We start from the raw sequence: 72,089 nt of genomic DNA, 5'->3' as shown, positions 1-72,089 counted from the left end.
ATTAAAATTATTCTCCCCTCCACAACTGTATATCTGTGCAAGGTCAGATTTTCTTCGTGTTTTTCAACCAAAAGAACATCAGTCAGAATTTGAAAGCAGAACAGCTAAAGGAATTTAACTGTCTTCTATTAAGTCACACATTAGAACAATTTACAAAAATGTAAAACAATGTAACTATGCTTAGTCTTTTTTTGTTTTAGAAAATATAATTATTTTTATTAAAAATAAGTTATGTTAGAGGTCGGACCCGTGGCCTAGTGGTTGAGTTCACGCCTCCACTTTGGTGGTCCAGAGTTCGCAGTTTCGGATCCCAGGCGCAGACATAGCACTGCTCATCAAGCCATGCTGTGGCAGCATCCCACATAAAATAGGGGAAGATTGGCACAAGTGCAGGGACAATCTTCCTAAAGCAAAAAGAGGAAGATTGGCAATAGATGTTAGCTCAGGGCCAATCTTCCTCACCCAAAGTAAATAAATAAATAAGTTACGTTAACATGTAGTGGGTTTTCTTCTGCTATTTTCAAATAAAATAGTAAATATTTTAAAGATTTCCAGTGTTAATTTTAATTATATATATAACATATGCATATATATCACTCATACAAAAGCACTTTGTAGGTCTCAATAATTTTTAAGTGTAAATGTGTCCTGAGAGCAAAATGTTTGAAAACCATTGCTCTAAGACAAGAATACATGAAAAGTACCTTCCAAGTTTTAGAGTGCACACACATACACCCACACACACATCCGTAGATATAATTTTAGAAGCCTTACACATGATGCAAATGGTTCAAATGAACACTCTGGGTAAGAATTATTTCTCTAGAAACATCTAGTGTTAAAATTACATGAACATGAATTTAAATCAGAGTTCCAAAGTCTAAAGTACACTCACCTTTACCACTTGGCAATAATTGCCTTCTCATCTATCTATTAACTATGTCATGTCTGTAGCTTAGACAAGTTCTTTACTATTTTTAAACCTCAGCTTTCTCATGGTTAAAATCTCCTGAATAAGCAGATAAAAACAGAACCACCCCATATCGCTGGTGTAAGGATTAAATAGGGAAAGTGATTATCATTTAAAACACATTATTTGAACTATTTTTATTATTTTACCTTTTTCATTATCTTATTATTTTTACTGTTGTTACAACTATTCCTTTGGTAAGCGGTCCTGTAGCTTCATTTATTCATTACCCACGATGGAGAACACAACCCCTTCCAAGGCAGCATATTCCATTACTGTATCGATTTATCATTTTATCAATGTCTCTTAGCTTTCAATTTACCTTAAAGCTAAAATTCTTCCTTGAAAAAAGCATTTTTAGAGTCATGTAGGTTTATTGTAAAGAGTCTGGAATCATACAGACTTATTCTTGAATATTGGATTTGTCATCTATGGTTTGTGCCATCATTGGCAAACTGCTACATGTCAGTTACTTCATCTATAAAATGGGGGTAGTAATGCTTTTTATTCCCAAGGTCATTATGAAATCTAGAAGACACAATGTATGTTAACCACATTATGGTACATGGCCATTCATTTAATTGCAATATCTAGTGTTGGCTTTATGTTAAGAATTTGTTAGAAGCTAAATGTGCAATTGTGAAAGATATACAGGTCCGATGCTCACAGAACTTTGAAACCAGTGGAGTCACATAGTATATTATAGTAGTGACAAGAATCCTATGTGTTTTTGCTTACAGCTTTGCAACTCAGTGCCAATACTGGGAAAAATCATTCATTCATTTTACATTGCTTTCCTTGCTGCTTCTCATATTATGCTAATGCAAAGTGATAATTCATGTTTCCTTGCTTTTCTTGGTGATTGCTTTTACCAACCACTATTCTCCCCATGATATTCCTGCTATCTATCACCTATACCATGCAAAAAGTATGACCAACAGAAGACTTTTTCATTGTATGAAAGAATTTTGCTTCCTGAAGAAGGAGATTTTTTTTTCACTGTATTGTGCATGTCGACGATATTGCAACTAGAGGTGCCAATTGTCTTTCATTAGACATGCAAGCAATCAATCCAAAGACAGTTTTTAAATCCTAATCCTATCCCCAAGAGTTTGCTGCCGCTAGCATAAACTGATACACAGCGGCTTTAAAGAGGTAATTAACAGATAATTAAATATTTATACTACGTATAAGAAGGGGCCTAAGTGCTCTGTGGTAGGGTAGATTCAGGACTTACTAACTTCCTTTGGATAGAGATGCAATTGACACGGTGAGAGAGGAGGGAGTAACTAGAAGGATCCTGTCTCCAGATTTTGACCACGTGATCCTGGAGAACTGGTACTATGCTTATTTTCTCCTCTGTGTTCAAGAAACAAAATGTTTTCTGCACCTGTTTTATGCCAATTTGAGGACTGTAAAGATGAGTTAATAAATGATCTCAATTTCAAGAGTTTGAACTCCAGTGGGGTAGCAGAAACTATTTCTTGACACAAAAATTATATGAAATGCAAATGGAAGTATCTGCTAATAAAGTTTTATTGAAACACAGTCATATTCGTTTGTTTATACATTCCCTATGGCTGCTTTCATGCTACAACTAGCGAGATGAATAGATGTTATAGAAACCATACGAACTGAAGATTCTAAAATATTTAGTACCTAGCCCTTTAGAGGAAAAATTTGCTGACCTCTGCTTTAAAACGATTATGCAAACATTAAATATTTCTTAAAACATAGAGATAATAAGAATTGCGATGAGGAGGAGGGGGAGGAAGAAGAAGAAGAGCATCATGATCATGACCATATTAGTTTGATTTTTTGACCTGTTCCCAGGCTTGGACCATTTCTTGGATGGACTACCACAATGAAGGGTACATGCCATCAATTATATAGTGATTCCTATTCCTTCCATTCCTAGAAACAAAATATATTTTCATATTTTGTGCAACTTTTCATCATTTATGATCGTTTCTGATCTTTTAAGATACATGCAGCAGCAGTTAGGTGAGACTGAAGGCAGTGTTGCTCACCCAGCACACATCCGACCCTCCCACCCCTCCTTTCTTTCTTACTATGAGAAAACGGATTTTGTTCAAGTTTGAGCATTGTACAACCTCAGGTACAGAATAGGCTGAATCTCTCCCTAGTCTAAGCCAATCAGGCTGTATCTCTTCCCCTGTTCAAGTGATAGGTTTAGCTATGCCCATGTGAAAATTCTGGCCAATTATATGTCAAATAATATCTTCTAGGGAGAGAGATGTCTCCACATTCTTGCCTCATGTTCTCAAAATAAAAAACAACTGAACCTAAACTCTATAACAGTTTGTGAAATGTGCCACTGCCCACGGTAGCGATGGCCCTACTCCAGGATGCAGGGTGGAACTGAGTGAGAGGGGAAAAGTTTAGGTAAGGAAAAAGATAAACTGATTAAAGTGACAAATCTTTCTCAAATAGTGTGAATGTTATAGATTCTTGAAAAGTAATTTTAATGCTATTCTTACATTTATTTTAATTCACATTTTATGATATATGTTCAAATTTATATATTTTTATATATGTTGAGTAGAGTTTTGTTTAATTTTACTCTTTTTTAGTTTACTATGGAGATACAAAGTACTCTGACTCCCGTTTACTCATCACCCACCTTTACAGTCCTTCCATCTCAACACCATCACCCATACTATTTTGAAGCAAATTTAAATTACATCTTTCTATTCATTAATATTTCAGTTTATAACATTAAAAGATAAGAACTGTTTTTAACATTATTACATCTAAAGTATATTAATGGTAGTTACTTGATATCATGAAATATCCAGCTGGTTTTCAAAATTCTAGTAACTTCATTCATATTAAAACATTTTCTTTTATAATTCTTTTGAATTGGGATCCCAATGAATTTCACATATCGTAATTGATCTGTATGTCCTACATTCTCTATGAATTTGTTTCTCTCTCTCTTTCTTGGTCTTGTGCTCCCTCACTCTCTCTCTTTCTTCACTCTCTCCTTGCTGCAGATTCTAATTGTCGGTTCTATAGCGTTTTGTTCAGTTTAGATCAACACTGTTCAACAGAATTTTCTGCAGTGATAGAGATGGTCTAGGTTGTTCAATATGGTAGCCACTAGCCACGTATGACTCTTGCATTCTTCAAACAAATGTGGACAGTGTGACTCAGGAACTGAAATAAGTTTTGGGTTGTTTTAATTTTTAATGTAAAGTTTAAATTTAAATAGCTACATGTGGCTAGTACCTTGTGGCTACCACACTGGACAGCACAGTTCTAGATTTTGTTGATCGCATCATGCTGCTGTAGTTTAACACGTCTCTTTGTTCTTTTTGTTTCCGGTAAATTGGTAGTTGGATTCAAACTAGAAGTTTAATCAGATCCAATTGCTTTTTGCTTTATTTCTTTGTTTTCAAGACTCCTTCATAGATGGTTTTATGTTCTTGCTTCCAGAGGCACATAAATCTTGGCAGTCTATTTATGATATTAGTGCCTAGATGTTCAAAATCTAAGTGTATTATTAGTTCATTAGAAGTTGCAAAATGGTAATATTCTAATTCTGCAAGTTTCTCTTCATTTAATACATCTATGCAAAGATTAATGGATAGATGAATGGTGATTCTTTCCCTTTATTTACCATTTTTCAAATAGTGATTTGGATCTTTAGCATCTTCCATACACATTATTTTGATATAACTTAAACACATGTACTCATTAACACAATAATTTTTCATCTATTAGAGTTATTATTCTTAGAGATGTTTATAATCACTGATATTTTGTCAGTAGGAGTCTTTTCTAGTTGGCTCCTGAGTTCTTTTGAGATGACCTTAGCAATCTTTGACAGCTTATATTTTATTTTTAAATCCTTTAAATCATTGCTCTGAATAAAACACAAATTAAGCAAAAAATTTTATTATAACAACATTATTGTGTCTATTTTATTATGAATCCAAAATTATTACATCCAAAAGAATGTCTAGACATGTTCAATAATAATTACATTCAGTTGTCCCTCATATTGAGTTAGCTTTTGGTTATATAAGGGCCATAACTTTATATGCATTTTATTTTATTATTTTGAAGTTATGTTTGTCAAGATAGCAAATATTTTATACAGCATCTAGGAGCTTGGTTATAACCTTAAATATTTAGAAATATGAACCTATAGTTATACTCTTGCCCCAAAAGTCAAAAAATATTAAGCATGAGGTTCTTAATGGCATAATTTAAAACAAATTGCAGGTAAATCCACATTTGCTACATTGAGGGAAAGATTATTGTACTTAACCCTCATAACAACTCTTGATATAAGTAAGATTTATGATCCTCCTTTTGGGAGTAAACTGAGTCTCAGAGATGTTAGAAGGCTTTTCCAAGACAAGTATCTAATAAATGGTCAAATCAAGACAAGAATTCAGGTTTTTGGTTCAATAATCTTTCCCTTGCACCAAGAGTAGGGATTCGATATTTTAAGCAATCTTTACTGCAAATTGCTTAATTGAAAGTTCAAATTTCATTAAAAATATAGACATAAGTATATAACTTTTTATTTTTAAGTACGCTTTTTGGTGAGGGAGATTGGCCCTGAGCTAACATTGATTGCCAATCTTCCTCTATTTTTTTTTCTCCCCAAAGACCCGGTACATAGCTGTATATTCTAGCTGTAAGTCCTTCTAGTTCTTCTACGTGGGATGGCACCACAGACTGGCTTGATGAGCAGTGTGTAGGTCCACGCCCAGGATCTGAACCAGTGAGCCCTGGGCGCCTGAAGCAGAGTGTGTGAACTTCACCACTACACCACCGTGCCGGCCCTGAGTTTGTAACTTTTAAGTAAAATCCTTTTTCCCCAAACTATCAATCAATTAATCAGTCTCTTCGTCTTCTCTCTGAACTGTTTTACTATCTCCGGAATTTTAAAGTTTTTCTTTTATTTCTTTTTTCTTTTCTTGAAAAATGGGTAGTGATATGTTATCTTTTCAGAATAAAGGAGGAAAGCTTCTTTGAGGGATTGACAGAAGCAATAAATACCGAATTTCAGACATTTATGGATTCTATGACATCAGTTTTTTGGCATATAGTACACCATATATCCTCACCTCTTTTTTAAGTCAGAGAACTATATCTTCCTAGGAAGAAGTAAAACTCAAGAAGCTGAAACTGCTACATAAAGTGTGTTTGTTTGCCCAGATGTGGTATTTGCACCACTCAGAGTCCCTTACGTCAGGTGACATCAAAAGTTTAATTTGGGGAGGCTGGCCTGGGGGCACAGAGGTTGGGTTCGCACGTTCTACTTCGGCGGCCCGGAGTTCGTCAGTTCAGGTCCCAGCTGTGGACCTGAGCACCACTTGTCAGGCCATGCTGTGGCAGGCATCCCACATATAGAGTAGAGGAGGATGGGCACAGATATCAGCTCAGGGCCAATCTTCCTCAGCAAAAGGAGGAGTATTGGCAGCAGATGTTAGCTCAGGGCTAATCTTCCAAAAAAAAAAGTTTAATTTGGAGACTTATGCCCTAGGAATTCTCCCAGAAGTCTAGCACTTGTACATAACAAGGCATTATTCTGGCCTGGGTCATGCCCATAGTCATAACAATGAAGTGATATGAAGCATTTTCAATATCGTCTTTGTGTCAGGCTCTTTTCATATATGGCAGGACAATTTAATTAGGAGATTCCTGTATGTACGTCTTTGTTGCTGTCTATGAATAAGAAAGAATGAATGAAAGAAATGTTTTTCTGTCTTCTCTTGTTAGTCCACCATCTGTCTCTCATTCAGAAAGATTTGGGTTCTGCAATATCAGGTTTGCCTTTTCCCCAGTGCAGAATAAATACCTGTATATTGAAATTCATAACATCAGAAGACCAAAATTATTTTTGGGAGGGATGGCTAATGACAGTGAAGGGATGAAAGAAAGTATCTCAGGTATTAGTGAGTAAAGAGGCAAAAATGGCTGAGCCACAGAGAGTTATCTTATAGGGAAAAAACACACATATTTGAGGGAAATCTCAGTGAGTAACGTTGACCTGTATGCCATTTTCACTCTACATTGTCAACAGCGCATAGACCCTCTGCTTGGGGGCATGTACAGGTGAAGAGTTCTGCTACCTCAGTTAGGGCCTTTGGAGCCATAGCAGCTCATTCTCCATTATCTACTTTGTTACTTGCTGGGTAATAACTCTATTTTTCACTTCCGTGAAGAGGGATTTACCCTAAGCACACGCCCATTAAAGGGGCTTAGCTCTCTCATTCTTCCCTTTTTTGGGGAGCAAGCTGCCCTGATGGAAGGTTTACTGATTCCCCAGAAGTTCTTTGCTGATATGCAGAAAACTTCTTCATCCAGGAGTGCCATGACCGAAAGCCAGGTCTTCCACTTTGGTGTCTTTTTGTTAATAAAGGTAATATTATGTTTTTATCTTTCACTTTTTAATGTTACTGCTAAAATTGTACAGGAATCCTGGCAGAGAAAACGGGTGCAATTCATTAGCCTCCCTAAGACCACCAACAGTATTCATTTGCTAATATTATGATTTTTACTTACTAAGTTACTACTATAACCAAAGAATTGCCCTAAGTGCAAATACTAATGAATGTTTCAGACATGCACCTTTAGAAGGACTGCGTGGGTTTCTTACCATGATGACTGAGCTGGGTTTAAAAGGAGAAGGATTGATATATGTGCCTTAATGATTTTTTCCTCACTTATTACCTTAGTAATTGTATGTTTTTTTTTAACTATTAATTGAAGAAGGTATTATAATAAATGTGTGTTTAATGAATGAAAAATGAATGGATGTTTGGTTTGGAGAACAAATCTCAGAAAGCTGTACTTCTGAGGAGGAGGGGATTGAGACCTCTGTGGAGGCAGACAGACAAAATTCAAAGCCTCCACTCTGTCACTTATCAGTAGTTGGACCTTCTTTGCACAAGTGTTTAACCTCCTTAAGCCTCAGTTGCAGTATCTGTAAAATGGGGGAGACAGTGTGGAGCTAATGGCATTATTGTAACTTTTATAAATAACATTAAGCTCTTGGCACATAGCAGGCACTTGGGCACCAAAACAGAGCTATTGAATAGAAAGATTGTTTTTGAGTCTAGCTGAAAACAAGCGTATTCATCTGGTTCAATACAACATGCCTCTTATTTGAAACCTCGTGCTGTGAAGACACAAGGGAAGGAGACAGTGAATGTAATATTTATCACTCACATCACTGGTCTTGGACCGATCAAAGGAAATACATTTACCAGTTGACTAAGAAGCAGAGTTTCATCTTGGTTGCTTGAGGATGCAACCTGAAAGGAGAACAACATCTAAGCACCAGTCCAATCCGACCTCATTAATTTTATGAAAACGGAACGGTTTACTTTGAAGCCAGTGAAAATGAAAATGTTAGCACAGGGAGACAAATATATGTTTGTGAAAAAATTAATTTATTTTGTAAAAGAATAAGGGTGATTCAGCAATTAGGCCTTTGTAAAAATTCAGCAGTCTTTATGCAATGACGCCACTATGATGAACTGGACTTTTATCATACTTCTATAGTAAAGAAGTTACGTAAAACCAACATCAATACTGGGGCCAGCCCAGTGGCGCAGCAGTTAAGTTTGCATGCTCCATTTTGGAGGCCCAGGGTTTGCTGGTTTGGATCCCAGGTGCAGACATGGCACCTCTTATCAAGCCGTGCTGTGGCAGGCCTGCCACATAAACTAAAGGCAGATCAGCACAGAACAGTCAGAGCAGTCTCAGAGCAGTCTTCCTCAGCAAAAAGAGGAGGATTGGCGGCAGATTTTAGCTGTGGGCTAATCTTCCTCAAAAAAAACTAAAAAACCGACATCAATAGGCAACCAAAAAAAGGAAGGGGTTTTTAGAAAGACCCCCTTAATTGATGATCCAATGCATCAGAAAGGTTTAACTTCAGTGTCCTGGCCCCATTTCCTTGGTTGTCTAATCTGGTTTGCTGGGATGGATTCAATAGAGGGTGGGATTGAGATGCATCAATCAACTGTATTTAGAGAGATCCCGGAAGACCTACTATCTATAAAGGAATGGGAAGTAAGATTGCCTAGAAGTGGGAGAAAAGTCATACTCAGTAAAGAGAGCAGAAGAATAGAGAGCCCAGAGAGATGTGTCATTCACCAAACTGAGGGATGGAACAATCAGGAAACCAGGTAAACAAGGCAAAACTTGGATATAGGGAATCAGAAGGGAGAAGGAAGTGTGGCTAAACAATATTTTAGTGCTAATTTCCCTAACTCATCTTATATTTCTCTGTTCTTTTCCTCTAATCTGGAGTTTGCCAGGGTTGACTGAACCAGGGGCACATCTCTAAAGCAGCAGAATCACTCCCAGAACATGGAATCTAAGAAGGAGCTGCTGTGATTTCTAAAGGGCCTGTGGGCAGAGTGGGTGGCTGGCCTAAATCACCATCTGCCGTTTGTTTTGTCCCCGCTCCTCCTCTTTTTTGGCTCCTTGCATGTGCTTCAGAGACTGACTCATTCCTAGTCAACAACAAGTGTTGTTTAAAATTAAAAAAAAAATTAATATACGTTTCTACACAATATATTGGGTTTAACAGTTTATCATCCTACTTCTTTTTAATTAAATGTATGTTTTTTCCACCAGGGGTTCTTGAAAATATCCAATAATTCTAATTCAGTTCAATCAATGTTTCCTTGATTTATTCACTACATCAGTTTAATATCATTCCTGTGCTCTATGCTGTGAATAACATAAGACTCCACTGCTTTAATAGTTCAGCGGGAAAGACACTGTGCATCTGTGTAACCATCGACTTATCTGTTGGGGATGTGTAAGAGGGGATTAAAGTATCAGATACATTGGTCTAGATTGGTGGCCTTAAACTGGACACATTCATCTTGGTGGTACATTGAGTTATTGTAAGGATCCTGACTTCCAGGTCCTCAGCTGATCTTCCTGAGAACTTACCTGTGGCTCTCCTTTCTATCTTCTTTTTTACATTTGCCTTTCTCTCACACTGCTAAAGAAAATATATAGCACTGACATATCTAGAATTACCATAGCACACTGCCCAGAAATGACTGAAAAATGAAACAAAACAAAACTAAACTAAAATTCTAGGATGTCAAGTTAAAAATATTGGTGCCAGAGAAGTCTTATTTAGTCAAAACTCTATAATTCACTCACCATATCAATATAAGATAGATTTCAATAAATTTTATAGTCTTACATTAATACTTACCAGCGCTTAAGTTGTTTGGCTCAATTGTTTATTGATAATAATTGTAACTATAATATACTCTAAAATATTTTTACATGATAAAAATTTGCAGAAAATTAAACAATATATTTGATTACACACTACTGTCATAGAAGTATGATAGGGTGACCCATAAAAGGTAAAAATATTCAAGTATAAAAATGTATTACATTGGGATAAAATTCTGAGAGAGAAGTGGAATGATGACATGATATCAAGGAGAAAAAGAAGTAAAGATCTTGTACATATATTTTTAAAATGGATTTTGATGGTTATCAATTTACTGTCATATTTGAATTTTACTAGAAACATTTGAAACACCCCATAATTATGCTTATTCAATGATCCTACGTATCTCTCATAGTGCTTTTTTCTTAAAGTCTGCTTTATCCAATAATGACAGGGCTGCACTGTTGCTCTTTTGGTTGGCATTTGTTTGGTGTATATTACTCCATCCTTTTACTTTCAAACCCTGTATATACTTACTTTCTTTATGAGTTTTTTTTTGAAACAACATATAATTTGTTTTTAAAATAAATTTAACAATTATCATATTTTAATTGGAACATGTAGGTAAGGCACATATTTAATATGATTATTGATATACATAGGTTTAAAATTATATTTTAGCATAGTTTTCTATGTATCCTGCCTAGCATTTATTTTTTTCTCTTTTTCCTTGCATTCTTTTAGATTATTATTTTTTATTTTTCCATTTTTCCTCTTTGTTTAGAAGCTAAACACTTATTTACTAACCTTTATTGGTTATCCTGACAATTTCAATAGGCTTCTACTCTTAACAAGACAGCTACTTTTACCTTCTTTCTAGGCAATTTCAAAGAACTTCTGGCAGACAATCTTCATTCACCCGAGATTCAGCACACCAGCTCATGTTCATCACTGTAGACTTGAGTGTTAACTCTACTTCTTCAGTACAGCCTGTCCTAATTCACCCTCCCCACAAACTAAACCTGTAATTCTAAAAATAAATCAACTCTGTACTCATTTCTCATTGCACTATATGCTTTTCTTCAAACATCTTATCATAAACTAGTAACATATTTTGTTTGGAAGACTTATTTGAGGCCTAGTTCCTCCACTGGAAGGTAAATTTCATGGGATTAAGGACATTTTAATCTTGTACACTGTTGTATCTCTGTACCTGGATCTTTGTAGGCAAAAAAATGCTTACTTACAACACAATATAAATGTTCCTACCATAGCTGACTTCGAAACACCAACTAGGCATCACTAAATGCAAATGTGGGAAGAGACATACACAATTGGCTTCAGTACGCGACTGAAAGTAGGATTTTTGTGACTTGCATTACAAATTGTTAGAAACTTACTAAACTAGACGCAAAATTCTCGTTTTTTATGGTCTAAATACATATTTGAAAAAAAAATCCTTGACACATGGAATATTTTAAGAGAAATTATCTTGGAGAATATTTAGTTTTGGTTATTATCGTATATTTATTTTCCTCCAAACCATTTGCGTTTTCTATTACATTAACATCTGTGTTTTGGCTAAACACAGGTATACCAAATAATCAGATTATTAGTTTAACCATCCATTTAAATGAAAGTGGATTTAATTTAATTAAAAACTTCAGCATATTTGGGTTCATAAAATGAATAAAATATATACTCTATATAGAAATTAACCTTTGGTGAGAAGTGTGGTCTGGCTACATTTGGTTAACCATATAGCCCATTCCTCCCAATGCTCTAGTCAGACGCAAGATTAGCTAATGCATTTCTGTAAGTGCAACCCATTGCAAGCCTCTCATTTAAAATAAGACAAGGAGAAATGGAAAATAAACACAGATCATTAATATATTACTAAGCGAAAGGATTTCCTGCTAAGAAAGCCAAGGATTGATCTACATTAAAAATGCGATTCACTCCAGAAAGAGAATAATTAAGCATTAGTCAATAGCTAAGGCATTTTAACAGTATCTTTCTAACAGCCGAAAATGCATTAAAAGACTAAAATCTGGACCTGAGAAATAGCTTCATTAATTAAACAAAAATCCTTTTTCTTCACACTGGGAAACTGTCAAAATGTTTTCTAAAGTGGATATCAGATGAAACAGATACACAGTTACACACAGAAATACTTTGAGTTCATATGGGTCCTGGAATCTGGAAGCGTTAGCCATTTGATGAATTCAAACATTCAGATTATATCAATGTCTTACATATCATCAAAAATGAACTAATTAAGCATAGTATGTGGGCAGGGCTCTCTCTACAACCAGCTAAGCTCTGTGGGGAATATTATGGAGGCTTGAAAAACGCTCCCTGACTTCAAGGTACTTCAACCTGGACTTGGGGAACAGAACAAAGACAGATGAAATAATAAAAATGTAAGTACATCTCACTTAGATAATATTACAGAACTAGCATTTAGAGGAGGAATAAATGAGTGTGGGCTACAGCAGTCATAGAATGCTGCCAGGGAAAAACTACGTGTGTGCGTGTGTGTGTGTGTGTGTGTGTGTGTGTTGAGTAAATGCAGTCAATATTTTTCAAGTTTTTAAGCATGGTAGAATTGGGAAGGGTAGGAGAGGCATAGTTCTTTTGGAGGGAAATAGCCTAAACAAGGATTATCGGGTGCATTCTGGGACTACTGAGATATTTAGAACACTGGCCTGACTTCCTTGACTCATGTGGGCCCATGAGGCTGAAAAGATACATCAGTGCCTAATGACCTTCTAATACTAATAGAAAAATAATAATAATAAAATAATAATAGGTAATTTAATATGTGAGCTATGTAGACAACTTAATTTCTACAAAAACTGTATGAATGTATTATTTCACTTTACATACGGAAAACTGATTCTTAGAAGGGATAAATAGACAGCCCAAATCACACACCAACACATGACAGAGTTGGACTTCAACTGACTCCAAAGCTGATGTCTGTCTCTGCCAATGCAGGCAAAGTTAAAGAAAGGTTGCAAAAATGCCTTAATCCTTGCTCTCTAGGGAGGAGAAAGGAACCAATATTTATTACAAATTTAAAAGCACTTAAGCACTTAAGAGTAGAAAAAAGATCCTGACCCAACCAATTTCTCACGTGCCCTCTGAAACTTTCACATGAATTTGTCTTAAGTCAGTAAATTCACGGGTAAGGAGTATGGCACGGTGCAACCAGCATGGATCTTGAAATCAGTCGGCTCTCATTCCAGGCCTGCTCTACACCTTATAACTTTGACCATCTAACTCTCCCAGTCTCAGCAACCTGAGACTATTTTTTTGCTGTAGAATGGGCATATAAAACCAACCTTGCCTGATTGTTGAGAGGGTGAAATGTGATAATGTGTGTTATAAATCTATCACAGGGTAGATAGCTCTAATTATTATGATTCCTCTGTTTCCCACTCAGAGAAAAGCCCAGCTTGTATTCTGTAATAGACCTCTAGTAAATAGAGCCACAATGGGGATTTGTTGCCTTCTGTTTTGTTTTATAGTCATACATGTGCATGTTGCTTTCATCAAGGGACCTGTGACTCAGAGGACAAAAACTATCGTTCATTTGCTTGCAATTCCCTCTCCCACCTGGTGACACAGGAAGTGGAAATAAACTGAGGTACAAAAAGGTTACCAGCCAAATGTCACAACTCACAGCAGGTGGAGTTGGGGTTTAAAACAAATAATGTAGTTCCAAGGTTTGCACTCTTAATTGTTTGACTGAAACAAATGTGTTGGATTCAAATTTCAGCGCATCTTTCCCACTACACACTCCCTCCACATTCACATACCTGCATGCACACACGCACACATACGTACACACACTCTTCTCATTTATACATTAAAAAATCTCAGTCACTTAATCTTGGCCAGATCAATGCTTGAAAAAGGTGAAACAAAGACATATTAAATAGGGCCATAATCATCAATAAATGAAAATAAACGTATCATAAATTGTTATAGGATCTGTAGTCGAATAATACATTGAGGATAGCAAAAGCCCAGAGGAGGGGACACCCAGCTCTCCCGTGAGTGTCAGCAAAGCTCCACAGAGAAGGGGAGGCTCTCAGTTTTGAAAGATGACCAACCAGGCTTTGAAAACAGATATCGGCAGGTACCTGGTAAGTAATCATTTAATGTGAAATTGGACTTTTAATGTAAAGTTTTGCAAAGTGAGCCTGTCCAAACATTAGTTTCACAGGATATTTCTTAAAAAGACTCATCTAAATAGGCCAGGCAAACACTTAATCTAAATAGGTTAAACAAAGAAACACAATTTGGGATTTTTCCTGATTGTTTTATTTCCTAGTTCAACTATAGAGCATCTCAGGGTTTTTCCTTTGCTGAGGGGACTGGTGAGTTTCCAAGCTGGTGGCAGACTATAGAGTTTGTCCTGAAAATTATTGTAACACTCTCATCTAGGTAGCATTTGTTAGGGCAAAGCTTTGCAAGGAATTCCTTTTGGGTGATGATGATTTAGGGCCCTTCCTTCTGACATACGAGGAGAGGTGAGGTGCAGCATGTGACCCGCTCTGCACAACAGTGGCTTCAGTGTGTTTTTACATTTCATTACAATATACTTCCTCTATTGCTAGCTTTCTAACTCAAATGACCCATTGTTCTGCACATTTCAACTCTTTAGAGACCCTTGTAAGGCTGCCTAATTTCAGGTAATTATGCACCTGGGTAACCAGTCACTCTCCATTCTCCAAACAAAACCATTTCTGGGAATTTGTGCTTTTGCAAGTCAAGTAGGCATTCCTTCATTAATGGAGATGTGATAGTAGTTTTAAGTGGCCTTTCTTCTATCTTTGGTTGGAAAATAAATATAGGAAAGTAAGAAAGGAGCTGGCATCTCTCTTGGTCCTCAAAATTTTTTGGCTGAATCAACAGCTGTAGCTGTGGGAGAAGAAACTGGGAAAAAGAATAAAAGTAACAAAATGAAAGATACAAAAGGAATAATATTAACAACAACAACAAAAATCCCACTGACTCTTTTCCACCTAACCAGGCAAGCTCTTAGCCTTTTCATAACCTCAGCTTTCCTAGGATACCTCAGTGACTTTCTCATATGAGCTCATGAACAATCTTCTCTTTAAAATGGTATCATTGCTCCGTTGCTAGGCATCACTGGGTACCACTTTATTGAGGACCCTTTTGTAGTTGAAGCAGTAAACCCACTCAGCCTCCACAGCTGTACAGTGTATAGTTGTGCCATCTGGGAGAATACCCCATCCCGTTAGTACCACATCCCATGAGAGGGATTCCAGATCGCAATTACGATTGTCCCTGTTTCTTACAATTCTTATTGAAAAAAAAAAAGAGAACTATAAACCTCTGTTAGTTTATAATGCTCTCACACATATGTTATCACTCCTGAGCTCAACAAGGAGGTAAAACGAGTACGATTATTCTCATTTTACATTTGAGGAATCTGAGTCAAAGTGAGTGTCAGAGCCAACAGCCCTTTTCTTCTGTTCTGAGCATTCTTTGAGGCATCATTTTGTCACAATGGAAAACAGCCCCAAGTGGACTTGGGGTAGATGTTGGCAAAATTAAAAATACTTATCTCTATGTTCAGGAAAAACAGCTACTTATCAAGCTGATGGCAAACCAGCAAAATAGTTTATTATTCTCTAATGTTAACGTAAGGATTCTGCTGATCAATTGCTGGTGTCTCTCAGCATTTCTGCTGTGGTCCGGTCCTCAATTCTCTCCTTCTGAGGCAAATCGGTCTCTGTAATCTTAGAACAATTTTTTATAGTCTGTATGTGCTCTACATAAAATAGATCTTACATGTATGTGGATCTTAAACTAGATTTTAAATACAACTTAACAATTATTTGTTATGCCCGTCTTGAATCAGCCATACCATAAAAAGATAGACACAGTTTTGATAATAGATATATCCACACAAATCATGGAAATTGACATGTGCCAATACATTGTAATTTTTTCCTGAATGCAGTTAAGGAGTTTTAGGGGAATGGCACCATCTGATTTATATTTTAATAGATTGACTACTGTGTGGAAATAAATTGGAGGGAGCAGAAGTAAAGTAGGTATATGAGCCAGGAATCTATTATGTCATTCAGACAACAAAAGATAGCTGTTTGAACTAAGATAATAGCATTGGCTATACATTCTTTATAATTCCAGAAGTTTCTATACTCTTTTTTCCTAGAACATTCACATACAGAGAAGTAGGCCAGTTTGTGGCTCTGACAAAGTCATTCCATCAATATCTGTTGCCAACTTTGGATTCATTTACTAAGCATAAAGAGACACATGAGTGTCCCTGGGCAGCCCCTGTGGGGTCCATTCCTTCCTGACAACCTCCTTCAACCTCACCTACATATAGGGAAGGTGGGTTTCTTTCTGTGTCCCCCAAGGAAGCTCTTTTGCTTTTTTATATCTTTGCCTGCCCTAATTTCTGAAGTATTTACTCTGACAGATTCAGAGAGGGAAACAAAGATAAGAGCCACATCTTGTAATGGCAAAAATGGAAGGAAGTTGAAAATTTGTAACACGGTCGTGGATCAGAGAAGAGTCTGTCAGAGTGGTGAAGACTACTCAAGCATTTCTACTGCCTTTATTTGCGTCGATTCAAACATAATTTTCTGGTGTTCATTTACAGCTGACCAGGACACAGGGGGATGCATGATACACAGGCATTAACGTTTGACCATGGGATCAACAACTGAGAACAGAACTCCAAAACCTCAAATAACAGACGAAAATAAAGCATGGCCGCAGGACTGGAGGAGCTGAAGTGCCTACAGGTTGTTAGAACAAATACTTAACTTGACGTGTAGATTGACCCCATTGGTGTGCCTGCATGCCCATCAATAGACGATTCCAAAATCTGTTGTTTGTGGATATCGTCCTGGACCCGCCTAGCTTGTTTCAGATCTGCTTCTGCATTAAATTTCTCTATCCATTTTATATTACTTTGTGTTAATCTTTCAACTCAAGTCTTCTTCAAGGCCTCTGGATTTAACTTATCATTGGCTTTCCCCAGCTTGAAGAATCTCGGTTAATATACTCGCGCTAACAGAGTCTCTCTGGATCCAATTCTTCCTATGTATAACTGGTCAGCACCCTTGTTTATCTATCTAATATCCTACTCCAGGAGAAAGTTGGGATTCAGATATTGGGACATAGGCACACACACAAAGAGAAACATACCTTGTTTTTTGCATTGGCTTCAGGGAGGGTACTTCTCAGAGTAAATCATGAATCTAATCACTAAAGTTGAGGCATAAGATCAGAAAATGACTATTCCGCAGGCTAATCTACTTATGAATTATCTTTTTCTTGGACAGGGTGAAGAACTGGTCATAAAATTTGAACTGGGGCTAAACTTGTCTCGGGAATCACATAGCAGCAGCTGTGGAAAGTTGGATGTTTAGAAGACTGGACACAAACAGGTTTATCCATACCTGTGTCCAGCTGCCTCGCATTCCTCCACAGGAGGGCGCGTAGTCTTGGGGAGACAACACACGCTCTCATCAAAGGTACTGGTTTAGGAAAAACTTTTTACATTTTTATTATCTATATTTTGTAGTAATATTTAAATTTATAATGAAGGGAAAATGCAATGATAATGAATAATTAATAACAGCAAATAATCATTTAAAATACCCCTAATTCTAGAACTTGAACACATTTTTTCTTTTCATATTTGTTTTTCTGTATTTTATCTAGTTATAGAATGATCTTTGTATAACTTTGCATATTCTTTTGTTTTGCTTTTTTGCATGTATATGCACACGCATGTGAGAGAGAGAGTATGTGTGTACGTATGTGCATGTGTGTTAGTATCCTTCCCTTTCATTAGGCATATTGACATGTATACTTTATATTTTTCTACACAATCTTTATATTTATGTTCGTTTTCTGTTATTTCCATAACAAATGGCCATCGATTTAAGGCTTTACACCACATAAATTCACCACCTCACAGTTCTATAGGTCAGAAGTCCAAGGCTGGGTTGATTCCTCAGCTACAGATCTCAAAGGGTCAAAATCAAGGTGATTACAGGGCTGTATTCCTTACTGGAGACTCTGTGGAAGAACTTGCTTCCAAACTCATTCATATTGTTGGCTGAATTCAGCACCTTGTGGTTGTAGGACTGAGTTCTGCATGTCCTGGCTGATGGCCAGTAGGGGGCCATCTTCTTTCCTGGAGACTTCTCTCTGGTCCTTGCATGGAGCCCCCTATCTCTTAGAATCAGCAATGTCATGTCAAATCCTTTTCACACTTGGACTCTCTCTGATTTCTTCTTCTGTGGTATGTCTTTTGCTTCTTCTGCTACCATCTCTCTCACTTGAGCTGGAGCATGTTATCTGATTTTAAAGGCTTATATGATTAGACAGGGCCCATTTAGATTATGCAAGATGGTCTCCCTATCTTAAGGTCTGTGACATTTATATATGCAAAATTCATTCTACCACATAAGGTAACATATTCACAGGTCTCACTGATTAGGATGTGGACATCTTTGGGGGGGAGCCATTACGTATCCAATCACAGTATGCATCATCTTTAACAACTTCATCATTTTGATATTCCATAATATTAAGAAACATTTTCTGAGGATGTATATTTATTTTATTTTTGTGTTTTGAAATCGTAGATTATATCTTCTTATCTTGAGCCCTTGAACTATTTGTTTTGATCAAATATCAAGGAATGGCATCACTGTGTCATGGGTAGAAACATGGGCTTTTTCAGCTTATTGTAATATTGAGTTACAACAGGTTTCTAACAGTTTATGAAGCTCAGTCCTAAAAGATTGTGCAGTTCCATAACTACCTCACCAGTGTGGACTGTAAACAAACATTTTTTAGAAGTATACTTCAAGTTTAAAATTGTTAGAGAATATTAACATTTAGTCATACATATATTACGATTTCTATGACGTTGGTGAAGCGTCTTCAATATTATCTTCCTATTTATCTTTTGGCATCTTGATGCTTTATATAAGCTTTTTAATGTTATAGAAATTATCTGTTCCTCTGTCATACATACAGAAAACATTTTTCCATTTAGGTTGCTACTCTATTTTAGCTTTGTATTCTTTGACATAGTTTTATCTTTTTAAATTCTTTAAATTTGCCATATTTTCCTTTGATATTGTTCTTTTTGATTCCAACTGAGAAAGTTATCATTTCTTCACAGATCCTATCAATTGTTTAGCTCTTCAAATCATCTCATACTGACATAGTTGGTTTATTTTGATCTCCCTTTCAAGGACTGATTTGCGTACTGGGCATTTTTCAACAGAGGGCAGCACTCTGCATTTGTTCTGCTCTGTGGGTGCATGTGTCAACACCAAATGTTCTGAAATCCTGCACATCACATACAGCAAACCAGGAAAACAACATGTACAAGCGCATTTCTATGGAAACAAAGGATGTATTTTCTCATCACAGAGTTTCCGGGAGATTCTTAAATCTTCTTTGAAATGCAATAAATGCTCTTTAATTTGATAATTGTGGTGAAAACAATAACGAAACAGTACATGTTAGGGAAAAAAAAGAGTCTGCTTTAGAAGAAGGCAGCAATGACAGAAGGCTTTATCCCAAACTTTAGTACAATTGAACGACTAAACCACTAAGCCAATAAGGCTTGAATTTCTGCAGATAATGTAGCCAATTTGGGGCAAGAGTTGCAACTAAAGCTTTATTCTCTAGGTGATTTAATAAAAACAAAAGTCTGCATTATGTTTCTGATTGTCTTCATGATAAATGTTGAATCCTTTTCATGGCTCACAGGGCCTTTTAGACTCTGGCTCTAGGCCTCAAAATACAAGCAAGTGTTGTCTCGTCTAGTTTCCAGGTGGAGGCAGTGTTTCCTATCCTTGTGTCCTTATCCTGTTACGCTGTTTTTCTGTCTCTCTGGTTAGACCCTAGTCTCTCTCAGGACCTATCTTTGTCTTATTATCTCTACAAACTGAAATTTCAGCACACCAGAGAGCACGTAACAGGCACTCATTTATTTATTTATAAGGAATGAAATGAGACTGATATTAAAAATATTCCATTTACTAGCTTGGGAATACTTTTTTCCCTAACATTTCTAATATTTGCCTAATATATATCTATGTATGATCCTTGACTTCGTCTCATTTCAATAAAAATGATTTTGCTAAGTAATATGCCTTTCCCTTTTGGGGATTTTGTGGAACTTAATCGGATGTTTTGCAAGGTATTTTGAAATTGTTGATTAAAATATGTCAATAGAACTAGGAACTATAATTCCATTAAAGACCTAGAGTTTCAGGTACGTCCACTTCTGATTTCCAAATGCATCACAGTTTTAGGGCCGCTGAGGTTGGAGGCCGTGAAAGAGGTTAGGGACTTGATATTTTAATAGGTCTGAATTATCTGGATTAAGATGAAAGGCAAGATAATGTTGTGTGCCACACACTTTTGCAAAATAGTGTGAAGTGAGCAGAAATTCATAATCTTTTGAAATAGCTTGGAGTGACTTAGAAGGTCTGACGTTTGTCCAGTCTCCGTAACGGATGGATAAGAAAATTATAGAATCACTCTTGAAGCTCCTATACAGGGTAAATATTCCAACTGTGGTTGCTTGGTGCTGAGACACTTCAAGAGTGAGCACAAAGTGCTTGCCCCCAGCTAACTGAATATTTATTGAATCGTTCCCATGAGCCAAGCACTCTGCTGGGCATATGGGATCCAATAAGAGATGAGATAATATATCTGCATAGTGGGGCAGAGTCCAGGAATAAAACTGTGCATCAGAAAGTGGTTTCCTTTTAGATGATTAGAGATCTAAGCAGTTGTGGCTGTAAATGCTCTTCTTTCATCTTCACTTGTCAAAATTCTTCAAACTTCGTCTCCAAGATCATCTTCCTTACCTAAATTACCTCTCGCAAATCACATACTTCCATATTTCTCCTGGACTCGAGTGTGACCTTGCAATATTATGGTGCTGTGAGTCACCTAGAAGAGTCTGCCTAGATGGGAGGAACGGCCTCTCACTCATCCTTTGTTCCTGGTACCAGGCCCGGCACGAAATGTAGAATTGCAGAATGAAGAAATGAGTAGATATATGGATGAATGAAGAGTAATTTGTGAACATACATTTGCTTTTTATTATAAATATTCTAAACATTTGGAGAATAAAAATATATTGCCACTCCCAAGACTAAAAAATGTAAATATTTGCCACATCAGCTCTTGACATTTTTTTTAAATAGAAATAAATTATTACATATGGAGCCTTTTTAGTATTTCTCCCTGACCTCCATCCTCCAAGGCAAGAATACTCTTGAATTTGGTGTTTAATCTTCTCTTCCATGTTTTTATATTTCAACTCTGAATGCATAGTTCCACAAACAACGTATAACCTTGTTTTTATTGTACTGAACATAATGGTAATACAGTCAATGAATTTTTTTGCAACTTGATTCTTTCACTCTACACTATGCTTTCAAAATTTCTAACGTCTAGATAAACTCTATTATAAGTGTTATGTAATATTTATGAATAAAACACAAGTTATTCATTCTATTACTAATGGATATTTCAGAAGAACCCAATCTGTTGCTATTATTAAAACAGCTGATTGCTCTTTTTGTGTGACTCCTTGTGCACAAGTTCCAGTATGTATTTAGGACTTACACCCAGAACTTTAATTTCTTGTTCATTCAATATGCACATCCTCATCTTTTATAGATTCCTACCTTATTCAACAAAGTGTTTGTAAAAATTCGCATTCTCATAAACAGTGTGTGAGTTTTCCTGTTTACTTAAATTCTCTTCAAGGCTCAATTCTATTGCATTCATCCATTTTAATTCTACAGCCAGTTCTACACTTTTTTAATTACTCTAGATTTATACCACATTAATATCATGTTAGTACAACTCTCGCTTCTTAAAAGGCCTCTCAAAATTAACTTTGCTATTCTTGCCCCTATTCTCTTCAGTATTAATTTCAGTATCAACTTACCAAATTCTGCAAGAAATTCTATGTGGAATTGTGTCTAGAATTGTATTGAATTTGTAGATTAATTTAGGAACAGTGGGTATCTTTGTAATATTGACTCATAATCCATTGACATGATTTACAATATTTTGTAATTATATCTACAAAGGTCTTGCAGATATTTCATAAATTTATTCCTAGACACCTTCATTTTTTCTTACAATGGTAAATGTTATTCCTGGTGTTGTTTTTGTCTGGTTTAGCTATCAAGTTTTAGTAGCCTTCTAAATTAGCAGAGTAGCAATTCTGTTTTCTATTTTCTAGACTAATTTTTTAGTATTACAGAAATTTTTCCTTTGAGAGCAGCAGACTCATTACTTATTCAATTCATTAAAGGATCGTTGGGTCAGCTTTTACATTCATTACATAGCAGTTATGGTGTTTTTATATTTTTAGGGAAATTATAAAATTCAACTAAGTTTAAAATGTATTGTTTTATGATTTAAAAATCTGTTTTAAATATGCTTATATTTTCCTTTTAATTTTGATATTATTATTGACTTTTCTTACTGTTTTCCTAGACCAGTCAGTATACCTTTTTCTAGGAATAATAACTTTTGTTGACTTTATTTCTTCATTTTACATTACATTCTTTTGTATCTCTGTATTTAATTTATTTTGTTTATGAAGATTTGTTATTTTACTAACTTCTTTGTTTTCTTTCTCTCTTTATTGTCCACAGGCATCTGTGGCTCAACATTTTGCATTTGAAAAACTTGCTTATAGCAGAGGTTGCAAATTCAATAGAGAACAAGAAAAGGGAGGGATGGGAGAAGCAGTTCTTACGTCAAAGTTTATTATGACTTGTCTTAAAAAGAACAGGTCCTGAGAGGCAGGACCAAGATGGCGGAGTGAGAGGGCTCCTTTGTCTCTCCCCTGTCGAATCTACAACTAACTGGACATTCACCGATTAATAAAGGATACCCAGATAGCATCTCAAGACTTCTAAAAGTCTCGTGCTACTACACATCGGAACGCGGACAGACTTACCCCCCCACCCCCCCGGAGGAGGTGGAAATAGATGAAAGTTCTCTGACCCCTGACCCCCAACCCCCGGACAGCCTAGTTCCTGCAGGAGGCTCTCTTCCAACGGACTCCACCATAGCATCGCCAGACACCAAAGACAGGAGTGTGCACTCACCAGCGGAGCGATGATGGAAACAGGTGACAACACCGCTACCCAAGCCCCCCGCGATCGCACCTAGGCCCAGGGGGAAGTCCTCAGGGCCCCACACCCACTGGCAGGGAAGGCTTCCACTCACCATTAGCAGGGAGGCCCCGCCCAGAAACCAGAACAAAGAGAGGCTCCTGGCGGGCCTGGCACGGCACCAGACCGCAAGCTGCCACTGAGCTCATGGTCTCTGGCACACGGCTCGGTACAGGGGGCACCCTGACTTCCCATAGAAGTGCTTGGGGACACGTTTGGAGCTCCAGAGCCTGGCTCTGCAGCGTGGGGGAAGGCTTCAGGGTCCTGCACCTCCCCGGCAGGGAAAGCCTCTGCTCGCCATTAGCAGGGAGGCCACGCCCAGAAGCCAGGAAAAAGGGAGGCTCCAGGTGGGCAGATCCCTTGGGGTGGCTCCAGACTGCAAGCTGCGGCTGGGCTCACAGTCCCTGGCGCGGAGCTCGGTGCAGGGGGTGCCCGGACTTCCCGTAGACATGCTTGGGGACACGGTTGGAGCTCCAGTGTCTGGCTCTGAGGCGTGGGGAAGGCTCCGGGGTCCTGCATCTCCCCAGCAGGGAAAGCCTCTGCTCGCCATTAACAGGGAGGCCACACCCAGAATCCAGGAAAAAGGAAAGCTCCCGGTGGGCGGATCCCCCAGGGTGGCTCCAGGTCACAAGCTGCTGCTGGGCTCATGGTCTCCTGCACACGGGTTGGTACAGGGGTTGCCCGGACTTCCCGTGGACGCGCCTGGGGACTGGGTGGAGCTCCAACACTGGGAGGACCTCTGCTCGCCATTGGCAGGGAGGCCCCGCACAGCATTCGGAACACCATGAAGCTCCCTAGAGCAGAATTCCCCACAAGGCAGCAGCTTACAAGCCACCGCCAGGCCTACGGACTCTGGCTGTGTCCCAGACGAGGCAAGGGGCTCCCAGAGATCCCATGAGAGTAAAGTGGGGCAGAATAGAGCTCCAGTGAAACGACTACATAGCCCACGGGGGGCCTCCAGGTGCTTACAGCAGCCTCAGTGAAAGCCTCTGCACAGCACTAGTGGAGAGGTCCCAACTGGCAATCACAAGGCGGGAAGGCCCTAGGGCGAAAGCAGCACAGCTAAGTGAGCTAATGACAGACTGCAGAAGATACCCATAGCTCTGCTGGGACTTATAGTGGACAAGTGTGATCTGATGGACTCTGTTAGGGACAAATCGGAGATTATAGGTGATCCTGCTCCTCGCTGATGGGAAAGCCCACAACACTGCTGCAGACCACAAGGAGGGAGCGTGTCTAGGTGGGCTGCAGCAGTAGGCACCAGCAGCCTGAGGCCCCGTTGCGATAGCCCCCACAACCGACGAGGAACCCCACAGGACCACTGTGATTACGAGGAGGGGTCCAGACCCATTCAGTAACAGCTGACAGGGTTCCTGCTTGGGGCAGTCTAAACAGCTGCCCCCCCACACACACCAGTCGCAACAAGTGGAAGCAGAGACTAAACTCTATCTCTATGCAGAGGCACAAACCCACACCATCAAGCAGTATGAAAAAATATATTAAATCTCCAGAACAGAAGGAAAATGATAAGCATCCAGAAAACAATCCCAAAGACAATGAAATCTACAACCTAAATGACGATGATTTCAAAACTGCCGTTATAAAAACACTCAACGACCTAAAAGAGAATTCAGATAGACAACTCAATGAGTTCAGGAGCTATGTCACAAAAGAGCTTGACACCATAAAGAAGAACCAATTAGAAATACTGGAGATGAAGAACACAATGGAGGAGATTAAGAAAAATCTGGACTCTCTGAACAGTAGGGTCGATAATATGGAGGACAGAATTAGCAATTTGGAGGATAGGAATATAGAAATGCTGCAGGCAGAGGAGGAGAGAGAATTAAGACTAAAAAGAAATGAAGAAACTCTCCGAGAATTATCTGACTCAATTAGGAGATGCAACATAAGGATTATAGGTATACCAGAGGGAGAAGAGAAGGAGAAGGGGGCAGAAGGCCTGTTCAAAGAAATAATAGCTGAGAACTTTCCAAACTTGGGAAGAGAGATGGAACTTCATGTCACAGAAGCCAATAGATCTCCAAGCTTTATTAACGCAAGAAGACCAACCCCAAAACATATAATAGTGAAACTAGCAAAAGTCAACGACAAAGAGAAAATACTAAGGGCAGCCAGGCAGAAGAAAATAACTTACAGAGGAAACCCCATAAGGCTATCAGCAGATTTCTCAGGAGAGATCTTACAGGCTAGAAGAGATTGGAATGAAATATTCAAAACTCTGAAGGATAAAAACTTGCAGCCAAGAATACTCTACCCAGCAAAAATATCCTTCAAATATGATGGAGAAATAAAAACTTTCCCAGATAAACAAAAGTTAAGAGAATTCATCACCACAAAACCTCCTCTTCAAGAACTGCTCAGGAAGAAACTCATTCCTGAAAAATCAAAAAAAGGAAAGGGGTTACAAAATCCAGAACAAAGGAGATAAGCAGAAGGAATAATACAAAGTAACAGCTCTCCATCAGGACAAAATGCAAAAGAACCGGAAAGCAAGTGATAAAATTGCAACAGTAGGCCCCCACGTTTCAATAATCACACTGAACGTGAATGGATTGAACTCTCCAATCAAAAGGCACAGAGTGGCAGGATGGATCAAACAACAAGATCCAACAATATGCTGCTTCCAGGAAACACACCTCAGCCCCAAAGACAAACACAGACTTAGAGTGAAGGGGTGGAAGAAAATACTCCAAGCCAATAATGAACAAAAGAAAGCAGGTGTTGCCATACTTATATCAGACAAAGTAGACTTCAATGCAAAACAGATAAAGAAAGACAAAGAGGGGCAGTATATAATGATAAAAGGGACGCTCCACCAAGATGACATAACAGTCATAAATATATACACACCTAACACAGGAGCACCAAAATTCATGAAGAAACTCTTAATAAAACTAAAAGGAGACATCAACAGTAATACAATAATAGTAGGGGACCTTAACACCCCATTAACACCAATGGACAGATCATCCAGACAGAAAATCAACAAGGAAATTATAGAATTAAGTGAAAAATTAGATCAGATGGACCTAATAGATATATATAGGACACTTCATCCAAAAACAGCAGGTTTCACATTCTTCTCAAGTGCGCATGGAACATTCTCAAGGATAGACCATATCTTGGGAAACAAAGCAAGCATCAATAAGTTCAAGAGGGTCGAAATAATATCAAGCATCTTTTCTGATCAAATGCTATGAAACTAGAAATTAACTACAAGAATAAAGCTGGGAAAGGGCCAAAAATGTGGAGACTAAACAACATGCTACTGAACAAACAATGGATTATTGAAGAAATTAAAGAAGAAATCAAATATTATCGGGAGACAAATGAAAATGAAAACACACCGTACCAAATTATTTGGGACGCAGCAAAGGCAGTCATAAGAGGAAAATTCATTGCAATACAGGCTCACCTCAATAAGCAAGAAAAATCTTACGTAAACAACCTCAAACGACACCTAATGGAATTAGAAAAAGAAGAACAAAGCCCAAAGTCAGTAGAAGGAGGGAAATAATAAGAATTAGAGCAGAAATAAATGATATTGAAACAAAAAAGACAGTAGAAAGGATAAATGAAACAAAGAGTGGGTTCTTCGAAAAAATTAACAAAATCAACAAACCCTTAGCCAGACTCACTAAAAAAAAAAAGAGAGAGAGAAGTCTCAAATAAATAAAATTAGAAACGAGAGAGGAAAAATCACAACAGATACCGAAGAAATACAAAGGATCATAAGAGAATACTATGAAAAACTATATGCCAACAAATTGAACAACCTAGAAGAAGCAGATAAATTCCTAGACTCATACAACCTACCCAAACTGAATCAGGAAGAAATAAAGAATCTGAATAGACCAATCACAAGTAAAGAAATAGAAACAGTAATCAAAAACCTCCCCAAAAATAAGAGTCCAGGACCAGACGACTTCTCTGGAGAATTCTACCAAACATTCAAAGAAGATTTAATACCTATACTTCTCAAAGTCTTCCAGAAAATAGAGAAAGATGGAGCACTCCCTAATACATTCTATGAAGCCAACATCACCCTGATCCCCAAACCTGACAAGGACAACACAAAGAAGGAAAACTACAGGCCAATATCACTGATGAATATAGATGCAAAAATCCTCAACAAAATTTTGGCAAACCGAATACAGCAATATATCAAAAAGATTATACACCATGATCAAGTGGGATTTATATCAGGGACACAGGGATGGTTCAACATCCGCAAGTCAATCAACGTGATTCACTACATTAACAATATGAGAAACAAAAACCACATGATCATCTCAATAGATGCAGAGAGAGCATTCAACAAGATCCAACATCCATTTATGATAAAAACCCTCAATAAAATAGATATAGAAGGAAAGTACCTCAACATAATAAAGATCATATATGACAAACCCACAGCCAACATCATACTCAATGGACAAAAACTGAAACCCATCCTTCTCAGAACAGGAAAAAGACAAGGGTGCCCACTTTCACCACTTCTATTCAACATAGTCCTGGAGGTGTTGGCCAGAGCTATTCGGCAGGAAAAAGAAATAAAAGGAATCCAAATAGGCAACAAAGAAGTAAAACTCTCGCTGTTTACATACGACATGATCTTATATATAGAAAACCCCAAAGAATCCATACAAAAACTATTAGAAACAATCAACAACTATAGCAAAGTTTCAGGGTATAAAATCAACATACATAAATCAGTAGCATTTCTATATGCTAACAACGAACTAACAGAAAAAGATCTCAAGAACTCAATCCCATTCACGATTGCAACAAAAAGAATAAAATACCTTGGGATAAATCTAACCAAGGAAGTGAAAGATCTATACAACGAAAACTACAAGACCTTCTTGAAAGAAATCGACGACGACATAAAGAGATGGAAAGACATTCCATGCACATGGATTGGAAGAATAAACATAGTTAAAATGTCCATACTACCTAAAGCAATCTACAGATTCAACGCTATCCCAATCAGAATTCCAATGTCATTCTTTACAGAAATCGAACAAAGAATCCAAAAATTCATATGGGGCAACAAAAGACCCCGAATTGCTAAAGCAATCCTGAGAAAGAAGAACAAAGCTGGAGTCATCACAATCCCTGACTTCAAAACATACTACAAAGCCACAGTAATCAAAACAGCATGGTACTGGTACAAAAACAGATGCACAGATCAATGGAACAGAATTGAAAGCCCAGAAATAAAACCACACATCTATGGACAGCTAATCTTTGACAAAGGAGCTGAGGGCCTACAATGGAGGAAAGAAAGTCTCTTCAACAAATGGTGCTGGGAAAACTGGACAGCCACATATAAAAGAATGAAAATCAACCATTCTTTTTCACCATTTACTAAAATAAACTCAAAATGGATCAGAGACCTAAAGATTAGGCCTGAAACAATGTCTGCTAGAAGAGAATATTGGCAGCACACTCTTTGACATCAGCTTCAAAAGAATTTTTTCGGATACCATAACCCCTCACATGAGGGAAACAATGGAAAGAATAAACAAACGGGGACTTCATCAGGCTAAAGAGCTTCTTCAAGGCAAGGGAAAACAGGATTGAACCAAAAAAACAGCCCACTAATTGGGAAAAAATATTCACAAGTTATTTATCTGACAAAGGGTTAATCTCCATAATATACAAAGAACTCACACAAATCAACAATAAAAAATCAAATAACCCAATTACAAAATGGGCAGGGGACATGAACAGACATTTCTCCAAAGAGGATATACGGATGGCCAATAGACACATGAAAAGGTGCACATCATCACTAATCATCAGGGAAATGCGAATCAAAACTACACTAAGATATCACCTTACACCTGTTAGAATGGCAAAAATATCCAAAACCAAGAGTGACAAATGTTGGAGAGGCTGTGGAGAAAAGGGAACCCTCACACACTGTTGGTGGGAATGCAAACTGATGCAGCCACTATGGAAAACAGTATGGAGATTCCTCAAAAAGTTAAGAATAGAAATACCTTATGACCCAGCCATCCCACTACTGGGTATATATCCTAAGAACCTGAAATCAGCAATTTCAGAAGCTCTATGCACCCCTATCTTCATTGCAGCATTATTCACAATAGCCAAGTCATGGAACGAACCTAAGTGCCCAGCAACTGATGATTGGATAAAGAAGTTGTGGTATATATATACAATGGAATACTACTCAGCCATAAAAAAGGACAAAGTTGTCCCATTCACAACAACATGGATAGACCTTGAGAGTATTATGTTCAGTGAAATAAGCCAGACAGAGAAAGAGGAACTCGGTATGACTCCACTTATAGGTGGTAGTTAACGTATGGACAAAGAGAACTGATCGGTGGTTGCCAGGGGAAAGGGGGTGGGGGGAGGGCACTAGGGGTGAAGTGGTGTAACTACAACATGACTAATAATAATGTACAACTGTAATTTCACAAGGATAACTTTTATAACCTTAATAATAATAAAAAAAAAAGAGAGAAGAAATTCTTTAACCATTTCTTCAGCTCTGGCTCCAACATATCCAGTATCTGAAGTCCTGGGATTTATTCAGTCTTTCTCTCTCTCTGTCTCCCTGGTTCTCTCTATCACTCTCTTACTTCTTTCTCTCCTCTTTATTCTTTCCCTATTCTCTGATCCCTGTGCCATAAGAAAAAAGAGACAATTTTCACACATTCTTTTGCAATGGAATTAAGTTATCTCCAGACACTACCACCAAATAATTAAAGACCTTCCTGTGGTTAACCAAGGATGTGGCCAAAGCTTTGCAGTTACAGATCATGAGGTACCACCATATAGTCTCCAACTGAGGCTCCTCCTCCAGCTTCTCTTTACTTGCTAGAGCAGAGAGCAATATTTCTAGTTGCACTCAAGGAGTTATGAATTTGTCTACCAGAATTATATTTTCCTTTATAACGTGATTAATAAAAATGTAATTGAGTCTCTTTATATCTGTTTATAGATTTAAAAAAAACAAACACTAGTCAGGGAAACTAAAGTGCCATGGAATCAATATATTCTACAGTCAAAGTACTGATTGATAAAGATGTATGAGAAATAGAATCATATCTGGAACACACCTTATACTATAGAATCCATTTGCACAAATATTGAATTATAATGAATTCATGGAGAGATAACAATGAGACCCACCTATATCATATTCATTAGCATAAAATAATTACATAGAATAAAAATGCACTCTACCTTACACCACTGACCTTAGAGAAATTTAACGTCTTGATTCATCTGTAATGAGGACATAGAGATACCAATTGTCTTACAAGTTTGCTTTGGGCCACTTGTAAGGAACGAAGACATTCGGATTCTATTACTTAATGATTGTATCTTTATAAATGATCAAACGTCTTCTAAATCTCATATTCTTTTTTAAGATGAGAAGACTAATATCTAATTTCTAAGGCTAATAGGGAAATGCAGGAAAATGGTATTTGTGAGTATGTTTCTACAAATATAGAAAAAGTATTTAATCAATTCTAGTCCTTAAATTCTATCCTGTTTTTGAAAAGAGTAGCTTATAAAATATAACTTACAAATATGAAAACAAAAAGTTCAAACAAAACTAGAAATTGCGTATTGAAAGAAAATAATTACAACAATCAGGATTTATTTTCCCCTAAGTCTTTGTTTTGTTTTGGTTTTTCTTCCCTAAAATTTTTACTGTTTTCATACAACCTTTTTTGGCTCTAAACTGAACCTTTCAAATGATGTAAAGCAATGTGATGTGGAAATTACCAGAGAGTGAAAGGAATCAAGCACACAGGAACAATCTTTATTCTTTTGAGAGAAGCAATTGCATAACTACAGATGGAAATGCAAGAAGTCTTATTTACCAAGGCATTTTTCCTGCTCTTTCAATATTGGAAATGAAATTACTGTAAAGAGAGCTGTCATGCCCTATATAGTTCAAATGACCCAATCACTCTCATTCTTTGTCTTCTTGCCCAAACATTATGCATTTTCCACTGCTTTTAATTCCATTAATGAGGGGAAAGGCATGCAGGCAAATTCTTGTTATACAAAATAATAAACTTATTCAGGCCAAGAACGGGCTGGAGATAAAATATGACTCAAAACAAAGGATTTTCAGAAGATTTAAAAGACCTCATCTCTAAAGTGGGTTAACTGTAACAATAACTGCTTTATCCTCTGGCGAGAATAACTGAAATTAAATACACACAAATATCATAAGAAACTAAATCAAGTTATTCGGTATCTAGTGCTTCTCATTTTAAGTTACGTAACTTTGTAGTCTGTGTTTAGACGACTCCAGGCAGGCATGAAGCTTAGTTCTTCCTCAGATAATCAGGTACTGGCCCCCTAGATTAGTTCCTCAGACATGTTTGGGGAATGGCTCACATTATCTCCCAAGTTGGTGAGAGTGACAGAGATAGTAATACCTGGTGATTAGGAGCTCAGACTCTAGAGCCAAATTGTCTATGCTCAATCTACGTGACCCTGGGCAAGCCATTTACATTTCTGTGTCTCAGTTTCCTCATCTGTATAATGGGGAATAACAATGGCCCTTATCTCACGGGGTTTTGTAAGAATTAAATGAATTATACACATAAACAACTTGGAACAATGTCTGGCATAAATAAACGCTTAAAAACATTAGCAATGGTTATTCCTAGGCCATGATGCATTTGTACATTAAGATCTCCAGTTTATAGTTCTCACCTGGCTATGCCAGACCAGCAGGTTATCTCATAGAAATACTGGCTATATGTGTCCCAGAACAGTTGACAGTGGCCATGGGGGCATAAGATCACCCACCCTAACCCCTAAAAAGGACCCAGTCTAATCTTCTGGGCCCTTGAGTAGGAACTCCGCTCAACAGCTGGTTGCCATTTATGTTCCTCTCTTCACATAATTAAGTTGTTCTAACCTTTACAGATGAAAGGGACCTGTATCATTTGTATCTTTTTAAGTCAGTCCTATCTTTCATTAGTCATAGTCAATATGGTGACTACCACATGGGGAATATAAGCCCTCTGTTGGGGAATGGATGCATTAGAACATGGATACAGGATTAGAGATGTAAAAATATCCAAAGTATTCCTGAGTTCCTAAGGCTTTCTGTGGCAGAAATGTCTATTCTGATCCTTTATTTTGTTAATAAAAACAGTTAATTTGATCATGTTACACGTCTTCATAAAACCCATCTGTGACCCTCCATTGCCCTTAGGATAAAGACCAACATTTTTAACATTTGCATCCGCCTAACTCCTGCTTTATTATGTGCCTCTGCCTCTTATCTGTATCCATAATGCTATTTTTTAGATCCTTGAATGTGTCATGAATTTATGTAACCTCATTTATTTAAGTATTCAACACAATTAACAACACACATTACTTATACTTATTTCTTTCAGTTAAGCAAAAACCCAACTCAAACTAAAAACAAATGTAATCTCATTGACTCTTGTAAAAAACATAGCTTGGTCAGAGTTCAAATGACGTCACCTGTACTCTTGAACTTTCTCTCTCGTCTCTGCTTTGCTCTGTGTTGGCTTCACTCTCAAGTAGGTTCAGGCAAAGGTAGCAATGCACAACCCCAGGCTGACATCTTCATAGCAACATCAAAGAGGCCCTTTTTCTCCTGCTCTCCAGGAGAGCCTGAGACCCGAGCAATTCTGCATGGGATACGTACTATCCCAGGAACCATCTAAAGGAAGTGTTTGGGGAAATGGGGTCTCGGATTTGCTAAACAAATGTCACAGTGCCACCCCTCTGGAAAATGATGGGGTGGCTCATCTCTGCCCAACCATATGGAAACAGAGGCTGTGTTGCAGCAGTAATGGAAAAAGATATTGAACAGGGAGAAGTAGCACATCTGTCACCTTCCACCTTTCTCTTCCTAACTTCCTTCAATTGTACTGGCCCATCAAATATGGCTTCTCCAAAGTTTGGTATGACATAATTTTTTAACTTATTTTTTATAAGCAATTTTTGTCTGCATTGAGCAAAGTTGAACAGATAATATTGTTAAGTAGACGGTCAAACTTCTGAATTCATTAGTCTTAACTTTCCATAAAAGGTTTAAGACAATGTTTCCTAGTAGTTATAGTATCCTGTTTTTATTCTTCTTCTTTAAGTATTATAATTATTTTGTACTTATTTTCAAATTTCTTAAGTTTCCTGTCTTTAAATGATTTTATTGGCTCATTATTAATTGTTTATTCATTTATTTGATAAATATTTGTTGAACATTTACTCGATGCACTGTGATCATAGTGGCTCCTTTACGTATGTATAAAATATATATCTATATATCTACATGTATTCCTTAGTCTTCACAATAATCTAACAAGAAGAACAAGGAGCAACATTTTTACAAATTTACAGCTAAGGAGACTGTGAGACTGTTTTGGAAAAGGATTGGAGAAAAATTCGGGGAAAATAAGTGACATAGCCATAATGGCAGAGATGGGCGTCAAACCTGTTTTCTGATACAAAAGCACCCTTACTTATGTTAAAAATATTTTCTTGCAATAAAAGCTTTATTATTTCCACCTTTCAATACCAGATGTCATGAATCTTCACCCAGCGTCAATCTCTATGCTGAGCAATGAACATACAAACATGGACCAAGTACAATGCCTGTCCTCAGGAGGCTTCTGACCTAATGGAACTGTTGGCAATGGCATAAATGTGCCTGACTTCAATTCTGAAAAATATGTACTATGGTAATACTGAATAAAACATCTTATAGAATTATAGAATTTTATAGGATATGCCATCATTGCTATCATTATTCACATTTTTTCATTGGTTATCATAGATTTTCTTGACATTGCCAGAATGTCAGGAGTTACTGTGGTTTTTCTAAAATACGTATTTTTACTTACTAGGACATTTTTACCACTGCATTTAACTTAACATCCAGATATCTATAAAAGGCCAATATCAGAACTATTTTGATAAATTTGTTTAGTTTTTTTTTAATAGATTACTGTTATCAAAACAACCAAAAAGTTGAATATTATTGTAATTATTATTTATTTTAAAGAATGAGAGTCAAAATAGAGTGAAAGATGATCAAAATCTACTTGTAAGATTTTCTACGTGAAGTTTAATTAAAAGTTCAAAGTTTAAACTCTTTGGAGGGAATGTAAATCCCGTCATTATCTGATTTCTGCCGACACACTTAACTTCAATACTACAACCCCGTCTGCATTATATGCTTTATAAACTTTCTACTGTTCTACAAACATAAAAGGCTTTCACATTTGCCTACCTTCACAAAAAAAGTCATGATTTCATATTATTCCATGTTAATACCCTCTGCTAATTTCTATCATGATATTTCTTACCCAGGTTTTGAATTATCTATTTACTTGAATGTCTTCCCCTACAATACTATGTGTACCTGTGAGAAGGATACTCTGTCTGATAGAGCTCTGAGTGCCAAAACGTGGCACTATTAAATGAAACAAAGGATTAGAAAAAGAATTAAGAGGAACAAAGCTTGGCCGAGGAATGAAGCTTAATCATGGTTTTCTAACTTCCCCCTCCTGTCATTCTCCTTTTTCTGCCTCACATTCCTCTTTCAGACACTGAAATCTCAAATACCCAAGGTTAAAAATCTTTATTATGCTTTAGAATAGAATTAATTATAATCACCTCATCTTGTAGCAATTACTTTATATATTTTATGTACTTATGAGGAAATATATTTCTCAAGAATTGGTATGCTGTCTTCTTTAGGTAAAATTTTATTTTTAAATAATTTTAAATTTACTGCAAAGTTGCAAAGATGCTCATATTGTTTTCTTCATCTTTATATCGACCATGTTACCTAACATAATACCTTAGGTGCTTAATAAATATTTTATATACAAACATCAATTTTATATCAAGACCTATTGATTCTGTTAGTGGGTTTCATGAAGTAAAGAATTTAGAACTGTGTTTGGACAGCTGCCTTGTTTAATTATATCCTTTTAATTATTATTGTGCTTATTATTATTAACTGTAATACTAGGAAATTTTCTTATCCATTCTGCCTTTAGGTGAAGGATAGAGAAAAATAAGAAATAAACAGATTCATCACGATATTATTGGCTTTGGTCTGTTATGGATTTCTGCATAAGAAACTGACAGTAGGAGAGAGAATATTATTAGCTTTAGCTAAAGGAAAGATGTTTATCACAAACAAAAAGACCATCTGGGAATTTAGAATGAAACAATGATGAATTTGGAATGGACCCTAGATATCATTCAGTCCACATCCCATATTTTACGTATGAAGAAACAGTTCAGTCGTGTTCAGTAACTTATAAAAAGGGCAATGCAGTGAATAAGTAGCGGTGTTGGGAATAAACCATGACCTCCAATGCTAAGTCCAGAACGTTTTTGCCTATACCAAAATGAACAGTGTATGGCTAACCACTTCGGCAGGTCTCCTACCCTGATTATTCTTTTGATGAGAATATGGGTTTCATCTCTTTATATGCACAACTGAATGTTGTGAGAATTTACCATAGAAAGTGGCTACATCATGCCCTGGAATGCGTCCAGGTTTTAATGTTGACCTTCCTAGTTTTGAATTCTACCTCAGTCACTCTTTTTTTAGTGCTGTGGTAAGCAAATTATTCTGACAGTCTTAGTTTTCCAGGGTATGTCTAATAACAACTTAAGGATACTCTGAGGACCAAGCCGAGTCTTGGTTTAAAGCAGCTTCTTTAGAGACTGGCGTATAATAGGTGATCGATAAGTATTGCTTCCTCTCTCCACCACTCCTGAGGAGAGGGACACTTCTTCTAGGAGTCCAGATGGTTTAGAAAAAGGCCTGGATGTTGGAGTACAACTGGGTACTAATCTCAGCTCTGCCATTTGCTGTATGTGTAACTAACATCTCTGACTTTCAGGGACCTCATCTGTTAAGCAGGGACAACATCTGTTTCACGTGATGTTATGAAGACTAAATGCCTGGCATACAGTAAGCACTCAACAATTGCTCTATAATTTCTTCCATTCCTTGTATCAGCTACCATTTGAATCAAAATGAGTTTTTACTGATTTTTTGCAATTTTTAAGATGTTAAAATTTTTTATAAAAATTATTTTTTAAATTATCAACCTTGTTGATTTCAAGAGACTAAAGACAATGGAATGGAAAAATGTCTGTTTATAGCTTTCTTTATATACCTGTTTCAAAGAAAAGCTACCATTAAAAAGTCCTAATAAGAACACTTGCCAGAAAAAAAGACTTTATGAACAATCTAGGAAATATCTTTCAGAATGTGACAGCAATGACTATTCCCATTTGTACAGGTAATAATAATGGGGAGGATGGGGCAAGCCCGGTGGCATCAGAGTTGTTTGCACATTCCGCTTCGGTGGCCCAGGCTTCGACAGTTCGGATCCGGGTCAGACCTACACACCGCTTATCAAGCCATGCTGTGGCAGGCGTCCCACATATAAAATAGAGGAAGGTGGGCACGGATGTTAGCTCAGGGCTAGTCTTACTCAGCAAAAAGAGGAGGATTGGTGGCAGATGTTAGCTCAGGGCTAATATTCCTAAAAAATAGTAATAATAACAATAATAAGGAGGAGGAGGATAATAGCTAATACTGTACTAGGGGCATTATATATTGTCTTAAATTCTTAGAATAACACTCTGTATTATTATCCTCACTTCAGATGAGGAAACAAGATTTCCAGGAAGTTAATATCATAATACGCCGAGGTTGACACATTTAGTAAATTATTAGCTCTGGATTTGAATCCAGATATGATTGCCATCAAAGACCTTTCTCTTTCCAGAAATCATGCTACTCTTTACTTCTAATATCTGAAACACTCCATTTTCCTGTGATGAAGATGATATTAATTTTAAAAATTAAAAAGAGAAGTCTAGGGAAATTAAACGAGAAGGCAAAAAGAGTGATAGTGCACCCAGCTATTCTTTCCTCAGTTCCTGATTTGCTGTTCAATAGACAACATGTATAAATACATACATATCTATAGTCATGATTTTGATCGATTTCAGTAGAAATTAAAATAGACCATGTGCAACCTCCTCTTTTCTGGACACTAGTCTCATAATTAATGACCCCACTTTTTCTACCAGAACTAATTAAATTTCATTAATTAGAAATTGAAACCAAAAGTGTTAGCTTGAGAATAACATGCTTATACTATGGTAGAATTTATAAACATCGGATTAATGCCTGCATTCTGCATAAACTAAAAATTGTGGATGGAAGTTTTGCATAGAATATCAATTTCCCTTCACAGTCTATGACAAAATCAAGCCTACTTTTATGTCCTCTATGTCTGGGAAACTGTTTTCTCCCAGCTTCTATGCACTTTCTTCTATACATCTTGGAAGCGTGGAGCCTTGGACAGCAATGTGAACATTGATCCTCAAGGCTCAGTTTGGGTCTAGGATCCACTACTCACTAACTGTGCAAACTTCAGAAAAACACTCACCATCTTGATTCTCAGATTTTTTCTCATCTGTAAAATGAGGATAGTCTTTCAACTCCACGTTCAGATTTCTTGGAAGATCCAAATGAGAAAACGTATTTGAGAATATTTGTTTTTAAATTGTAAAAGGCAAATGAAGAGACTTTGATATTCTAGGTATGCAAGCGTGTGCATGTGTGTGTGAGAGTGTATGTACCAAACTGTCTTTGCTGCAAGTCCTTATGATGAGCTCTTTCCCTTCATGTCTTCCTTTCTGGAAAGGCTTTGATTTGCTTTTCTTCCAGTGGTGAGTGTTCTCCTCTCTGGAGCCCCTGCCTCCCTCCCAGCCTCATTCTCTCCCCACCCTTCCTTCCTCTTGTGTTTTGCTTTCTACCTACACAACCTTCCACATAAGTTTGTCTTTTCTAATCATAATTGTAATAACAACAGCGACACTAATGATAAAGGAAAAACCTAGTGTTTACTGAAAAATTATTGTGTCAGGCATTGTTCATAGCACTTCACATGCTTTATCTCGATCAGTATTCACAATATCCTCATAAAAAAAATACTGCTACATACTCATCATGGAGACTTTCCACTCCATTCATCTCATCCACTGCATGTATATTTTTCTTAGAATAACTCTCTCTCTTGCTCTCTCTCCTTTCTCTCTCCCTCACCCTTTCTATCCTTTCCTCCAGCCCATCTCCCGCTGCTCCATCAAGTCTGCTCCTGCTAAGCATTACTTCTCACGTTACTATAAAAGTTCCACAGATCGCAGTAGAGCTGTTGTTCCACAAATCACTTCATTCCTGATTCCTGTTGATTCTAAGCTAGAAACAACTATTTTTCTTTAGCAAGATCATCATTAAGGCAGGAATGGAGTCACTTTCTGCAAGATTCTTCTAGAAGATCTGCTCTACCAGGAAAAAGTCCCAGTTATGACACTGCCGAGCTTGCTTGATGTAAATTCCTTGTGTCATTTTAATGTTTGTTCTAATAGTAAGAACATGAGATCTAAATCAGAGAGGCTGGAATTCCAGAACATGTTGTGCACCCTGCTAAATATCTGATATTAGTTTTATCACTGTTAAATCTCTATTTCCCCATTTCTAAGAAAAGGGAAACAATAGGATCTATCTTTTCAGCTTAAGTGAGATAATGCATACAAAATAGCAAAATCTGGAATATAAGAAACTCGTGTGTGTGTGTGTGTGTGTATGTTATTAATGATCTCAATGTAAAAGAACTACAAAAAGTTTAGCAATTACTCTATCTATACAATCATCACTTTGTCCTTACTACCACCATCATGAAAGCAGAACCATCACATACAACCATTCCATAGTTAAAATAGTGTTTCCTCATGTAAGCTCATTTTGTTCTGACTTAGCCAATTTGGATATCCAGATAAACAGCTTTTTATCCACATCATGATGCACTTACATGTTTTTATTCTGTGTGGAATGGGAGTGCCAAGGGGAAAAGTGATCCTACTTGTGATGTGGAGCTATCACAGTATTTAGTGAGAGGTAAAAAAAAAAAGAGGAAACTAACATTGGCTATTTGTCTGCTTTGCTCCAGGCAAAGTCCTTCCTACCTACAGACAGCTAAATATCAGAAAGCCTGTTTTTCAGGTTAGAGAGGCTTAGTAACTTGCCCATGGGTCAAGGGCATCACCAGAATTAGAGTATAGGTCTGTTGACTTCCAAGGCCAGCACCCTTTCTGTTATACTTAGCTGCTTCATCTCCTTCCAGGAAGGCAATTTACATTGTGTGCATTTAAAGTCATGTTCTTATCATTCGCAAGCTATTCCTTGCTTTTCTTGGGCAATTTTGGACTCAGTTCTGACTCTTGGGACATTATTTCCCGGCCATTTAGGATATCAAAAAGATAACTTACTAAATAATATCTTAGCTGTCCCAAAGTTAATATAACTTTAAACATTTTTCTAAGTTTTATTTGGAGAATGATTTTAGCCCCTGAGAAAATCCAATTCAATAATAAAAGTCAAAATGGCAATAAAATATGTAATTTCACTATCTTAGATATGAAAGACATTAATGGGACTTTTGGATCGATCCAGGCCTTTTCTCAAAATTTGGGTGCTGTGAAAACATCCCCTAAATCAATTGAGCCATTTATTTCCTGGTGTTCTCATCTTTCTCTTACACTTGATGATTCTGCCTCTCTTGAATAACTGCAGATTGCAAATCATTTTAGTGTTTATTTCTCCAATTGACTTTCCTCTCAGATGTGAATAATTCATCTACACTTCTTTCTGTTAGTCTCTAGTGCCAAATCCTATTCTATGAAATGTTAATGTAATCTTGATGATTTTTGTGAGGAAAAGAAGAGAGAGTAAAGTCAATTCATCTTTTCAAAAATATATGGTCTTCATTGAATTTAAATGGAAAAGAGAAAAAGAAATTAGTTGAAAAAGACAATAGATTTTTGTTTATTAAATACTACCTATTAAACTTTTGTGGTGCAATGTTTAGTATTTACATTGTTTTATGGGCCATAAATCTAAACAAAAACTGCTTTTACATTACAGACAAAAATAGTACACCTCTAATGATTATATTATGAAATAAAATAGTTTGAGTTAGAAGACATTTGAAGACATAAGGATAATAATGAAAGGTGGCATGGCTTAATAAAAATTGACAGACCATGGATATGTTATTAGTTTTTCTCTTCAAATAGGTCCCAAAATTCTAGTGTTTCTGAATATTTTGAAAGGAATCTAATTTGTAGGCACCAACATTTTGGGACTGTCAGCAGGAAAGAATACCAGAGTTAGAAGACAAGACGTTAAGGAAAATGATGTATTTCTAAATGGCTGCGTGCCATGATTTACAAAGATGGCTGGATCCTCTCCCCAAGGCCTAATATATTCTTTCTTTACAACTGGTAAAGTAGAGGCATTTAGGGGGGCCATAGAGTAACTGGACATCAGCAAGATCATTGAAAGAGCCTCTTTTGATAATCTTATAGACAAGATAAAGAAATATATGAGCAGCATCTAGAATGTTGTCTGATTAGAAACTGATAGGATAATTAAAACAAGTTTGATTAGCTAATCTATGTGCTCTAGAATGAGCTTTCTAGTGATTTAGCCCAGGACTTTGTCCATGGGCAGCTTTTCCCCCATTTAAAAGTTATATCTGTGGCTTAGTAATGATACCAAAGAAAGACATACCAAATTGATTAGTTGTTATGAAGCTGGGACAAAGCAAGAATGTATAGGATAGGTATAGTAGAAAGAGCTAACCCATATTGAGCTTTATATCATCTCTCCCAACCTTCACAATGACCCTAGAAAAGAGGTAACATTACTAATTTTATTTTACAGCTAAGGTCACTGAATCGAGATAACGACACACTTTTCTAATTAACGTCTAATCCAAAAAGGGCTCTAGGGTGCAAGTCGTGGGCCTCCTTTCCTCACAGCTTATTTCATAGTATGCCTCATCTCAGTGTTCCCCGTACTTTTAACATCAGGGTACAGTACAAAAATAAATGAGACTATAGGTCAAAGTGAGCAAATTTCAATTATCAAAAAATACATGTTCCAGACATATCTAAAATTATTCTCTCCACTAGAATGACTTTCCTTTCTATGACCTATCTCTGAAATTCCTACTCATCTTCCTAGATCCAGCTTGAAAGCCATTTCTTCTGTGGATGTCAGAGACGATCACTTTTTTTTCTCTCTTGTTTTCCATGACTTGGGCATTCATAACACTTTTTCCTTCCTTTCTCTGTTTAATTATTATAATAACTTTCAAATATTTATTTGTAAACTTTTTGTTTTATTCTAACAAACCTAGAACCCCTTGAAGAAAAGTATCAAGTCTGATTTATCTTTTAATTTCCAGATTATAAAACATAATAGACATTCAACAACTAGTTGAATGAAAATATAAAAACACATAAATAAAGAAATAAAGTGATCAATTTACATGAATGTGCAAAATTTACCTATGTAGCTTGCATAGCCAATGTGTCTAAAGCTAGGAGGAGGAAGGATCTCCAGAGAAGCAGATTTTAAAGATTAATGTTCTATAAATATTAATATTAATGTGTGTAAATTTAAATTCTTTTTCAATGCCTCAATGATATCTCATATCTATAACCTACTTTCAAATTACATCAACTTGTCACAATTCTTATTTCCTCCATGACTGATGAAAATGCCATCTCTACCTCAAATGAGCCACCCCATCTTTTTTTCTACTCATGCTTACAAGACCCAGTTCAGATTTTTCCTTCTCCAAGAAACCTTTCTCAACACTCCCTCAGTCCTCTTTTTTGCCTCTCTGAATTTAGGCATCAGTTTATAGGAGTATTCTGAGAATGACAGCTGCCAGTCATCTGGAGATCTGATAGCTGTTGGAAGCTGAGTTCAGTGGAGCTCCTCCTCCTGGGAGAAGTGAGAGAGTCCCAGGTTCTAGCGACTGCTTGTCCAAGACACCCAGAGTTTGAGGTACGTGGGGCCAATTTTTAACAATCTTACTGTTCCACCACAGTATCTAAGTGGTTTTGGAATATACAAATCAATGATATATTAGATTCTGAAGGGGCGAGTATTGACTGCATTCTTCCCAGGAAATAATACACATTGGTAAGATATTGTCAATAAAATGCATTATACACCCGCAACTCAAGAATCTTCTTAAGTCACAAATTGCATTTTATTCCCTTCTTAACTTTAATTGTTCCCTTTTTCCTGGATGTTCAATGTCAAACTCCTTAGCATGGTCCTGCCTTAATTTCAAGTTCAACTCTTATTGTTTCCTTTGTGTTTTCTGGGCTCCAATTCATATTCCAAAGGAAATGCTACCAATTCCATGAATAAGTCATAGTTCTTCCTGGCTCATGCTGTTCTCTCTCTGACCTTCCTTATCCTTTCTTCTTCAGCTCAAAGACTTCATCTTCAAGACTCAGCTCAAAGTTCAACATCTTGATGAAGTCTTTGCTCACTCCCTTGAGCCCCACACTACTTGGTACTAGAAACTTCTGCTACAGTGTCACTGTAGTGATTGTACTTTTGTTTCCTTTCCTAAATGTTAACTCTAAATGACGAGACACTTCTCTTAGATTTCAAGGTATCTCCAGCTCCCACCACAGTGTTCATACTTCAGGAATTTTTTGTTGAGTGATTGTTAACAGAAAAAAATATAACTGAATGTAAAAGCAGGAATAGTATTGCTTCATTATGGCCAGGTATAAAGCAAGTAATTTTGATTTTTAAAAATATCTTCAGATATTGAAATATGTTATAGTGTAGACTTTACATTATAAAATGTAATAAATTCATACCAAGCAGTTTTATTAAAGGTGTATTCTGGATATTAAGCAGAGAATGTCCAACTCAGTATATCTTGGCATAAATCTCATAAAAGGCTTACTTCAAAAACTTAATGCACATTCTAGGGTGCATTTTCTCAGTCATATGTATTACAACCCAGTGATAATTAACTAGAAATGCTTACATGTGCCCAATCATAGAGATAGAAGCAACTGTTATGGGAAGTCAAGACAGATTAGGATGAGATTCAATCTTAGGGAAATAGATTTGTATCTTCAGTGCTATCCACTGCGCTAAGAGCAGCTAGCTTCAGTCTAGTGGAATGGCTCCTGAGACGTAATAAATAAGCTCTGCTCTTTTCACATATCTGAGCCTTAAGAAAGGATTCAAGATGCAAAGTAGTTTTAGATAAATATCTAAACTTAGAGTTTTCTAAACCAGAACAAAAAGCCCAAACAATAGCTGTAAATGAAGATTCATGTTTCCTTGTGTAGAATTGCCACGTTAATCACTTAAAAGCTAGACATTATAACCAAGACCCAATTACAAGGGATGAAAAACCTGGGTGAGTTTGAGGAAAGAGAAAATGAAGAAAGAGATAGAACAATCTTACTAAGAGAGCAAGAGAGAAAAACAGATAAAATTAATATAATTCATTCAACAGCTATTTACTGCCTAACACTGTGATTGGTTTCAGAAAACTGGACAGTTTTGGGTAGTGGGAAGAGCAGCAGCTTAAATAGTGACTGAGCCTTAGTAGATCTGTGACCTTAAGTGAATTGCTTAGTTATCCTAACCTCCAATTACTCAGACATAAAATTAGATTGATTATATCACTTTTTGGATGATTTTGAGGATTAAATGAGATAATACATGTAAAGTCCTTAGCAAATAGACACTTCAATAAATATCCAACTTTTTTAAATTACTATTTCAATGAAAATGTGTTCCCACTATTCCCTTAATAAAAAGCTTTCTCTGGTTTCCTGTTGTACTCAAAAACAAAACCAGACAAACTTGGCCTCAGGTTTCCTTGAGCTCCACCTCCCCTGTGCTCTCTCCAGCTCACTCTATGCCTCTTTGCTCATAACCCACCGTGGTTCACACTGATCCACTTTCAGTCCTTGAACAGGTAATTTCAGAACATTGAATTTTTTTCCGTCAGGGACATTCTTCTTCCAGTAAATTCCACGCGTAACTAATCTCTCTTAGTCCTCAGGTCCTTTACTAAATGTGACCTCCCCAGAGAGCTTTCACTGGTCGCTCTATTTAAGTGAGATCTTTCTTCTTAAATACATACGCACTCATGATTCTCTATAATTGCATTGTGATTCTTTCCATCATTGTACTTTCAAAACGCTAAGTACATTTACTTGTGTATTATCTGCCTCCCCAGGGACATTTTAATCACCTTGATAATAGAGACCAGCCTGCTTCCTTAGGTGCCCAAGAACTGTTTGTTCAATGAAGTAGAGGAGAGGAAAGGACATGAAGGAAACGTGTAGTAATATTTTTCTAAGTGCTCAACGGAGAAATAGAACATTTTTAGTTAGCAAACTAGTCATAGGAGTGTATCTAACTAACTGAGAAAGACCCTATTCTTGCAGTATGAAATTTGAGCAATTATAGCAAAAACACTTAGAATAGTTGTCTTTTACTACAGAGAAGTAAAAGTTAGATAAAGAACTCTGTGGCACATGTCAAAAGATAAGATAATGACAAATAACAGATACCAAATGGCACTCAGGCAAGGAAAATATTCTTACATAAACTCTGATAAGACTTTCACAAATTTTATAGTAAAGACAGGAAGGAAATTTGTAGGAAAACTCCACACTGTGCTATTTGCAGGTTATGGTAGTTTAAGGAGAATGAGCTAAGTTGTATGGGTGTGTAATTGTTTTAGACAAGATTTCAATTGCCTCTTGTGCATTATTGGTTGGAATACAAAGGTTACAGTCTTTTCAAAACCTGTTATTTATTGATAGCCACAAAATGCATATGCCATTTAAACTAACAATTCCACCTCTGGGACTCTGTCCCTAAATAATAATACAAAATAAGCTTTATGCACAAAGATGTTTATTACAATGTTATTTACAGCGATGAAATACAATAGTTATTCTAAATGCATTCACATAATAACTGTATATAGCAAATAAAATTTTGTTTCCAGAGAGATTGTAATGTTATGGAAAAACGCATATGTTATATTTTTGGTGAAAACAGATGAATTTAAATATTTATAATGATAATTTCTATCCACCATTTAGAATCTTAACAAATTTTTGAAAATGGGCGTATATAACCATATCAGTTATAGTTCAACCACTGGTTCTGCTTGTGTGGTTGAACTCTAACTGATATAGTATATATATGTACATATCATGTCATATATAGATATGGTGTAAGCCAGTAGTATTAAACATATTTAAAGTCTGAGGCCCTTAGCACAGGTAGCAGGAAGGGAAGATCATGAGCAGGCTGTAACCCCACGTGCATGAGCTGACACTTGTTGTCCACAGGTGGGCAGTAAGGAAGGAAGATCCGGGAGGAAGGAAGGGAAAATGCAGATCCAGCTGCTGTTTGGTGTCTAACAGCTCAAAGAAGCCCTGAGTACTCTTTTAAAAGGCTTCCAACTGCTTAAATCAGGCCCACCCAAAATAGACTCCCTTTTGATTAACTTAAAGTGTGTCGATTAAGGGCTTTAATTCTACCTGCAGATCCCTTCCCTGCAGTATCGAAGTTAGTGTCTGATTAAATAACTGCAGACGATGTGTGCTTGCTGCAGATGGCTGCTGTCTCCTTTTCTTCTTCTAACTCTTTTGAAAGACTATCCCTGTAACCAGCTCTAACTGGAAACATTCTAGGAAAGGAATTCTGGGGACTGTAGTTCAGAACAGCCAAGTTGACACATCACAAAGTTATCACATTTCTTTTATAAACAGGAAAAGAAAAATAAACTGATTGAAATCTTAATAGCTGTAATAATGATAGAAAGAAAAAAGAAGATACTATTTACTGAAACCTACTAAATGTGTTACTAGACATGTACAATGCCATTTATCTAATATTATAAAATATTTATCGTTATATTGCTTGACTCATCAATTTGAATGAAAGCTATACAAGAGAGGAATGTGAACTGTCTTGTTTAGAGCTGTATTTCCAGTGCCCTGAATAGGATCTGGCACTTAACAAATACTTGCTAAATAAATAAATTAAAAAATGGACAAATAAATGTTCACATCAAGACGATGAAATAATTTCCCCCATTTTACAAATGAAAATAAAAATTTAAATAACCTTCCCTAGATGTGAAACAAGTAAATGGTAGAAACAGTTTGCAAATCCCTAAGACTTTTGGTTCCACAGTCTGAGTTCTTTGTGTAACACTTCTCCACCCTTTAAGTGCATTTATCCTTTCATCAAGGCCCTTATAAACTGTAAGAGGTCATCTGAATTAAGAACTCATCATCACTCATCTTATTGTCTGAGATGAGAAGAAAGAGAAGGGAACAGAGGGAGGAAAGCGTGAGTGGGTACCGTTGCAGCCTTGGGGAAGGGCTGCGGACGCAGAGATCATGGGCTGTGGCAGGGGAGGTCAGTGGAAGGCCGTTTGGTCTGGAAAGAACACTCGCAGAGTAAGTCATGCTCTAAGACAGACAAGATCAATATGAAAATCAAACACATTATCTTTGTTTACATCCCAGGTACTGGAGTGTGAGAGTCTTTGGCAAGTGAAGGAGCCGGGCTATAAGTGATGGATGTCCCACTTAAATGACACTTTGCAAAGCCTTCATCATGTAGTGGCAGAAGAGTCACAAGAGAATAAATGACTTTCTTTTAAGAACCAAGAGCAGGATGGAGGAGACAGACAGTGTGAATGTCACAGTCCCCATTCAATTGATTTCTCAGCTGCTGATGCTGACGAGCAGTCTCCAGGCGAAGAGAAGGCTCACAAATCCACAGACCCAAGGAAGTCTGAGTGGTCTATAATGAAACCCAAATTACTTTATTTCTTTAATTTATTTTTAAAAACAATTCTTTACCCATTAAACAAAATGACCGAAAACAAAAGGAAAATAAAGAAGAAAAAATGATCGTTATTTATTCCACCACTCCAACAGTTTTTTGTTTTTTTTTTCTTTCAGTTTTCCCTTTTAATTTTTAATAGAAATGAGTTTCAGCTTAAATTTACACTGGGGTAAACACACTCATAAATCATTTATTTCAGCTTCACATTAATTAAACTAAATATGTTAAAAAGAAAATTAATAAACCACCAAGTGTAGTGAGAAATTATTTGGAATTTGCAAGTATTCCTCACTTGCTCATACTATACCTTCTGTAAAAGTATGTCTTTCTTATGCATACAAGGATTTATTTACTGACTATAAAGATTAGAGAAATGGGAGTGGGGGAGAGCAGTAGCAACATTTCAGCCCAAGTATAAAAAGTAACTGGTGGTTTTGAACAATCTGAAATGAAAGTAGTTACAACATACAACTAGGGGAAACTAGAATTCAAATTACAAAAAAATTATCAAAATAAACCTTATCTGGCACACATCCAGTCTATAAAATGAACAGTGCCTGCCTTTAAGAATCATTTATTCATTACAAAGAGGGTGAGTTCCTTGATAGGGAGTGGATAAAGTTAGGGAAAACCAATTGTTTGAAATAGGATTTGTAAGGGGTTATATTCCTCAATTCATTCATTTATCTCTTCAAATATTTCAATATTTATTGAGCATCTATTCCGAGCCAGGCAGCATCCTAGGAGTTGGAGACTCGTTGGTTAGAAGATTAAAGTTTCTGGTTTCAAGTAGTTGATAGACTGGAGAAGTCACATAAATAAGGAATCTCAATTCCACACAAATTACTGGTGTTATAAAATAATTGATGAGGTGGTACTGTGGATCCATGGGAGAGACAACATAACCCTTCCCAAGATTTTATACGAGTTTTTCAGAAGAAGTGATGCCTAAAGTGAGGCTTGGACAAAAGGTAAGGAGCGAGCAAAATGAAGAGAGCAGAAGCAGAGATGGCAAGAAAGGAACAACAAATACAAAGACACAGACAAGAGAGACCGTGGCTCAGTGTGAGATATTAAACAGCTTACTGTGATTAGAGCACATAGAGGAGGAAGAAATTCGTTTTAGGGGAGGCTGAAGAGATAAGCAGAGACTAGATCATGAAGAAATTTGTAAGTGAAGACAAGGCTTTTAGTTTTTACCCCAAGAGCGATGAGAAAGTCATTGAATTATTTTAATTGGAGGAGTTAAGTCTCTCAACTCCAGAGGGACGTTGTGGTGTCCTGGAGTCAGGCCATCAGCTCAGATATCATCAGGACATGAGAGGGATGGGAATCCTAAATAAACCCATCCCTCTCCCTAACCCTGGGGCTTTCCTCTGTGCACCTGCATAAAGCTAGAGTGAACTCTCATTCACCATTTGGAGAAGCCCACTGTAATGACACCAAGAAGCCTCCAGAACATGCTCTCACATTAAGAGTATACAAATGCAGATCTATTACCAGCCCGACAGAAGAAAATTATAGCCATATGTCAGTGTTCTAAGGACTTCAGTAAAGCCAGTGGCAACACCTTTACCCAACTGACTTTGGAATTCTAGTCCAACACACTCCAACTTTTTAACTTTGAGCTTACAAATTGGATAACACAATCAGGACCCTTGTCTATATTTATAACACATTGAGAGACTACTAAACAAAATTTTGAAGCCACATTCTCCTGACAGCATGTCTACGTTATTTCTGTATTGAAGTGGATGTGTGAGGTTTATTTGTCTATATCCAATGAGTCCTTGAGCTGCACTCTTAAATCAAATGGTCCTTAACTCTAAACAGTCTTACCCTTTATGACAGCTAACCTGATTTATCACTTTCAGCAACCGATGCTGCCTAAACCCTCATTCCTCTTTATACTCAGCTGGACCTCTGTTAGGACCTTTACTAGAGATCACTCCACATTGCATTAAAATCATTACCTCTTTCAATATCTACCACCCCCACTGCACCACAAACTACTGGAGGGCAAGTGCTGCATATTGTTCAGAGTAGCAGCCAGAAAGTCACAACTGAGTGTATCATTAAAGAGCAGGAAGAGTGAGAAGCCAGCCTGTCCAAGTACGGTGAGACTCGTCACCAAGTGGCAGACCCTACCTGATTTAACCCCAGCAGTGATGTGCTCTCCCTGAGAGCATCTCTCACACCTCTGGTGCCTCAAACTTCTTTATTTCCTGTCCATTCCTCTGTGCAGGCAACTTGTGACACCCTCACCACTTACCACCACTACCTTGGATCCCCCAACTGGCCCCTTTCTGTCCTCAGCCCACCTGCCTCTCCCTCTCTGTTTTGTCTTCATGTTTTGAGAAATCAACTAAAGCCTCAGCAGCTTCCAGGCATTTTTCTCTGATTCTGTAATCTGACAACCAGATGATATGGACATCGGGCAAGTCATAGTGAGGGAGAAAATATTTGAAAACAAATACTTGACCATGCAGAGTTTTTTAATAATATATAAAGAACTATTCAACTCAATACTAAAAGACAAACAACCCATATTTTATGGTGCAGAGGTAAATGACTGCAAAAGGCTATGACTTCTGGGATGCTGGTGATTTTCTGCTTCTTTCTTTGGATCCTGGTTATACGGGTATTTTTCCTCTGTGAAAATCCATTGAGCTGTTCATAGGTAATTAGTTCATTTGAGGTTTGTATGCTTAATGTTGACAGAATTAGATAAAATGAAAGTGAATTAAAAATATTTTCAGAGAGAAAACTGCCTTGTGAGTTCCTGGCCTATAGTAGATGTTTGAAAAGTTATTTTTGGACAAAAAAAGCAGATAATTAATTAATAATAAGTACTTAATAAATATATCATCTCCAAAGTTCCAAAGATATACCCATGGAAATCACACCTATGTTACCAAGATTTGCACTCAAGTTTCACTCTTTCCAAGAAAAGAGCACACAAAGATGAGAGAGATCGTTTCTTTCTGTTTGGTTCTACTTAATTTACAAGCACTGTCTCAAATGTTATTTCTTTTAAGTTGACACCTGCATTGGCTGGTTTTATACAGTTCCTGGGTTTAATCTTCAAATCAGCAAATTATGAGCACCAGTTAATGTGCTAAGGATTTTTCCATTTGAACCTTCAATTCTGTTTAATTCTAATAGCAAACATTTAAGGTGTTATTTCTTACCCTTTCAAAATGAGAAAATGGAGGCTAGTGGTATTTAAGTAACTTGCTATTAAATTCAGTTTCTCCAATTTCAGTGATAATCTTACTTCTACTTCAAAAAATGGGGATAGGAGGGGTAGTGGAAGATTCTTGTTTATCTGTTCCAGTTAGTTTTATGTCAGTTTTTTTTTTTTTTTTTTTTTTTTCAGAGCCCCAGAGAAACGTTCATTACTTCCTACAGTGGGTGTACATGTTATGCCTGGGCTGATGACATCTGGAGAATCTGGCCCAACGTACCAGAAGGGCACGAGCCCTCTTTTGGGTTCAGGAATGGACCTATGAGATTCTCCTGGCAACAACCCAGCAGGACTCTTCATTGTCCTTTCATTTTGTAAAATCTGCACTTTAGAAAACGACTAAGAAAACTCTTCGTGACCTAACCTCAATTTTTTTTCCCCATCCTTATAACTCACACTAAATCCTCTTGGGGTATCTGTGGAACTATTTATTGACTTGTAGCAGAGTGGCGAAGAGGTTTGTCAGATTGACTTACAAAGTACAGAGTTCATGCAAGCAGGAAGCACTGCGTATTAGAATGAGCAAAGATTTAGAAAAACAGTATAATTAAAGAAACATTATTTAAGGAGTTCTCACCATGAGTCAGGTAATTTAAATACATTATCTTACTCTTACAATATGCTGAATATCTCTACCTCATGCTCTGGCAACTAACCTTGAGTCAAAAGTCTTGTGAATTTGTGAGATTAAGCCATTCACACCAACTTACACCATTTCAGAAAGATTCTTCTGGCACCTCACCTGTCACGGGAAATCTTCCCTAGTAACAAACTTTCTTCTCTTCATTCTTCTTACATATCCCTTTCCTCTCAAGGGACCCTGTAACTATCTTAGGCCTGGGCAGGGCTCAAGGACTGAGAGAAAATTCTGTCTTATAAACAGAGAATACTCTTTCTTCCTTTACTCCAACACCTCTCCATCTCTCCTTCCTGAACCAGAGCCTCTCTAGCCTTCTTCCTCAAATCTGGGAGGAAGACACAGACTGTCTTGTCTTGATTTACTTTCTTCATTATACTTTATTACTACCCTATTGTAATTAGAAGCACCATGCAAAAGATTTACCTTTGACGAAACAGGACATCTAATTTAAAATCAGCTCTTCCTCATGCCTGCTTAGTTCAACTCTTGTGACTTCTATCTGTTAAGAGTAACTCTGATGGGCCCTTTTTGATTTTGTTAGAGTCTTTACTTCCTTGGGGCTTATTATCAGTTCTCTATATCCATCCCTTCTTTTTAAATACATATAAAGAGAATCTATACTTATATTTTTAGTAAAACTGTACTTAACAACAACTACTGAACATATGAATCTGGACAGAAAACTAAAAACTAAATTCCATATTTGCCACTTTATATGTATCGTAATTGAATATGGAGAAGTAAAGAAAACTGACTAAAGTCACACAATTAGCAAGTGGCAGACAGAATTCAAAATGGGGTCTCTACAGAGAACTCAAATCCTGGGCTTTCAACTCCGTCACCGTACTGACAAATAGGCCCTAACATTGTATGTGGACTTGGCCTTCTTATTAGTTCTGCTGAGCTTTAATTACTCATTTTTAAAATGAAGGTCTTAACATTTCCCTTATATATTTTGCTTCATGATTGTGAAAATTAAAGTCTTTGGTGTTTCATGATAGCATAATAGGTAAAAACAATATCCAAACATTATCTATTATTATTTTAACTCTCTTCCTTTTTTAACTTATGTTACCACCACTCTATGGTTTAATTATTGTTTTAACCAGATATATTTTTGTAATCTATACCAGAGTTTCCGCTCTAAAAATCTAAACTGTTAGAAGAAAAATTTCAAGTTGGACAAACATTTAAGAGATATGAAAAAGATCTTTAACTGGAAGTACAGTCCCTGGGAATTTTATAACTCTTTTTCTCCTATCGGATTTTTCCTCAGTTCGGTCATGTTAAAAGATGAATGGATGGCTGATTAGTTGATGCGCCTTTCTTTTAAAACCTCTCTTAAAAATTACAGCCTGAAAAAAAATCAAGGCCTTGAATTATTGTCAGTTATACATAATATCAAGCAGTAGGTAGCCTGAGTAATTGAAGAAATTATGAGTAGTTTTCTGTGTCTGTTGGTAAGCCATGTTGGATGTCTTGAAGTTGAAAGAGGCTGAATCTGATATTATCAGCAGTGGGCCATTATAAATAAAAGAAATGTTGCTTTCTCTATATCTTGTTTAGTATTCTGTCATACTCATTCCTGGCAGACTAATTCATTATATTTTAATGTCCTATGAAAGTAAAAAAGCACGTGGAAGTATAGGAAATACATACGAGACAACCATTTTAGAATGGGCATATGTATTTTTTATCTTAAAAAACTTAAGATTACTCTTTAATTCAGTTTTAAAAGTTACTTAATGAACACTATGTAGTGAAATAATAAGAAAATGTATATGTGGATATTTCTTAAACATATATATATTTGTCTCTGCCTCTGGCTCCTACTAATATTTGATCTTTGACCCCAGTTCCTGACACAGAGCTCCCAAAACCTTTCTAATTTCCTGAATGATAGGAGTATCTGAGAGAGAAGTCTTAAATCCTTTGGAATTTCTTGGGTGACAGGAGAATCTTTTGTTCTAATAAGGTGACAACTCTTGGTGGGCTCCTGGATGGGGGCTGGTCACTAGAAAGACCAAGCCATGATTAGAAACTTGGAACTTTCAGCCTTGCACCCATTTTGCAGAGAGGAGAGAAGGGCGGGAAAGTAGAGTTAATAATGGATCATGCCTACATGATGAAGCCTCCATAAAAATCCCAAAAGTACAGGGTTCCAAGAGATTCCAGGTTGGTGAACACCCCCATGTGCTGGGAGAGTGGCATACTCCTACTCTACAGAGACAGAAGTCCCTGCTCTCAGGACTCTTCCAGACCTTGCCTTACGTATCTCTTCTTTTGGCTATTCATTTGTATCTTTTAAAATACCCTTTGTATTAAATCAACAACAGTAAGTAAACTTTTTTCCTGGGTTATGTGAGCCTCTCTAGCAAATTATTGAACCCAGAGAGGAGGTCGAGGAAACCTCCAATTTGTAGCCAAGTCAGACAGAAGTTGCGGGTAACTTAGGAACCCACTACTTATGATTGGCATCTACAGTGGCAGGCAGGATTGTGCGATTAAGCCTGTAATCTATGGGGTTTGTACTAGCATCAGGAAGTTGTCAGAATTATTTAGTGTGGAAAACCCACTCATTATGGTATCAAAACAGTTACGAGTATAAGTAGACGAAAATAGTGAGTTTTTCCCCAGATGTAGATGAAAAGAGCTGAGACATGCACTCAATGAGATATATATTTTCCATACCTCTCTTCTGTTCAAATTGTATGTAGCCATCAAGGTTTATCATAGGTGTCACTTCCTCCAGGAAGTTTCCTAGATTTTACCAAATGAAAATAAATGAACTCTTGCAGCATTTTCTCTTTTACTCTCTCACACTCTCAATTTATAATTTGTATTAGTATGTGGTACTCATTTTTACTCTTACTTATTAGATATAATCTTCTTGAGATCTGAATTCATTTCTGATCTGTCTTTGTGTTTCCCAAGTACTCTGTTAGCATTTATTGATTGCTTGCTATGTACCAGGTGCTGTCTAGGGGTTTTGCTTACATTAACTCATTTAATTTTTACAACAACACTAAGGTATAGGTACTATCTGTTCCACATGTTATAAGTGAGAAAACTGAAGTTCAGAGAATTTATCCAGGAACACATATTTAGCAAACAGAAGAGCCAAGAAACAATCCCTATATTTTTCTTTCTCTAAATTCTTAATCATTTTAGTATACGCCCATTTTTACTTTGATTATAGCAATAGCAGTTGTCAAATATGAAAGACAAACAGTCCCTGCCCTGGGAAAACAGGCATATATTATGGTGAGAACTTTGGTATTTGCAATAATAAAGGTTGTACATAATTTGCGTGGGTATATAAGAAAGCAGATAATTCATTTTAATATTTATCTCTTTTTTTGTGAGGAAGACTGGCCCTGAGCTAACATATGTTGCCAATCTTCCTCTTTTTCCTTGAGGAAAAGTGGTCCTGAGTTAACATTTGTGCCCATCTTCCTCTATTTTGTACGTGGGACCCCTCCACAGCATGGCTTGAAGAGTGGTATAGGTCCACGCCCAGGATCCAAACCCATGAACCCCAGGCCACTGAAGTGGAGCACATGAACTTGACCACTATATAACTGGGTCGTCCCTTCTTTTTGATTTTTAAACTCACTCATTCTGTGCCCAGTTATGCAATACCCACTGTTGAGGGAGGAAAAGAATAATAAAAATGTTACATGATTTCTAAATTTCTATCTGTGGGGCCTAAAAGAAAACAAATGAAAAGTTTGGTTTAAACAGAATGGTAATATCCTCATGTAACTGGAAAGAGTAAATACAGAGCCTCTGAATATACATTAAACTCCAGACTCAAACTACTCCTGAATAAAACTTCCATTGAATATTAGTTTACAATTTTTAAAAAAATCACAAAACTTAGTAGTGACCATTAGCAAAATGAGTAGAAAAAACAAACTACTGGTGCTACCATTGATTAGTACAGATTGAATGTGAAGTAAATCTACTTAAGATTTAAAGAAGCTTTAAAAGATATTAAAATTATAAGTAATGAGCTGTTTTCAAAGTGACATATTAAAAAGGCATATTTCAAAAATGGCATATTAAAATGTTTAATAGGACTTAAGAGATATGAAGAAGAGAGTAAGGAAATTTAATGTATAACTCATTGATGTTTCACAAGAAATTAGTAGTTATAATGAGGTCCAAGAAATATTTAGAAAGTTATTCATTGGAAATATTCCATATGTATTAAATACATAATTATCGAATCTTGTAAGATAAAGAACTCTAAGAAGGATAAATTAAAATAAATTAATATCTAAGCATATTTTGTTTTAGTCTTCAGAACACCAAAGACAAAAACATTTGAAATAGTCATGGTGTCAAGACAGATCACCAACATAGGAACTATAAATAATCTGACAGATGAAAATACAATAACAGCAATGCAACCTAGAAGATATGAAATAAAATCTTCATTGTGCTGAAAGAAAATAAATAACTCAGAAATCCATATTCAATCATACTAACAAAATAAATACTTACTAACAAAAATAAAATAAAACTTAAAGAATTTACTGTTTCACTAAAGGTATTTCTAAGGGATATTTCCTGGTATTAAGAAAAGAAGTGACAGAGGAATGTAGAAGGAGAAGAAAAACACAATGAGAAGAACATGATAAACATGTAAGTAAAAAGCTAAACAACTACTGAGAATTTAAAAGAATAAGAATAATGTCTAAGTGGCTTAGTACAAAATCATAATAGACCTAAAATACTGGTCATGTAAGCTAAGAGAGAAGGCAACTAAATTGCAATGAAAAGGCTAAAAGTATTGAATAATTTTCAGCTTTGATAAATTAAATAAGCATGCTAAAATGTTAAAGGCAACTATTGATTTATTTTAAATAGGTTACAAAATTTGGTAGGAGGAAAATATCTAATAAAAAAAAGGAACACCAATCTTAACCAAACCAAAATAAAGGAAAATAATATGGAAATATGGAGGTTGAGGAGGAAATAGAAAAAAGTAGAACAAATAACATCAAATATAATGTGAGAAGTGAGGCCAAACATAGTATTAATCACAATAAGCGTGAATGTAGCAAATTCATCAGTGAAGAGGTAAATATACTCAAATGGATTTTTTAAAAAGCAACTCTAGGGTATTTAAAAGTGACACACCTAAAAACATGAAGACATAGAAATTTGAAAGAAAAAGATTGGAAAATATAATCAAAATAAATGATACAGCTATATTAATATCAGACAAAATGGATTTCTAAGCAGAAAGAGATAATAGATATGTATTGATAAGTTTAAATTTGTCTGACATCTAACAAATGTAAACTTGAAATAACTTCGAAATATATAAATAAAAACGACTAAAATACTAGGTTGAATGAGCAAATGTACCGTTATAGTGGAATGATATAGCATACCTCAGAACCTGAAAGATTATTTAAAAATAGAAATTCATAAGTTTTAAATACACAATTAATAAGCTTGTTCTATGAGAATTACATAGCAAGCTAGAACCAAAATTGATGAGTACTTATATTTTTTCAAGTACACACAGAACATTCATAAAAATTATCTCTATTTCCTGTGTCTTCATCAAATCACACAGAATTTTTTGTTTGCAGCAAGATTGCATAGTGTTGCTGACAGCTTTTCCCTGTGCTTACCGAGCCAACCCTGTTCCCTTTCTTCATGGCAACTTCCTAAAAGGTCATCTTTTCTATAAAGTTGTTTTCTACTTAGAGATCTTTCTTGGCAGCTTTCTTTCAAGCAGTGTCCATTCTGCCTTCGTATAAACAGTGATTTGTATGACGACAATGATGATTACTACTATCATTACCACTATTATTTTCATATAGAAATAACCATTTTTAGAGGCCAGCCCAGTGGTGTAGTGGTTGAGTTTGCACGTGCAGCTTCAGTGGCCCGGGGTTTGCAGGTTCGGATCCCGGGCGTGGATCTACACACCGCTCATCAAGCCATGCTGTGGCAGCATCCCACATACAAAGTAGAGGAAGATTACTTTGGCACAGATGTTAGCTCAGCAACAATCTTCCTCAAGCAAAAAGAAGAAGATTGCAACAGATGTTGGCTCAGGGCCAAACTTCTTCACCAAAAAATAAAATAAAGTAACCATTTTTTAAGAATGGAAGTATGCCAAACATTATACTAAGCCCTGGAGGCATAATATAAATAGACATAGCATTTGTCACCCAAAAGCTCAGAGAAAAGCTGTGCATCTGTGACACTGTGACATTCACTCATCTCATTTAACCATCACAAAAGATCTTTAAGGTAGGCATCATTCCCATATCTCATTTTAAAAAATAAGAAAACAAGGTTCAAAGAGATTAAGCCACCTATCCGTATTCACACAGATAGAAGCGGCAAGAGCTGGAATTCAAATTCGCTTTCTCATATTCAAAAAAAAGCTTGCATTTTGCCACTTTACTCTGCTTTCCTTCTACAAGTCAAACATTATTACTAAAAGCTTTCAGCAGTTGTAAGGTGTTTAATGGAACAAGAATTTAAAGTATAATAATACAGTTAGGAAACAAAGAAGAAAAAGGGCATTCCAAATAGCACAAAAAAATCCTATAGAAAGGTATGAACTTGTGATTATGCCAGATATATTGTCTGAGGCAAACATTAAATTTCACAGTGATTGTAACAAAAGGTCATATTGGACTTGTGGCTGAAGACTTAAGTAGGAGACAAATTAGAAGATGTGATTTTTATGCTAAGCTAAAATTTTTTTGGATGTTTTTAAATAGGAGAGAAGCATGCTCTAATTTGTATTTAGAAAAATTTTTCTGTCCTTCCTGTTAACAATGATAATGGGAAGAAAATTTGGTAGTTTTGTCTTTGAATCTAAAGCTGAAAAACTTTTACATCCCTATCAATTTGTTCGGTACTGTCAGCATCAATAAATTTCCCAGTGGAAAAATAAATGTTAATAAAACTTGACTTTCTACCTTCCAGCAATACCTAGTTTGCTATTTAAGAAACTTGTCATGTTCTAAAATTGAAATGATTTTTATCAATATGTTTGCTTTAGGCATTTTATCATTAGTTGGTATTCTTGACTTTCAACAGCCATGTCCTATTAGTATGACCCGTGGCACTTATTTTATGGCAACTTCCAGTGCCACTATAAATTAATAGAATATTGGTGCCTGCAGCATGGGTTCCATATTCAGAAGAGCAAATGGAAGACAATGGATGACTTCTCTGAGGACAAGGTTTCCCAAAGTTTATTCTGTGCTACGTGGAACATTAATAAGTTTTCAGGAAATCTACCAAAGAATATCTCAATACCTTTAACAGGATTATATTTTTCATATCTCAAGGAGCAGATGGCAAAGCATGTTAGCCAAGGGAAAGATTTTTCCCCCAAGCAACTTGAGTCCATACATGAAGAAAATTATATCGTAACAATGATAATAACAGTACAATTTATTAGACATTTACTCTGTTGCTGGCATTTTGCTGGGAAACTCACTTATATAATTTCGTTGAGTGTAACCCTTAAAATAGCCCTGTATAGTACACAAATATCTCCATTTAACAGCAAGAAACTGAAACTCAAAGAAGGCAAATACATACAATTATTGATAGAACTGGTATTTGGAAGTTAATATGCATAACTCCAAAATCTATGTTCTCATTATCTCTCTTATTTCATAGAAAAGGAGATGGAACCAAACCTGTCAACTGATTGACCAAATGAAGGAGGGTGCAATACCAAGGGCATAGGCTTGGAGAAAGTCCAATAAGAACAGAACGTCTACCTCTGAGAGTCTGACAGAACAGCAAGGTCCTACAAGGCAAGATGTCTGAATAGGTAGTATATTTCAAACCACTGGGCTATGTTTAGAAGCAAAAGGCTCATCTCTAAAAAGACGAGAGACAGAGAAGTGGAATAAGAACCTTCAGGACCTAGAAAGTTAAATGAAGAAGGCTGGAGTCTAGGAGGAAACTGGACTCTACCCACCAGAACTAAAGAAATCAGAGGCTTGGTGAGCATTCGCATCTGGAACCATGGTAGTACCCAATTATGGAGGAAGAATTGCAAAGACAGTAGAGTTCTTTCTTTGAAGGCCTGGATTCAAACCTGGGTCTGTCATTCACAAGTTTTCATTAACCATGTTGAAACTCACTTTATGAATCACAAAATGAGAAAAATAATCTCTCTCTAATGTCAATGGTTATTGTTAAGAATGGAGATAAGTTTATAAATGTGCTGACTATGGGACCTGGTACTTGAAAGTAGAGGGAAGATACAGAAGTAGCATTATATTAAAGAAGCATTTATATGACAAAAATATTGGACACAGACTATTCTATTTGGTAGTAACACATTTTTCTTTATGTTGGAACTGGTCATTTTTCTTTATAAAAACCACTGAAAATATGTTTTATATCATTACAGATCATATAGAGTTTTCATTTATTTTTCACAATTAATGTAGCCAATTTACTATATTTGCACTGTGGATTTTTTCTTTGTTTCTTAGTTATTGAATAAAACTGATCTTTGTTTTATAATTTATGTAAAAATCTAACTTCTATTTGAATTTTAGGGTATAACAAAATTATTCTAATAAAAAAGTCCTAAGAAGATTTTACCAATCAATTACCCAGTTGAAAATAATTTTGGAAGAAGTGATGAAATAAGATCAAAGCCAAATCCAGGAGATACTGTAAGAGATCGGCACAGCTGGGGTGATCAAATAGCTTACTGAAGCCGGTTGTTGTCAAGGCAAACACACACACACACACACACACACTTACACACACACACACATACAAATGAAAAGAAAAGAAGAAAATTTGTCTCTAATAACTCAGAATTAAAGTTATATACAATATCAACATGATAAGTGTTTCTTTTGCTGATGCTTTTTAAAATGTCTTTATTAAGCTACCATATTGGACCCATTGACAAGTTTTTATGTTTCTATTATAAGTTACTAAAGATTTACTTTTCCTTTGATTTTTGAGACAGCCTATAATTCCTATGTATACGTATATAATTATCATTTTTTAAATATTTTTTATACTTTTTATTGCTATTTTTTCCATGATCAATAAACTATTCTTGTCCTCTTAAATTTATAAATTATAGGAATTAAAAATGTAATTAACTCCTAGCTTAATTGTATGGTGGTTTGAAATATGTGTGGGGGAGAGGTCTCAATCTAATTCTTTAATTCAGTAGTTTTTTACCTCTATCCATTCTTTGGTATCAATTCTACGTATTTTTTTCTTACTATCTACTTTATGCTTTATCTCTAATATTTGTACTTGTTTTATGATAGTTTCTTGCATTGCACATTGATAATCTGACATATTCTCTTAAATTTTTAGTATATCTATTATGCTTATTTAAATTCTTGGTGTTTCTCTTCAAATGCTAATCATTCTAATAATACATTTTGTCCAATTTTCTTCTTTTGAGACAGTTGATTATGTGATAGCTTCTCATTATTTTGGCTTGTGAGCTCATAATCTGCTGGATGACTCCTCTCATTGCACGCTGGGGAAGAGAGGCCAGAACCTATTCCAGGTTTGCTCGGGTGAGTTCAAGGAAAGGGAGCAGGATCGGCCCAGTGGTGATGAATTACAGGCACCACAAACCACAGCAAATCACTGCATTTGAGCATAGCTTCAGCAATCATTCATCCAGGTCATGGCCTTACCTTTGGTTCAACAGGCGTAAGTAGCTCTGGAAGATGTTGATGGCATAGAATGCAATCCAACGGTGCCAAATATTTGGCAGAGTAGAGGTAGAAGAGGGAAGGCCAAGGACCAATCAACACTTCCCCCACCCATTTTTCCTAATTTTTCATCCTGGCAGGCCTTTTCCAGCACTGTTATCTTTGTGACCATCAACATCAGAGCTCTGAACTTTTAAGAAGTAGATAATGATACTCCAAAGGTAACAGAAAGGAAGAGGAAAGAGCAGGGCTCCAATTCCTCTTCTCCAGTTAATTCTGTCCCTCTGTCTCAGGAGGCAGCAGTTCCTCACCACCCTACAGACTCCTGAGTTCAAACAGCCTTCTAGCTTACCAGTGGTTTCTCAGGTTTATTTACTTCTACTGATGCTGCTGTTGATCTTGACATTATTTCCTCAATTCTCTGTTCCCCTCTACCATTTTCCCCAAGACTGATCTTAGAGGAGGGAAGCCAGCAGCCTGTATTAAGTTCAACACTTTGTAAGCACCTCAGACAAGTTATTTGTTATATCTGTGTCCTTGGCATTTTGCCTTGTGCCTGAGTGACAGGGAGTCCTCAAAAAATATTGCATAATGGTCATTTGGACAGCCTCTGGCCTTCAGAAGAGCAAGATATTCCTTACTTTAAAAATGAGGCAACTATAACAAGACAGAAAACAAGTGTTGGGGAGGATGTGCAGAGAAGGGAACCCTCATTCACTGCTGGTGGGAGTGCAAACTGGTGCAGCCACTATGGAAAACAGTATGGAGATTCCTCAAAAAATTAAGAATAGAACTACCATACGATCCAGCTATTCCACTGCTGGGTATTTATCTAAAGAACATAAAAATACAAACACATAAAGATACGTACACCCCTATGTTCATTGCAGCGTTATTCACAACAGCCAAGACTTGGAAGCCACCTAGGTGCCCACTGAGGGACGAATGGATAAAGCAGATGTGGTATATATACACAATGGAATACTACTCAGCCGTAAGAAATGATGAAACCCTAACCTTTGTGACAACACGGATGGACTTTGAGGGTATTATGCTAAGTGAAATGTCAGAGGGAGAAAGTCAAATACAATATGATCTCACTCATAAGTAGAAGATGAAAAGGACAGCAAACAGTTACACAGAGACAGAGATTGGATTGGTTGTTATTAGAGGAGAAGCAGGGAGGGAGGAGGGCGAAAGGGGTGTAGGCACATGTGTGTGGTGATGGATTGCAATTAGTCTTTGGGTGGTGAACATGATGTAATCTACACAGAAATCAAAATATAACAATGTACACCTGAAATTTATATAATGTTCTAAACCAATGTTAGCGCAATAAAAAATAAGTTAATTAAAAAGAATGAGGCAACTAACGCCTCAGTGACTTACTAAAGACTTTAATTACAGGTGAGGTATATATTTCACAACTAACACAAATGGATAATTTTATATATACTACCTTATTTCCTTTACTGCCACAGTGAGGTATGTTTTGCTCCAATTGGAGCTTAGCAAAGAGAAGCAGGGGAATCAGAACCCGGATCTCTTGCTCCTTTGTTCTGGGTTTTTCTATGTTGCTAGAGGCACTGGCTTTAGCCCTCTAAATTTTGGTCATAATTTCAATATCATTCTATCAAATGAAGAAATTTATTTTGTCCTATTAGTTCCAAAATACAAATATTTTTTGCATATCAACTGACCATCACCCTGGAAAGCAAATCCATAGCCAGTGTGTATAATTGGGTTTATTTTATGTCAGCTTTTAAAATGCATATGAGCAAGCAACGAATCTTCTAAACACTGAGGTTTTCTTCACTACTATGCCTGTTTATCATAATGATGGAATGTAAGATATTTTAAGGGGAGGGATAATGGATCGAAAACAAGTCTGTAAACCATAACTTTTGTGATAATAAATTCAGGAACCCTAACTGCCAAGCTATGAAACCTAATTGAAGGATGGTAGCCCTGAAACAAAAAAACACAACTCTTAGAAACCATTAAAACTGATGTGGTAATAAATCTGTCCCATAAAATCCAGGAAGTTGGTTATACTGTATTCAAAAAGCCAACTTTGTGGAAGTGATGGTTAAAGGTATTCAAAATAAACACTTTTAGGAAAAGTAACATATTTCCCTGTTATGCCAAAAAGAATACACAAACTGAGTTGGCCTTTATCAAGCAACTTGAATGAATAGGGTTCTTTCTATATAACTTAAAACTGTGTTAGTGTCTACCTATATAGCTTCAATATCTTGGATAGAAATTAAAGGGGCAGAATTTATTTTGTGATGAGAACAAGCCCAAATGCTGCTGTTTCTGTGTTTGAAGAGTGGGATATTTGGGATGGAGGGAGAGAGAAGATATGATCCTCTGGACTAAAATGTCAGATTGACTTCTTTCTTTGGATGTCAGAGGTAGGTCTGTAAGATCAAATATAAAGATTTTTATTCTATGTATTTTTTGTATACTTCATAGAAAATATAAAGCACATAGTTTAGACATTAATTTCCACAAGTTTTGGCAACCACCCTCAAAAGATATAGAACATTTGCATCCCTACAAAATAATGGTTTGTATTCTTATTTATATCAGATAGATGAGTTTCATTGTCCGTAGGTTTCATAAAAATAGAATCACACGCACTTCTGCTTCTGGTCAAAGAGTAACTAAGACTGGATCTATCTTCCCACTTGAAACAAGTGAAAAAACAGACAAAATATATGAGAAAAAGAAAGCTTTTGATGATACTGAACATCAGGCATTGAAGATCAATGATCCCTGAGATAGGAAACAAATGAAGTGAGCCTTACAATTGCCCCAGCAGGTTGTCATAAGTGACATTCCAGGTTGTTGCATAGAGCTGGGGAACCCAGGCAGAGCTGGAAACACTCAGTGAGTAAAGGACACAGTGCTGAGTCCAGAGAGATCAAGAAGCTAGAGTGTTCAAGGCATATTTCCAGAAAGGGAAGAGCTGCACAGAGACAGGATTTGGGAGAGCTACACAGGATTTCCCTCGTGTACCCAGCAGAGTACTGATCATAGCATGTGTGTGGGTAAAAAATGTCCAAGAGAAGGTAAACAACTGCTATAACTAAGTAAAATAAGGAGTACCTAGCACTTACACAGGACCAGGAATAGTGCCCGGCATCAGCCAGACTGGAAAACTCTGTAAATGGCAGAGCATTGGACAGAGTGCTCGGAACAGTCTTGTCTCAGTACTAGGGGATAATTATCCCTAGACCAATGTCTGCCCTTGTCCCACACAACTCATTTTAAGAGCAAGATCTGAAAGGATCAAACTGTTTCCGAGTGACTTAACTGCATCCCAGAAAAAAAACAAGGAAAAATATTTTTAGAAACAAAAATATCAGGCAGCAAATAATGTAAAATCCACAATGTCTAGAATCCAATAAAAAATTATTAGGCATGCAAAGAGGCAGATGTCTATGATGCAAAATCAAGAGAAAAGTTAATCAGTCAAAATCCACTAAGAACTAGCACGGATGTTAGAAATTTTAGATAAGAACGTTAAAACTAATTTATAACTATCAAATATGCTTTAAAAGGTAGAAAAATATTTAGCATGTAGAGACATGAAATATATAAAAACTACGGTGCTTGAGGAGAAAATACCTAGGTCTCTACTAAAATTTTCATATAAGTGAAATTAAATGATTAAATATTATCTTAATTTAACATTACCCTCTCTATATGTATGTAAACATAACCATAAACTAAATCCACGCTTTTTCCCATCGCTATTTATGAAATATGATTATTATCACAAACATGCATCCTTTTCACATAACTTACCTGAAATTATATTTATAGTCTTATTTGCCTAAGTTTCCTAGGCTCTAAAGTACAGGGTTGGGGCCGGCCCGGTGGCGCAGCGGTTAAGTGTGCATGTTCCGCTTCTCGGAGGCCTGGGGTTCGCTGGTTCGGATCCCGGTGCGGACATGGCACCGCTTGGCACACCATGCTGTGGTAGGCGTCCCACATATAAAGTAGAGGAAGATGGACACAGATGTTAGCTCAGGGCTAATCTTCCTCAAAAAAAATAAAATAAAATAAAGTAAGTGGTGATTTTGTAAGGGTAGAGCCAAATCACCCTGAATTCTAATTGAGCACTATAAAGAAATTGAATTCTGAGAAAGACCAACATTTGATATTTTTACGTTTCTACGGACTTAAAGAATTCTCTCACAGGAATCAACCTTATACTGTAAGTTAACTGAAAAAGTGAAAGCTGATGTAAGATAATTATATACAGAGTTCAGCACAGAGTATGATACTTGGTAAGTTCCTATTCACTATTAGCTTGCAGTTTTAAGTTCTCAGTGCATGTTTGGACTTCTTATAATCAACAGGCAGGAGAATTTCAGGAAATATGGAAAGTATAGACTTGAGAATGTTATCTCACCACATAGGCTGGATGTGTGCCCTATTCTACCCAGCATGCTCATGGATTGATTTTGATTGTTGATTTCCCAGAAAGAGAAAACTACAAAAGTTGACAGCGAATGTTGTTATCAGCAATTGTCTTATTAGGAAAGTAGGTTTGAGACTCAAAGAAACAGAAATTTAGACAGAAACTATATATATAAATCATATATATATGTGAAAAATTTTTACATATATACATATATATATATATCTCCAACCCTTGAAAGAATAATTTTTAAAAACCAAGAATAACATAGACGGTTTTAATCTTGTCTCACCAGGTTTCAGTTTTCAAAACATAGTTTTCTCCGTCTGAAAGTTTCTCTTTTGGCTGCTTGATGGCAAAAATCTCAAGCATAGTTTCACTAAGAAGGAGAAACTTGAGATAAATTGACTGAGTTTACATGATTGTATATAAGACCTGAATGCCTTGGGTCTCTTATTCATTATTTTTGCTATTGCCCAATAGCAAATATATATTAGGTGCCTAATTTACACCTTACAAGAAGAATTATAAAATGCTATTTCTCTTGGAAAGCTTTCCTAGGATGGACTCTTCGTGTGCTGTATAGCCTTCCTCGCAGAAAGCGTATTAGAATTGTTTATTTGCTTCTCTATATGTTTTACTCATCCATAAGCTTATCAAGGAAAAAGGTTATGAAATACCTCCATTTCTGTATTCTTTATTCCAGAACAATGTCTTCTGTAGAAAGGATGTTCAATAAAATGTAATGAATATATAGCCACATTCTAATTTCTGTAAGTAAAATGAGCATCTGCTTGTGCTCTCTGCCCTAGAAACACACACACATACACATACACACACACTTACACACACAAATGAATATATATATCACTCTTACTCTACTCCGGCACAGAACAGGTACCGTGTTACTTACTGTTTCATTGGATTTCATTGAGATTCGACTCATTAACCTAAAATGTTTTGTGATTTGGGGGTGTATAGTCAAACTCTAATTCAATTCATAATTATTCAAATATCATATATCACGCATGGTTTACGTTCACTCCCTATCCCAAAGGAAGGTCTTGCTTAAAATATTTTCTTTTTTTCCTCATAATAAAAATTGTGTCAGTTTTCCACTTATAAGTTTTAATACTTCTTTTTCTTCAGATATCTTTGCTTAACTTTCAAAGAATTGCATTAATGAGATTTCTTTCAGTACAACTAAAAGTCTAAGCAGCCTAGTCCAGCCAGAATGACATGGCTAATGATCATTATCTGAGCAAAAACAACATTCATCTTTGAAAATCTGAAATTATACCTTCTTAGGACAAAAAGGGAATTTGTTTCTAACCTCAAACCAAATTATTGTTTGTTGGGAGAAATTTATTGCATTTGGAAGCACCAAAAGAAAAGCACATTTTGATATAGGCTGCAATTTCTTTTTTGCAAGCCAGTATTTATTTAAGACTATTTTGTTTTCACTGTGCATATTTCTGGCTTTTCCCTCCCAAGCTGTTTGCTGTTTTATAGCAAATGAAAACATGTTTGCGGAAATTGAATATAAAGCTGTTTATTGTGACTTAAATCTTCTGCGGCTGTTTGTGTGTTTTTTTCCAAACCTCACAGTTGCAGTTCTCTCTCTGTCTTTTTTTTTCTCTCTCTGTCTCTTTCTCTCTCTCCCTGCCTCTCTTCCCTCCGCCTCTCTCAACCTCTCCTTCTCTTTCCAAAGAGCCTTTGTATAATTAAAATCCTATGGCCTATACCTTTGGTCTGTCATTCAACTCAATAGTTTGTCTAGGACCCTGTGAGGTAAAGTTCAGCTATTTAATGTGGCTGAGCAGATGAGTAAAGAAAGGATAGTTGTATGCCCAAGACCCAAGAACATTTATATTTTGCATAAGAATGTAAGAAAGTAATTTTTGTGTATTAGTTAGAATTTCTGTTTGGCTATACATAGAGACTCAACAGCAGCTTAACCAAAATAGAAATGTTATTATTTTCTGAAGGTATGTTCAAGTGTAAGCAGGCTAGGACTAGCACTGCAGTGCCACAGTGGTCCATAAGCAGACGGCTTCCAGTTTGCCACTATGCCGTTCCTGGGATACTGTCCAGGGAGCTGGAGAGAGAAAAAGGGAAGAAGAACCTTGACTCTACCATTTAAACAATAGCTCCAAAAGATGCATCTGTCTCTCTTATCTCTTATATTCCTTTGACTAGAATTAGTTAAAGGACTTACCTGGCTGCAAGGAAGGCATAAAAAGGTGATAGCTATATTAGATGCCACATGCTTACCTAAAATTTAGAGATTCCTTTGCTAAGTAAGAGAGAACACAAATTAGCAATCTTTAGAGATTCATTAGATTACATTCAGAAGAGAACAGAAAGATAATTTCTATAAAAGAGAGAAATAGTGCAGTAACAAAAAAGAATGTGGAGGGGAAAATGTCCTTTTTTTTTCTGGTAAAGAAGATTGACCCTGAGCTAACATCTATTGCCAATCCTCCTCCTTTTGCTTGAGGAAGCCTGGCCCTGAGCTAACATCCATGGCAATCTTCCTCTATTTTGTATGTGGGTCACCACCACAGCATGGCTTGATGGTGTAGGTCTGTGCCTGGGATTTGAACCCATGAACACCAGGCTGCTGAAGCAAAGCACACTGAGCTTAACCACCAGGCTGGCCCCGGGAGAATGTTTTTGAAGTGAGGCCATATTCACTATCTTTTATGCTGATGACACTGATCTATTAGAAAGGGAAAATCTGTTGATGTAAAATAGAAAGAGAGTCATTACAGAAGTAGGGTTCTTAAATGAGTGACATGACATGGAGTGAAATAAGTCAGAGAAAGAAAGCCAAATCCTCTACAATCTCACTTATGTGGAATCTAAAAAAACCTGAACTCACAGAAATAAAGAACATATTAGTGGTGCCGAGTAGGGGAGTGGGAGTGGGAGGAGTGGGAGAAATTGATGAAAGTTGTCAAATGGTACAAACTTCTGATTATAAGATGACTAAGTTCTAGAGATGTAATGTACAGCATGGTGACTATAGTTAACAATACCATATTGTATGTTTGAAAGTTGCTAAAAGAGTAGATCTTAAAAGTTCTTACCACACACAAAAATATGTGAGATGTCAGATGGTGGATGTGTTAACTAACCTTATTGTGATAATCATTTCACAATATACACATATATCAAATCATTACTTCGTACACTTTAAATTTATACAGTGTTATATGTCAATTATATCTCAATAAAGCTCAAAAAAAGTAATGTAGACCTTAAATCAGAAGATAAGCAATTCAGTATTTTCAACAGGAGGAAAGAAAGCTACCATTTGGTGGCTGAGGGACACGGCAGGTCTCTTCATGCTCCTTCTATTTCCTCAGTCAAATAAGAAGGTAAAGCATTAGATAAGATTGAGAAATGGAGAGGGTTTGGGGTTTTGGAAGTTTGGAGTGAGAGAAGATGTCAAGAGTTTCTCACAGCATTGAAAAACCAACTGATGGAGGAACTATAGAATAACTGAAAAAAAATCTTAGCAATATAAGGTCATAAATTTAACATAGCATGCCAATGGTAGCGTATGTCCTGGAAACATATTCAGCTGCTCAGAGGTAGATATGGGATAGTCACAGACTTAAAAATTATGATCTTTGGAGTTTTTCCAGAAAAGTTCTTCAAAGGGAAGAAGAAAACAACAAAAGGGTGGTAATGTTTATAATCAAAACCATGTGATGCTTTCTGGATATGAAAGGAAGGAAAGGTGAAAGGACTGACAGGAAAAGTGGTCAAGTCAAGTCACTGAAGATTATGAAAGGGTTGAAGAACCACTGGAGTGAGGATATAGCTGGTGTGAGAAGGAAAGTTAGGAGGTAGTGATCAAAATGAGATGTGGATCTTCAGTACAGGTATGGAAATGCATTGTTGAAGTGGGTAAAATCATTCAAAAGGAGGAGGTCAAGGTCTTTACAAGTCAGATGTTCATGAATAATCTGTTTGATTGTTAAATTTACCATGAACAATGATAGCAATAAAGAAAAAGCAAAGCAAGATTGTATCATGTGCTAAAATCTTTTATGGCCTTGAGGAGGTGAGCAAAATGGCAGCAGATGACTACAGCAAGGAAGAGAAGAAGTTGGTATAGTTTGATAGCATTTGCTTCATAATCTGTGGAGTTTTCTGAAGAAGAAAGGAAAAGAAAAACCCTCAGGAAGTGGCAATGAGAATCAAAGAAAGCACCTACTCAACCTCCAGGGGTCATAGCATTTGAAAAGGCTGCATAGGAAATTATCTCCTCAGAGAACGCTGGCTTTCCATCAGAGCAATTCATTGAAGAGATATTCAGAGAAGAGAATGGGGATCTAGAGAATGTTGCTGATGACAGACCACGAATTACCGAGAGCAGAGTGGAAGGAGGTGGTGCCTGGGATTCCTGAGTCAGATGAAGGAATATAGAAAGTATTGTAGAGATCAGGGATGACCTGAAAGGCTTAGACTCCTTGGGGTAACAGAATCAACAGAGTTGTAGGGCATTATGAAGTCAGTCGTAATGGTCCCTCAAGGTAAGATGGTAATAAGTTCCACTATAGTTATTAGTGGGTAGGAGGAGGAACTCCCAAGCAGTTTGCTGTGATGCAACAAGGGTCACGTATATGGGAAGTGTGGCAGTCTCAACAGAAGCAAATATAATTCTGTAGACACCTGTTCAAATTTCTTGGTGCAAAGCAAAGGCTGGGTAAGGGGTGAGCTTTTCATGAGAACATAGATGACCTGACATACTTATGATGTATAAGTATCTACTACATGTTAAGACCGTTGCTATGGGATCCTGGAGATGCAGATGAATCTTAAAGATCCTCATACGATATACATCCTTGGAGCTCTGTGTCATTTTGCTCACTGTGTATTTTCTGCGTGGTTCAGTGTTACTCACTTAATGGGTACTAACAGTATAAATCGCTGACAGCCCCACTTACCCTTCACTAGGTTACACCTCTTTTAATTCTCACAATAACTTAATGAGGAAGTAATGTAATTAACTCTATCTATCCTTTATAGATGAAAGAATTGAATTGAAAAAGGAAAAAGAAATCCTCCTCAGGTGATACAGCTGAGAGGTGGACAAGCCTGATTCACACTCAGAACTCCTGACTTAAAGCCTGTATGCTTACAATGAAAAGATGACAACGACACAGCCCACATTCTTATGGAGAACCTCATGTCATATCTGGAAGAAAGGAAGACAAACTGCTAAACACAGCACATTGCAATACACAAAAGAATCACATAGGAGATATTATTTGAAATGAATCTGGAGGAATCAGTAAAGATTCTTCAGATGAGGGGACAGAGCAAGAGAGAATATCCCAAGCAGGGATATTAATGTGGAGAAAGCTCACAGGTGTGAGTGAACACAATGACATTTTGGCACGATGAGCAGGTTTTGGAAGTAGTGATTAAAACATAGGGGTGTGTGTGTAAGTTCTGGGGCTTAGAAGGGCTGGATGTAAAAAGTAGTGAGTCTTGTATTTAATTGTTAGTAATTTGGACTTTGTCCTGAAGGCATATAGGAAGTATTAAACACCTTTTAAAGGTAAGGCATACAATTGAATTTGTATCTTAGAATTATTCCATCGGAAAGAGCAGATAACAGATTGAAAGAGTTAATGTTGAAGGCAAGGGACAATTGAAATATGTAAAATTGTCTCTTTTGTATGTTATTGCTAAGTAGATATTAATTAAGTCTGAAACCAAAGCAACTATTTTTTTTGTCATTTCCCAGACAACGTGATTTGATTAACACTTCTTCCCTCTCAACCTACCAGCTAAACTTTACTTGTTGTAGGATATCACAGTAACATGATTGTATATAGATAGAGGTAATCCCAAAATAAGGACTCAATAGGACACAAATAGCACTGTAACAAGACTTTGGAAATGCTGTATAATGCAAGTGGCATTCGATGTGTGTGTGTGTGTGTGCATGCGTGGGTGTGTGCATGTTGGTGTGAGAGAGAGAGGTGTGAAGAGGCTCAGCAGAATGAGCGAGGGGCATATGCCAGTCTGGGAAAAGGAAGGTTTACGCCACACTGCAGCTTTGCAGCTAATCTGTGAGGCTGCTGAGAAACCAGCCTGTGATTCTCCTGTCACTTCAGTAGGAGACATATGCCATATATCACCAAATATTACACCCCCAATGGCAAGACGCTGTGAAACAATGGCTCTCACTTTTTTCCCTTAACTCACATAGACGTTCATGTGAAAGAGCATCAGTGATGTGAAGTGAAAAGGAGTCTAGCGTTGCCTGAAGAGGGGTACAAAATCTAGGGTAATGGAAGGCATCTTCTTGCGCTGCTCTGAGGTGACTATATAACACCAAGTACCGGAAGTGAGGCTTGTAATCACATTCTTTTATTCAACAAATATTAAAAGCATGCTGTGTGCCAGGCACTGTGGATGCAGAGCTGAACACTTTAGAGCTCTGAACTCAAAACTCTCTTATAAAGGGTACAGAGCCAAGATCCATGTAAAAGAAAATAATCATTGCAATACAGTGTGATAGTGTCTCTAATAGAAATATGAGAGAACCATGAGAATTTGATAAAGTGACTAGCTGTGCTTTGAGACAAAAAGAAACATTATAGTGACTATGTTCCAGAGACTAAAGTAGGCAGTTTGCATATGCTAAATATCAAGCGCCAGATCAAACAGTTGTTATTTAGATCTGGATTTCAAACCCAGCCTCTAACCCTGTGCTCCTTCATTATACTGCACGGCTTCTAACAACGATGGTGTGTTGAGTTACAGGATTGTGCATGAGAAG

The 72,089-nt window shown here is 36.7% G+C and overlaps 1 long non-coding RNA gene across 2 annotated transcripts; it reads left to right on the top strand.

Moving 5' to 3' along the window:
* The first annotated feature begins 23,259 nt into the window (after nt 1-23,259).
* Nucleotides 23,260-47,505, top strand: LOC139083947 (uncharacterized). 2 transcript variants are annotated; one of them, XR_011541119.1, is made up of 5 exons: nt 23,260-23,379; nt 34,011-34,170; nt 36,355-36,425; nt 42,236-42,392; nt 46,931-47,505. It is a non-coding gene; the product is annotated as an uncharacterized lncRNA (long non-coding RNA). The 2 variants fall into 2 exon arrangements; XR_011541120.1 differs by lacking the exon at nt 42,236-42,392 and having other exon boundaries at nt 46,931-47,344.
* The last annotated feature ends 24,584 nt before the right edge of the window (nt 47,506-72,089 follow it).

The sequence above is a fragment of the Equus przewalskii genome, chromosome 6 (assembly GCF_037783145.1).
Source record: "Equus przewalskii isolate Varuska chromosome 6, EquPr2, whole genome shotgun sequence".
Classification (NCBI taxonomy): domain Eukaryota; kingdom Metazoa; phylum Chordata; class Mammalia; order Perissodactyla; family Equidae; genus Equus; species Equus przewalskii.
Note: the sequence above shows the minus strand (reverse complement) of the source record. Positions and strands in the feature narration are given on the sequence as shown.